The 65429-nt window shown below is 36.7% G+C and overlaps 2 protein-coding genes and 1 pseudogene across 6 annotated transcripts; 1 reads left to right on the top strand and 2 right to left on the bottom strand.

Annotated features, from left to right (window-relative positions):
* Positions 1–42584: 42584 nt before the first annotated feature.
* On the top strand, positions 42585–50845 carry LOC137727742 (transcriptional corepressor SEUSS-like). 5 transcript variants are annotated; one of them, XM_068466555.1, is made up of 10 exons: positions 42585–42970; positions 43447–44865; positions 44945–45064; positions 45296–45344; positions 45514–45728; positions 45808–45876; positions 46591–46688; positions 47303–47396; positions 48001–48070; positions 49679–50845. In XM_068466555.1, exons 2-10 carry the CDS (start codon positions 43795–43797, stop codon positions 50623–50625), a joined length of 2733 nt encoding a protein of 910 aa, XP_068322656.1. In that variant the 5' UTR covers positions 42585–42970; positions 43447–43794; the 3' UTR covers positions 50626–50845. The 5 variants fall into 5 exon arrangements, with proteins under 5 accessions (XP_068322656.1, XP_068322659.1, XP_068322658.1 ...); XM_068466558.1 differs by having other exon boundaries at positions 43406–44865; XM_068466557.1 differs by having other exon boundaries at positions 43390–44865.
* Positions 50846–52317: 1472 nt separating this feature from the next.
* On the bottom strand, positions 52318–53675 carry LOC137728771 (uncharacterized). Its single transcript, XM_068467529.1, has 2 exons — positions 53247–53675; positions 52318–52743 (listed from the first exon to the last, which is right to left on the bottom strand). Exons 1-2 carry the CDS (start codon positions 53467–53469, stop codon positions 52424–52426), a joined length of 543 nt encoding a protein of 180 aa, XP_068323630.1. The 5' UTR covers positions 53470–53675; the 3' UTR covers positions 52318–52423.
* A 748-nt stretch (positions 53676–54423) lies between these two features.
* On the bottom strand, positions 54424–59300 carry LOC137729391 (glutamate--tRNA ligase, chloroplastic/mitochondrial-like; annotated as a pseudogene).
* Positions 59301–65429: the final 6129 nt, after the last annotated feature.

The raw sequence follows: 65429 nt of genomic DNA, 5'->3' as shown, positions 1-65429 counted from the left end.
TTGACCATAAGACCAATCGACAATATAGGAAACAACTTCTTATAAACTCTTACAAAGTTTTTCTTTTCGTTGATAATTTGATATGAGACTCTTTGTTTTCACACCACATTCTCAGAGGCATGGATGTGAATCATAAGTTAATTTAGGGAGAAATCATTAATCAACTTAATCAGAAACCTACGACCTAGCTATGCAATCATAGTTGGCCTAGCCTAAGAATATGATAACAGAATACTTCCATTTTATTTAGCATAAATAAAACGAGCTTGATTTCTTGTCAAATTGCAAGCGGGAAATCCAATTAATAACTTGTTATAAACTGAAGTTGGGAATCCTGATTAAACTCCAGGTGGGAGAATTCGATTAGTTTATTCAGCTCGTGTCTCGGAAAAAATTGGGATGCTATATTGTAAGTTGTTCTTATATAGATCAACTCAAATTCAAGTTAGTTAGGTTCACTATGATAACTCGAGTGGGTAAATTTTGAACCTTCGGCTTATGTGTTAAGGAGCGACTGCAAAAACCCTTCAATTTTATAGGACCCCATAGCTTAATGTCTGGACAGTTTTGATTTGTTATGTTCTCTGACATGATTATTGATTGGAAGGTTGAAGGGTGCTTGTGAACATGGACTTGCGGAGATGGAAATTATATTGAAGAGCTGAAACATGAGGAAAGAAGTACAGCTAATACTTCGGTAAACAAAAGAAAGAACCTATCCAATCAGTTAAAAAAGAGAATACATAAAGTTAATATAAAGTATAGATGTCCCTTGCTTCTTCATTCCTTGCTGGCTTGCTGTCTTGTTCCCTGCCCCGAACTGGGATCACTCGCCAGCTAGGTCAAATTGGAGCAATGTTTTTTTTCTTTAGAACATATTACTCATATGAAGTCGTTCAATATATCAAAGCTGCAGATGCATTTTTTGTCGATCGCTTGAGATCAAGAGTTCCAGTGCTTATCCATGCATATACGAAGTTTACTGATGAGAAAAGGAGAAAATTGGACTACAGAGAAACCTTCAAGTAATTATCACGACAAACCTTATTACATAAAAATTTATTGTTTATAACATTATATAATAATCATATGAAATGACACTTAAGCTGTGATAGATTTAAAAAATAAAAATTATTTTTAGAATACAATCTACACTCCAAATTATTTTCAATGTATATTCAAGGGAAGATAATTTTTGCTCACCCCAACCACTAGGACTCGTGCATAGGCTAGCGGCTTCCCACTGAACCTCCCAATTTGACTCATGGTAATTAAGTTCACCCAGTTATTTTGTAACATCCCACATTGCTCAGGGGAGTGGATTCTGTAAGCCTTATATGTATATTCTCATCTCTACCTAGCACGAAGTTTTTTGAGAGTTCACTGGCTTTGGAATCCTTAGGAACTCCAAAGTTAAGCGAGTTTGGGGCGAGAGCATTCCCAGGATGGGTAACCCATTGGGAAGTTCTCGTGTGAGTTCTCAGAAACAAAACCGTAAGGACGTGATCGATGCCCAAAGCAGACAATATCATTCTACAGTGGTGGAGAGGGCCCAGAATGTGGTGGGCTCCGGGCGGGGATATGACATATTCCACCTTTAAATAATTGACACAAAAATAAATAAATAAATAAATAATAAGCAAAAATAAAATCTCTTATTGTATTTGAGTGCAATTTCACTAGATAGAAAAACCATACCTTTATCCTTCGCTTGTTTCAAGTGATATCTTGGTCCTGGACGTAATTTCAAACGCTCCAGATGATATTTTAGTTGGTCAAGCAATTAAGCGTCTATTGGCACAGTTCCTGGAAGACTAGAAGAATAGTAAACAGAGTTTAGAACAAGAGAGATTACAAGAGTTTGTGCCCAAGGATAATGATGGGCGGATTTTATATTATATATTTAACTCTATTCTTAGTATATTTTAGTTTATATTTTAGAAGAATTTTGATACTTTGAATTATATTTTTAATATAAGACTTTTGACTTCTTCTGGAGCAAAACAAGGTCAAATGGACGAATTTTGGAGTAATTCTAGTTGGAGGACGATCGTGAGTCACTTAGCTTGATTGTATCAAAATATCAGATTTTTCTACCAAGCGATGATTTTCTGGCAATAAAATAAAGGAGCAATGCGCAGTGCTGGAATAGTGACGTTTTGGGCTTGAATTGCGTTTTTGGAGCCCAAGATAAGTTCGGATGGGTTCGTGGCCTTCTGGAGATGTGTTCAGAATGTCCTAATCTTCAAAATAAGCTATTATGGGCCGGATTTGGAGGAGATTTGAGGCTAAAACGTGGCTGGACAGTTTCTATGCAGTTTATCCTAACTTAATTAGGACTTTATGTTTTAATATATTTTATTATTAGTTAGCTTCCTAGTGGAAATAAGAGACTTGGTTCCTAGGGTTTGTGCGGCTGGCTTTGAGGGAAATATTTAAGGTTTTAGTCAGCCCTAGTTTGGGACTATGCTTTCTTTTATGCTATTTTGGAGACATAGAGTGATTGCTAGGGTTCTTGGAGATTTTCTACCTTAAGGTGTCTTCATTACTTTTATTCTTAATAATATTTTCTATGATTTCAATTATGAATATGCGTAACTAATTCCTTTTACTAGGATGAAGCCTTGAGCCTTAGCATGAATATGTGATTTTTATTTAATTGCTTATGATTGATTGCATGCACACTTTGAATTATTAAACACCGTGATTAAAACTATCTAATTGTCTTAATGCTTGATCACCATTAGGATCTTTAGAAAAGTAATTTGATGCAATTTTGGTCGGAAGGTTCCCTGAAATTGACGATGGCTTCTTGTGGTTAATAATTGTAATTTCACTTAAGATGAACACCACGTCTTAAGGGTTGCATGGTTTTTCAAAGGGTTTTCATAAAGCATAAAGAGTCTCTCGTGTTCAGATTTGATCCGAACGTCCGGACGGATTGCATGTTAGATATACGTTCTATGTTGGAGGTTCCAAGTAGAATATAAATTAGGAAAACCTAACCTTCAAAGTGGCATGTGTAGATCAGAAGTAATTGGTAAAAATGCATAGGATTGCTAGGTGATGGTGGAACCCTAGTGCTTTTATAAATTGGTATTTTAAAAACTGTTTCTTTTTCTTTCAGCTTTATTATTGCGTATTAGTTTTTTTTATTAATTAAATTCGTTTTAATTTAAGTAGGTTATAAAATCAATCATCTCAACTTTCTGCTTTATAATAATTAATTGGAAATTGGTTTGCTTCGATTTATTTAATAATCTCTGTGGAAAACGTCCTTGCGAGATCCATTTCTACTACAATAACCTTGTCATTCTTGCAAGTATTATAGGAGTTTTTAGCCCGTTTACGTGTGTGGTAAAGTCCCTATTAGAGAACTTGAATCAAAGTAATTTGCTATTGCTTTCACATGCCAGTTAGAATTTTGTTTCGTGGTGAAGACGCCGCTGGCTTTTTATGTTTTGTTTTGAAGCATACGAATAAAGAATATGCAAGGTTGATGTAGGGTGTATGTGAAAAGCGTAGAATAGGAAAGTATGAGGATGTAATAAGATAAATTTTAAATGAAAATGTGGATGTGAGGTGTGTCAACAATGTATGGTGTGTGAATAAAACACTTCAAATGCTTATACACTGTTATACATAAAATTGCAAGTGACTAGAAAGAGTGATGACATTGATATTGATATACCTCTAGTAAATCATGGATACGATGTTTGAAAATCACATACACGTCAAACCCTTTAGGGATAGAGACATCTTCCGCTGCATCTTGGTCTTTGGATACCTCAATACCTTACATCATTTTTTTTCTACAAAAAAGCAAAACCTAAAGAAATTTCGATCAAGATGTGTCTTCTTCATAATTGTGCACGAACCAGAGAAATATATCCTCCTTAATGATAATAGAGTAGGCATAAATCTGTTTACATTCGGTTTTGATATGTTTTATATGGTTTTCATTTATTCAGAACAATTTGGAAAGTCTGCCCTATAGACTTTACCATATCGTTAGTCATCCTTATCTTTATATTAATTACTCAATCCACAATAGAATCTTCACAATATTAAGGATTGTCGCACGCGTTTTAGCTAAAGAGATTAAACATTGTAAGCAGAGAAAAATAAAGAAAAATAGGAAAGAATGAAAATTTGAGGTAATTTACAATTAAGGTACTAAAATGGTAAATTATATTTTGCACCCTCAAGTTTAGATGCAATTACAATCCCATACATTAGCTTTTTGGGGAATGAAATGATATTCATTGAGGATAAGGTACATACAATGGGTCTCGATAAAAATTTTGTTGGGAATTTCAACTCGAAAGAAAGGAAAAAGAGTGTCTCACATCAATAAAGTACTAAAAGATACTATCCTTAAGAAGAAGATAAAGAATTACATCATAATATTCTTCACTAAATTACAGAGTTATACGAAGTCAAGCTAACTCTTGTGAGTCTGTGAGCAATCTTGTTCGTCTCTTGTTTGCTAAAATTAATCTTAATCTGTGGGATTGATTTCATCACCCTACGCGTGTCCATAATTATATGCCCAATGGAGACAAATCCCGTACACTATCTTTAAAGGAAGAATTTAGATCTCATCCTTAATCACTAACACTTTTTGACTAAAACCTTAATAGTATTTAATTTTTTTCTATCAAAATCCATTGACTTTGTACACCTTATTATTACTATTAATATATTTCCATATGTCTAATATTAGTCACTTGAGATGTTTTGGGATTTAAAAGCCCACACCATGCGGCATATATATTAAAAACGGTTACAATAAAAAAAATTATTTAATATTGAATAAACGGATAAAAATATGTAACAATATAACTTTGAAATAATAAATGTCAAATGAATGTACCCATAGTGTTAAAAAAAATTGTAAATAACTTATAGAGTAATGTAACCAAAAATGCATACGGAAACATTTATGTAATGTAATGTTACTTAAAAAACATATATGTAATGTACTGTAATCAAATGACCAAAATTAAAAGTCAAAGTCATCGTATGAATGTACCCATAGTGTTAAAAAAATTGTAAATAACTTATAGAGTAATGTAACCAAAAATGCATACTAAAACATTTATGTAATGTAATGTTACTTAAAAAAACATATATGTAATGTACTGTAATCAAATGACCAAAATTAAAAGTCAAAGTCATCGTATGCACTTACTAAAATAAAATAAAAATCATCTTAACTATGAAAAAAGGTAACTCAAGCAGTTAACATCGTTTATTCCGAAATTTGAAACCCTTGCGTTGGAATCCTACTTGCACCAATATCATTTTTATAATAAAATGAAAAGGGCTGGTAAACCTACAAGTATTGTAGCCTTGGAATACTTTCTAATGATGGTCTGCTAAGAAACCTCCAAGTCCAAGGCATGGAAAGGGGTACACTACTATTTTCCACAAGCATGAAGCTTCAATCCACTAGTATTGTTGTCCGCATCCTTCACCGAGTTAGAGTCTTCAAGTTCTTTTGCCCTCGCCAGCTCCTACATTCATCATTAGAAAGAAAAGGATGTGTATTTTATTTTTCTATTTAAACAAAGAATGCGCGCGTGCACACACACACACATATATATATATATATATAAAGATGCTGCTCTTTTTATGAGTGTATTTTTGTTTAGAAATAGTAAAAAGTTTAGAGTGTAGAATGATTTTGTTGAATGTCAATGATATCACTCCTATTAAACCCATAAGCTTAAATTCGTCATTAGAAGTAACAGTTGTTGATATTTTTTTATTTGATTCTATAAAAACTATATATATAATTGTAAACAAAAGTAAAATGAAATAAAACAAATAGGTATTTGAATTCTGACTAAGAAAATGTTAACAAAATGTATCTGAAATAAAACACTAAGGTGATGAGATTAGGCATAACCACACAATGCTAGTCATAATTTTATTTTATTTTTTGGCCAAACAATGGATTTTGTTATATTAGATGTTAGATTAGCCATTGACGGAATTCGAATCCACGTTGTCATGTAAGGGCTCAACACCTTTCCACAACTGTGGTAAAGGCTCACTTGCCAATGCTAGCCATAATTAATTGATACAAAACTCATTGGTTACGATCAAGAATAATAACTAATTCAATAAATCTATTCTACAGAGTTCCCCGAAATTTTTTGTATTTTATTATTAATTTGAACCTGATTAACTACTAATAAAATGTATTTGAAATAAAACACAAAGGTGATGAGATTTGGGCATAGCCACACAATGAGCTAGTGATAATTAGTTTTTACAAAACTCGTCGGTTATGAACTTACTACTTACAAGATTCGAATCTAAGATCTCTCACTTGTAAATAGAGAATCATACAACTAAACCATAGTAGTAAGTGACATTTGAAAAAAATATAATTTTAAATAATTTAATGTCAAATGATAAAGTTAATTACGAATTTGATATATGGATCGTTTGAAATCCATATGTTTCTTCAATACATTTTTCTTTCACGCAAATACAATTTTTTTGGGTATTTGTAACATTATATATAAGCAATTTGACTATAAAATCCCTAAAAATCTTTCGAAAAAGGACTATAATATACAAATAAGTCCCTAAATATCTATGAAATCCCAATAATATTGAAGATGGAGCCTTTATTGGTATCTTCCAAAATATCAATTATTCATATCCAACAAAAACATAAATTAAATGATAGTTGGAAGCATGTGGAAGGACTTACAGTGTTTTGCTTGTCTCTCTGCTTAAGGGCTTGCATAGCTTCTGCCTACAAAAACGTTGTGATTTAAAACAAAAACAAAAACAGATAATTAACTTGGCCGAAAGTTTAAACTACGACGTGTGTACCCTAGCTAAGTCGTATTGCTCCTTGGTGAGGGTTTTAGGCTCACATTCCACGGAATAAGTCCTCTGAAGCTCTGCTGCCCTAGGCTTTTGCTGTTGGTTTTCCATTGTTGTAAAGCTAGTACTGAGAGAGAGAGAGAGAGAGAGAGAGAGAGAGAGAGAGGTAAGCAAGGAATGGACATGTCTTGGCACCCATATATAATAGTAACTGTGCGAGAGGGTGGTGCCAACACAGCATAAAACAAGGGAGAAGGGGGTGGGAGGCGTGGGCATTTGTAAATAAATTTTTTGTTTTATACCATGATATATTTACACTAAGAGGTAGGAGAATAGATTAATATTTGGTAGTGAATTTGTCATTCATGAAATTCGCATATAAGACCTTACTTATGGTGGAAAAAAAAATATCGCTAAAGCGCAGTAGTAATACTAAATGACATAATGAAAAAATTGAACATTGTAAATCACACCTCGTTTAAACATATATAGCTGGTAGATCTGTTTTAATTGCACTAGTTACCTATTACGTAACCACACCTCGTATTAATTAACTCCTTAAGAAAGAGTTTATTGACTAATCTCAACAAACTTCGACTACAAGTCACAGTGATTAGCAGGAGAAATTTTTTATTGTGATCGGAACACGGGTGGTACACCACGTGTTTTTATATAAATGGTGAGAAATTTTGTTTTTTAAGTTAATAACTTTTTAACACACATATCTCACCATTTATATAGTGACACGTGATGTACCACCCCGTGTTCTGATCACACCAAAAAATCTCTCGATTAGCATAAACAAATTTCACTTTCTTCTTGTTTGTGTGAGACTGAATTAATGACACTTGTAATCTTTTTCAAAAAGATGATGCCTAAAAATCAGACCAAAAAAAGGAGCTCATTTGAAAAAAAAAAAAAAAAAAACGATGCTTAACTTGTTTGAAAGATTAATGCTAGGTGGATTAAAGTTGTATACTAAAATTGTAAACTAAATGATATGTCGTCAATATGAAATAAACACGTTAATCAATCTTTAAGTTATAATCCAATCATCAACTTTCATATAATTTTGTTTACGAAATTTGATTTATACATTTAATCTCTCTAGCATTGTTGTGTTTGAAAACGTGAGTTTCTTCAATTTCAATGTCGTCCAATCTCTTATGATCAAACTTTTCCAAACTGTTGCATCCCAATCTAAAGAAATTATAAAAGACAATCCAAATCAACTCAATTCCCTTAATCAAATTCTTGCAAAGTATAACTTCCATAAGTCACAATCGCATAAAAGACAATAACAGTTTGTCAATACAAAATGATACCAATTAACTATACTATGGCAATCGATGTAACTAATGTGATGATCTAAATGTTTGTCTAACTTGGGAAAGTAAGAAATCTTGTAAGGGATAATAAGGAGTAGGGTAACTACCTCATTGCCAATCGGTTTTTGTTGAAACATTAATTATCTTTCATGATGTCAAAGCATGTCAACCAACATATGAGGTTAAATGACTACACGTCTTTTCTGTCACTAGTAGATATTGTCCGCTTACTTAGTTTGACTACAACCACACATGAGAGCGAACATTACGACGTGAAATTTATCCCATTATTGGAAAGCTAACTGAGGCTTGATGGAATTTACCACACTTATAGAGGGAAGTTACATATCATTGGTAGCCAATTAACACGGGTAGGCTCATATGAGGAACAAAAATAACGATCTGCCAGATCTAACTATGCCAAGATGGCAACTACAAGAAATTCGTCGAACTCCTTTATTTTGATATGTGGCCTTATGGTTAATCTTTTCTTTTTTTTAATCAAGATCCTTTGATTTTTATCCGCGTTTTTATTTCAATTATAAAATATTTACACGTCAGTATATTTAAAATTTTCTGAATATATCTATTGAGTGTTAAAAACGTCACATTATTAAAGCGTTACATTAGGTATGTTTATATTTATGGCTTAAATGTGTGTCCTATATTTTTATTTTTAATTTGTACCTATTTTTACTTGGCAACCATTTTTGTAATTTGCACCAATTTTCTTTCTAGTTTTAATTTGTACCCATTATTAAATGCTTTTTATGCACCTAATTTGACACACCCCGACCGAGATCAGGGCGTGCTGGCCGTCACACGAAGATGACGTAGCCATGTGCGCGTGCGGAAGCTATTAAGATAGTAAGGTAAAAGTACGAATAATTAAAAACTAACTAGCATACAAAGTACTAGTGTATGTGAGACACAATTTCAGAGCAAGTCTACAGCAGTCAAGAAGGAAAAATGCGACATATATACACCCGAAGGTGACCCTACAATGGTGAATGTCTGTCAGAAATGCCGGGACGCCCTCTGGGATAAACCACCGAACTTGCTAGACCACTAGAACCTGGAGGGGCGCAAAAACAAAAGCGTGAGTGGGCAAAAACAAAGCTCTTTGAAAACTCTTTATCAAAATACATTCTAACCCCTCGCCGTAAAACCTGTATACTTCCCAGAAAATGAACATATATACGTATGTATAGATATGCCAATCATGCTCCAAAATATGCCATTCATGCTCGAGAATATGCCACATCAGAATCTCATAATCAAATGTAAATGTTCAAGCATAATTCACATCAATAACATATAATCTGGCAGCCGGGAGTCACCTAACGTGACCTGTACGGCTGCATATAGAGCTCCAATCTCAACTCAATAACTGAATCTGCACACGAGTCAGAACCACCTAACGTGGTCTGTACGACAGGCTGGGTGTAATATATATATGCTCTAGTGCTACGATCACGTGAAGCTGTGCGATAAATCGCGGGTCACCTACGAGTCGGAACCACCTAATGTGGTCTGTACGACAGGCTGTGCACCTAACTTGGATCCAAGGCGAGCATGCGGTGCGGGAGGTGAACATACACGTGAAGGCTGTGCCCTGGCCACGGGCGGGAGCACTAACACCGGGGGTGCAGATTATGAGCTCTCTAATCATCTCAAACTACTACTGCATAACAACATGAATACCACTTACCTGGCACTTACCTGTGCGTCCACAGCACCAATACACATATATAAATGTATGCCGCTACTAATGCATGTGATGATGCATAAGCGATAATAATAAAGTACATGACATAAATCATTTAACTCTTTTTAATCTATTTCTGGGAATTTAAATGTATATAGGTATATACGGAAAACAAAAGCCCACTCACTGGTAATTGGAAGGGTCGTAGCCCCCCTGTCTCGAGTGTGTACGCTCGTCCTCGGAATACGTATCACCTATACGCGCAAAAGCTACGAAAACGTTAATTTAAAAGCACATAACCAACTTCTCGTAATAACTTCTCATACATTGCTCAAAATGAACAATTGAATATACTAACGTGCTCTACACAACCTCAGGATCACACCCATATTTTTAAAATAATTTTTGGACCCCGCACGAGCCCCCACGCGCCGTCCTAGGCACGGACCTACGCGCCCCCACGCGCGGCCACGTGCCATGCACACTGATATTCCGTTAAACTGACGGAATATTCCGTTAGACTTAACCGGACGCCGTTAACGGCGTCAGGAATATTCCGTCAACTTTGACGGAATATTCCGTCTCCTTCTCCAATCAGTCACCGACGCCGGCGCCGTCGCCGGAAAACCTACAACTCACTATTTCTCTTTTGTTTTTCCACCATTTTTCACGATCTTTATACCAAAATGAAGCTTAGGACTAGTAGAATCACGATAGGCTAGTTTTAAGGCCTAAAAATTAAGGAATTATACCTGCAACAACGATCCAAGTTCGGCCAACTTTACATCCAACGATCGTGACGTCCAAATTCACCCAACGAGCTACTCCCAAGCTCCTGGGAACCTCACAAACACAACTATAAGCTTAAAAAGTCCAAAAAACCTGCTAGATTAGGTTTGCATGAACAGTGTTCAAAACAGATTACTTCGAATCTACGTGAAAACGGCTACATCCTTACCTGAAAATGGTACCACTGGACTTCTCTCAGCCTCACGAGCACGAGGGTGGTCTTGGTTTCTTGATTGGTGAAGATTTGAGTTTGTTTGTGTGTGTGTCCGTATGTAAAATGAAGAAGAAGAAGAATAATGGAGCTCGGGGATAGAGAGAGAGAGAGAGAGAGAGAGTGACAGAGAGAGACAAAAAGTGAGGGAAAGAGGGAGGGAATCCCGGGAGAAAAAGAAAGGGTATGAGTGTGTGTGGTCCTACAACACCACACAACACAACACTACACGTAAAGTAACGAACTAGGGGGTAAAATTGTAATTTCATACATACATTTCGTTAGTTTCGGGACGGGATGTTACATAATTTATTGACAATGTACCCACTGTCATGTACCACTGCAAAAAAATGTACCAATTTTTTATATGTAAATGTACCCATTTTTCAATGTAAGAATCTATTCACTTTTTTAAACTATAATGTACCCATGTTTTATAATAAATATAATAAAAAAAATCTAATCAGTTTTCACACAAATCAAATTTGATTATAAGGAGGAATTATTTATAAGGAGGAATTATTTATTTTCATAATTAAATTTCTTAATTAATATTGAAAATTGAATCGTGTGAAATCTGAAAAGATTTTTTTTATAAATTAAAATTTAAAATCCTATATGGTATAAACTTTGCATGATTATAGGGAAAAATTGTCAATTTTCATTATTAAATTTCTTAGTTAATATTAAAATTTAACAATATTTTATGTTTTAGTCAAAGTATTCAAATCAATAAAGTTTCAGTCTAAGATTTTGGTGAACTAGGAACCGGAACCAAAGTTTCCCTTGGTATATCATTGATCAACACAAACAAATACAGAGTTGCTGATTGCGTACCTTGCTCCAGTGAACAAGAAAATGATTTGGAGTGAATTTGCACAAACAAACAACTAGAATAAATCCATGTATGACTAAGCACAAATGCATAAACACCACCAGTGTGAATTTAACACACATCGATAGACGAAACAGACCTATAATGAAGAGACCACTTAAAGTCATTATTCAAAGATAAGGGAGAAAACCACATCCACGTATCTGAGCAGCGCGACCAGAATTATTGTTGGGTGAGGAAACAAAATAGTTACAACTACTCTAAGAAGGGAACCAGTGGTCACTTATCTCTATGAAGGATTAAGACACTCAAACCAAGATCACCTTCAACTTCATTGTTCAACTAAGATTCATAGCTTCCACAAATCGAGGAGGCGGAGCTACCATATCGAATCAAACAAAACGGCAAAGAAGTCAAATCTGATCGTATAAGGCGGTGGAGCCGCTAAATCTGATCGCACCATATGGATGAACCTCCATATCTAGGTGTACAAAGCTGTTAGAGGATTCGAATTAAATGGGAATTCTAGCAGTAGTTATGGAAGAGAATCTCAAAAAGTTTTAGGAAGAAGAAGAAAAGAAAATGGATTAGAAAATCTCAGAGAATATCTCTCTGCATTTTTCCATATATTGCGGGCATTCACTCTGAGCATATGAGCTCATACACTAGCAATTATAACAGTTGGAGGTGAGAGAGAGATAGACACAATTCTAAATTCAATCTCAGCCATCCATTACATCCTATTATGATATTAAGACACTTGTCCAATGTTAAGTCCTATGAGACTTAACCAACACATTACATTTTAACACATAAACTCAGCCTATGAGCTGAGGCATAACACAAATGAAATACTTATAATCTTCACTAATCAGTTCATCAATTTACACACTAACATTCCCCTTTAAATTGTGAACTGATTTCACTCCAAGAAGATCTCTAAGATAAGTGTATTGTTCTCTCGCCGGTGCCTTTGTGAAAATGTCAACAACTTATTCCTTTATAAGACAGTGAATCAAGTCAATCACTCCCTATTGCAATGCCTCATGGATGAAATACCTTATGTTGATATGCTTGGTTTTCTAGTGAAATATGGGGTTCTTAGTGATAGCAATAGTTGAAGTGTTGTCACAGTTCAGTGGTGTTGCAATAAATTGCATTTCACCAAAATCTTCCAGTACATACCTTAACCAAGGGGTTTAGGCAGTTGCCTCCGATGCACTGATACACTTTGCTTCAGTTGTGGATAAGGCAACACATTGTTGTTTGACAGACGCCCAAAAGAAAACTCCACTGCCAAATGTAAAAGCATACCTAGATGTGCTTCTCATATCCTCTTTTGAACCACTCCAGTCACTATCATAGAATCCTACCACAATTGTTGCTTCACCTTTCTTATACTTCAAACCAAAGTCAATAGTCCCTTGAACATATCTCAGAACTCTCTTTGATGTCCCATAATGCTTGTTAGTATGGCAGTGCATGAACCTTGCTAACAAACATGTAGCATACATTATGTCAGGCCTTGTTGTTGTGAGATACAGCAAGCTTCCCACAATTTTCTTGTATTGAGCTTCATCTGCAGCTCCACTATCATCTTCCTTTCTCAGTTTATCACTTGGTACTAGTGGAATACTCACAGGTTTACAATCCTAGAGTCCAAACTTCTTCAATAGAGTTGAGGCATACTTCCTCTGATGTATGAATATGCAGTCTTCAGTTTGCATAACTCTCATCCCTAGAAAATGGTACAACAAGCCCAAATCTGTCATTTCATACTTGTGCATCATATTAATCTTGAATTTCTTCATTAGCTCCTGAGAATTTCCAGTATAGACTATATCATCAACATATATAGACACAATGATTAAATCTGAGTCTCCTCTGCACTTAGTGTATAATGTTGCCTTACTGGTACTTCTTTTGAAACCACACTTTGCAAGATAGGAATCAATCTCTTCATACCAGGCCCTTGGTGCCTGCTTCAAATCATATAAAGCCTTGTGTAATTTGTACACATTATCATCATCTCCTTGCACAATGAATCAATCTGGTTGATCTACATACACTTCATCTTCAAGTGCACCATTTAAGAAAGCCGATTTTACATCCAGTTGAAACAACTTCCAATTGTTCTTTGCAGCCAGTGCAATAAGGGTTCTTGTGGTATCCAACCTTGCCACAGGTGCAAAGGTTTCATTATAATCTATCCCAGGCTTTTGTGCATAGCTTTTTGCAACTAGCTTAGCCTTATTCTTTTGAACTGAGTCATCTAAGTTCAACTTAGTTTTATACACCCATTTTACCCCAATCACAGGCTTATCAAATGGTCTTCTTACCAATTCTCATGTCTGGTTCTTCTCAATCATGCTCAATTCATCTTCCATTGCCTTTTTCCATGCCTTATCCTGTGCAACTTCATTAAAATCTTCGGGTTGAACAATGCACAAATGACATCTCTCATAAATCTTACTTAAGTTCCTGTACCTCAGTGGAGTATGATCATAATGAGATGAATGACTTGAATTGCTTGCTTCACTAGAGACAATAGTTGGAGAGTCTTCAATTTGGACTTGAGAACATCCAGATATAACATCATCATTAACTCCATTCATTTCTAGAAATTCATTTGCAGAAAATGGAATGCATACTTCTTTTACTTTATGCTTTTCCTAGTCCCATTTACCATTCTCATTGAAGATTACATCCCTAAAGAGCAAAACCTTTTGAGTTGCAGGATTCAGCACCTTATACCCCTTCTCACAAGCACCATATCTAATGAAAACACCTATGACACTTGTTTCTTCTAATATGTGCCTAAAATTTCTTGGAATAAGTGAGTAACACACTAAACCAAACACTTTCAGGTGTTTAATCCCAGGTTTTCTTCCACTAAATTTCTCAAAAGGTGTAATGTTCCCCAAAGCCTTTGTAGGACTTCTGTTTAGCAGATACACAGATGTGTTCACTGCTTCATACCAGAGATTGTAAGGGAGTTCTTTCTCATAAATCATGCATTTTGCCATCTCCACAACAGTCCTGTTTTTCCTTTCTGCAACTCCATTATGTTGTGGAGAATATGCAACGATGAGTTGTTTTTCTATCCCCAGGTATTCACAAAAGTTCCTAAATCATTTGAAGTGAACTTTCATCCCCTATCTGTTCTCAACCCCTTCACAGAGTATCCACATTGAAGCTCTACCATAGCTTTAAACTTTTTAAACACAAAGAAGACATCTAATTTGTTTCTCAAAAAATAAACTCAACACATCCTTGAATAATCATCTATGAAAGTAATGAAGTACCTGTTTCCACTCAGACTTGGTGTTTACATAGGACCACACACATCTGAGTGTATTAATTCTAGTTGCTCATTTGCTCTCCACTTTGATTCCTTGGGAAATGACTCCTTGTTATTCTTCCCCAGTGCACATCCTTGACACACTGCATCACTATCTTGAATTTCAGGTAGCCCCAATACCATTTCCTGACTCTGTAATAACTTGAGACTCCTGAAATTTAGGTGACCAAATCTCTTGTGCCATATCTTTGCACACTCTTGCACATTTGTTCTCAATGCAAGCTCCTTGTTTGTGTTGAAGATTAAGGGAAAACACCTATTCCCTTTTTGTTTCACATTGACCACCAAGTTTTTTAGAGATATGTCATCAAACACATCCACCTTATAATCTCCAAATAAGAGAAAGTAACCATGCTCAGTCATCTGGCCTACACTTAGCAAATTCTCTACAATACCAGGTAAAAGCATAACTTCCTTTATGTATCTCCTACCGTTCATTGTTTCAATGATCAGTGTTCCATTTCCTGCCACTTCAACCAAGACTCCAGTGCTTACTTGGACCTTGGCTTTCACCCTTCTGTCAATGTCTACAAGCAAATCTTCCTAGGATATCATATGATTACTACATCCATTATCTATGTACCATTCATCACTTACCTTCTTTACTTCTCCAGAGTGATTGGCATATAATAGACTTCTAGTTTTTTCTACCTGATTAGCAAAATTCACTTGTTGCACAACCTTGTTGGCATTACAGTTTTTTGCAATATGCCCAATTTTGCTACACTTGCGACACTTGACCTTGTTCTTAACCCAACATTCCCCATAGTGAAGTCTATCATAGAATTTATACTTATCCCCATTGTTATTTGCATCATTCTTCACATAGAAGCTAGCCTTATTACCCCAATCAGCCTTGTTACTCCACTATTTCCCTTTTGGCTTAAAATGTTTTTGGTATTTGCTATTGTTTGTTTAACCATTAAACCTATTTGGTTTTGATGCAATGTTCAAACTAGCAAATGCTTTCTCCATACTACTCTCACCATGTCTATCAAGCCTTTGTTTGAAACCCTTCAAAACTGCAACTACATCCTGAGCATCTATGGTGTCTAAATCCTTAGTATTTTCTATCACAGTTGCAATACTATCATAAGATTTAGGTAAGCTAATTAACAACCTCTGAACAATTCTTTGATTACTCATATCTTCACCATAGCTCCTTATTTGATTAATCAGATCAAACAATTTAGCAATATACACACACAAAGATTCACTATCATTCATGCAAGTATACTCAAAATCTTGCCTAAGACCTTGAAGTTTCACAGATCTTACTTGCTTATCACCAACGAATTCTTGTTTCAGAATGTCCTACCCAACCTTTGCATTTTCCTGGGTTGTGATCCTCAGGAAAATTTGATCTGAAACAGTACCTTGGATGATTCCAAGTGCTCTAGCATCCTTGACCACATTCTCACGCATCAGCTTCTTATCCGCCTCCATGAGCTTCTCCTCTTTCTTCTTCATCGGAGTTTCATACCCATTTTCAACCAGATCCCACAGTTCGTGTGAACGAAAAATGGTCTTCATTTTGAGTTACCAGAAATCAAAATTCTCGCCATTGAAGACTGGCGCTCTGAGTTCTCCTCCTCCAGATCTAGCCATGTTAAACTCGGTCACTGATATGAACTCGAATCACTGTAATGAGCTTTTGCTGTGAATCCGAGCTCACCCTCTCACAAACACGACGCCCAGGAATTCAGACCTAACCTGGCTCTGAGGCCATGTTAGAGGATTCGAATTAAATGGGAATTCTAGCAGTAATTATGGAAGAGAATCTCAGAAAGTTTTAGGAAGAAGAAGAAAAGAAAATGGATCACAAAATCCCAAAGAATATCCGTCTGCATTCTTCCATATATTGCAGGCACTCACTCTGAGCATATAAGCTCAGACACTAGCAATTATAACCGTTGGAGGTGAGAGAGAGATAGACACAATTCTAAATTCAATCTCAGTCATCCATTACATCTCATTCTGAGATTAAGACACTTGTCCAATGTTAAGCCCTATGAGACTTAACCAACACATTACATTTTAACACACAAACTCAGCCTATGAGCTGAGGCATAACACAAATGAAATACTTATAATCTTCACTAATCAGTTCTTGAATTTACACACTAACACTCCCCTTTAAATTGTGAACTGATTTCACTCTAAGAAGATCTCTAAGATCTCTAAAACTCCCCTTAAAGAAAAAAACCTTCGAGATTTTTTTTTTTTCTCTGAATTAGTGTACTCCAGTTTTCGGATTCTTGAGTTTACATTTGTATCCCATTTACTATATTCGTGTTTCGTCAAGAAGACTTAAAAACTAGACAATTTAGATTATTAAGTTACAATATGCAATGAGTCTACAAGGATATCCTCAAGCAACCTTATTTGAGCTATCCTTAATTCAAACTCCCTGTATACTTCTTATCTGGCTTTGCATAACACCCGCCTCGTTGTACAAAAAGTTCAACAGAAAAATCATTTATCTCATGTCAGCATACCAAAAACTTCTAATTTCAGCATTGTATTTATTCAACATTATTTACATACATAGCCCACTTATCATAAAGAGTAAAAAATTTCTCCCTCTTATGTTTGCAAGATTACTAGCCCATTTGAAAGTAAGTGTCAGTTAGTCATAATGCAGTCATTCAAGTTATGCAGCATTGTTTTTTGTAATTTTTTGGTGTATCTTTGTTTTCAATTAATTAAGTATTATTCGTAATTGTGTAGTTTGTTTGTTCATCTGTTTGTTATGTGTATTTTTTTTTGCAACTTTGTATCAAAGTAGGTTTGATCCTTCAAGGTTTAATTTGTTTTTGTTTATTATCAGTTTGTATGTCATCTTATCTATTGTTTTTAGTTGTCATTGATAGTTTGAAAAAAAAATAAAAATAAAAAAAAAAAGAAAAAAAAACAGAACTACCTGTCACTTAGTACTAGTGTTATCTAATTATATTCATCTGCACTTGTAAGTTAGAGTTCAATACTAATTATTTTCACTCCTTAGTATAGATATACGATTGTATCCAAATAAAGAAAAAGGAAAAACTACACAAATAATATAGAGCATCAAAGCCTCAGTTATAGATCAATCCAATAACTCCTAAATCCTGAGGTATTTTCTCCGGCAATTTTTCTGGATCGACTTTTACACATAGCAAGAAATACGTTCCACATTGATGTCACGAAAGTGAATGATCCACAAGACAGCGCAATAATGTGAATAATCAACTTGTTTGAGAAGCAGAGTCTCATCACGAGCTTCGACATACTGAAGAAGACAAAGGGATGAATTACGAATGCATGGCATGCAATGGAAGAGGTTATAAAACGCTTAAATTGGTATGAACCGTCGAGAGGAGGAGCAAGAAGACGTTTTGTAACTCCATCCTTAATTTGCTCCTTCATAAGGTGGACTTGAGCATGCGTTTTGTCTGCATGCTTGTCAGTAACGTCTGCATACTTTTGCCGTTACCAAAATTGCTCCTTTGTAAAGTGCTAAAATGTAAACCTCTTACTTGTTAAAGTAAGTTTCTTGCATGCGTCTTTTATTTTAATTTAAAACTAAAAAACCTTGTTGGACTGGGCTTGCTCATTTATTTTAGTATTCCAGCATGCCCTAGTTTGATAAGATTTTATAATGGGGATTAGATCAAACATAATTTATTTGCATATTGTTGAATACACTCATAATTAAAATATTATATGAAGGTGAATTATTATTTGCACTTCAAAAATTTTATTTTTCACTCCTCCCAAGTGTATTTTTCTTTTTAAATATAAAAAGTTTGTAGTGCCACATTTTATTAAATAACTTATATGCCTAATATGAAATAACTACTTAGTCCTCACAAGATTTTTTTTTATAAATAAAATAGATACAAATAAACCTTTAAATTCCTAAGATTTTTTTCTTCAAACTCTTAAACTCACTCACACCCTCTATTATAGAACAAAATTCTAACCAATAAAAACAAAAACAAGATGCTGAAACGATTCTTTTTTTACGAATGAAACACGAAATTGACCATTTGAAGGCCTCCACATGAGATAAGACTTCATATAATTTTTCCTTTCATCATGCTTGTTGAACCCTAAATTGCAATTCGGATATTCAGTAGCTGCCAATTGAGATTTTGAACAAAAGCATGTGTTAGGCATTCTTTGGTTGGAGCCTATTGAAAATATGCACAAATTCAGTAAGTTCCTACTGAAAAGCTATACAGTTTCGGTAATTTCGTGCTGAAATATTGATCATTTTTTTGTAACCATCTGCAGAATCTTAAATTCGATAGATGACTGCTGAAAATATAGGGGGTTCCAATAAAACAAGGGAGCTTTAATGAAATAGGTTTGTGTCACGCCCCGATCCCGACATACTTTCAAGATCAACACATGACATCACCAAATACCCATATTTCTAACATACCCCACCTTCGGGATATGGGCAAAGCACAACTCGAGCTCTAACTGCATAATAATTTTTTTCATATACCTTATGGCTACATCTAACCTCCTCGTTAGACTGCTTACGTACCCTCAATAGGGATCAAGTCATTCGTAGTTCGTCATTTCATTACACTCAAACATCCATCACATAAATCGTTGTCTCAACAATATATCACAATGCATACCATGTAATATGTCAAAGTACCAATGACGAAGCACAATATTCTTCTCAAGCCACATTGATCAACTAAAATAATCATAAAAATAACATCCATATCCAAAGTCGTTCCGCAATCCCGTCAATTAATCAATTCATGAATCAAACATGCATGATCTTAGCATTTATTTACGTTATCAATCAATGCGATAACTTATCACTTCACGAATTTAACTAAGGAACTCTATATAATTCCCTACTTGGATTATCAGTAATAAACATGATAATTCTAATTTGTATTCACAAGATCTATTGTGGGTAATTCCTATTCATTCGAATCTAGGGTTCTAGACTAATCTTATGGGAATTAGCGAAAGCAAGGATTCCGGACCACTCAACGAAATCCAACAACATCAGGTTCCGGACCACTCAACGGAACCAAAATACCGAATGGTTTCTCGTAATCTACCCAGACCTGTCATATGTAAAATCAATGCCTACATTAAGGGAATGGTGTACTGGCAAATCAAACTTGGTTAAGCTGCGAAGCTCGGGTGAGTGACAATAATACAAGTATGTGATATTCAATAAAAACATACCATCAATCACAATCTATAAACATCGAGTATAGAATCATGCTTTATGATATCATAACCAAGTCACTGAAAACTCTGAAGGAGTCACCTAGACATCCAACGGCTTTTCCCATTCAAACCACCAAGATTCCCAAAAACTATCGTTCATATGTGCATTAAAAACTAGGGCTAGATGGATGCAGTTCTGCCGAAGCCTACATAAGTAATCAAACTAGAAATGGCCCTCCATAACGGATTAACCAAGCAGAGCCACCCCTGAGTAACCATGTAGGTAGTGACCCCCCATCGCGGATTAACCAAGCAGAGTCACTCCCACGAATTTGTTAGGCAGTGATCACCTATTGCGGATTAACCAAGCATGATCACCCCTAAGTATGTATGGCCATAAGGATCGCCCATCGCGGATAAACTAAGCACGATCCATAAATAATATGGTCCCTCATCGCGAATTAACCAAGCAGAACCACGAGTGACCCCCCATCACTGATTAACCAAGCAAGGTCAAGATAACCAAGAAGGTAGTGACCCCCCATAACGTATTAACCAAGCAAAGTCATACATACAGAACTGTTAGGCAGTGATCACCCATCGTGGATTAACCAAGCATGATCACTCCTAAGTATACATGGCCATAAGGATCGCCCATTGCGGATTAACCAAGCGCGATCCATAAATAATATGGTCCCCCATCGCGGATTAACCAAGCAGGACCATCCATGTACCACTGCTACATGCTACATGGTGCAGACTCGGTGTCACATAACCCTATGACACTAGGGTAACGGTCTCTACTAGCCCACACATTTCTCAACATTTCAAATATATATTTATAACACAATTCATAAACATTTCAATATGCACTTCAAGTCACATTTTCACAAATATTTCCAATCCATGAGTCAAATCATATTTAATAAAAATTGATCAATGGCCAATTATAAAAGAATCACATTTTAACAGAAAACACATTTATAAAACTATGTCATATCCACAAAGGATATTAATATATAAAGAATCGGGTAATCACCATATCACATATATTAAAGTCACTCACCAAAACAAGTCTGCAAAGCTTCACTGAGTCTTTAGTAATACTAATTTTAGTAATTCAAATGGTTCAAGACCTGTTGACAAAAATCAATTGTGGGGTCCACACCCTACCAATTTAATCTGGAAGATCTGCACATCATAATCTAGATCCATAACTTCTTAAGGTCCCCATTATTCTCAAAGAATAAGATACTAAAATCTCATCGCAATCCGACGGTCGGATCTCCGCCAATTACTAGAATTAGGTGGCGGTTAACAATTAATTTTACTAACTTAGAAATTCAATTCAGAAAGATCCGTATGTCGGATTCCCGATCCATTAGTTCCAGCTATTCTCAAATATTACATTCTATAACATATTAAAGTTTCGTGACAATCCAACGGTCGGATCGTCAATTCAAATTTTGATCAAGTGATGTATCATAATGAAACTAAGTTGAAACAATCAAACCACTTCATACGATATCAATTATGAATTCAGGGCATCTAATTGGACTTAGAAAGACATCGTCAGCCCACTTACCACACGCAGCCGCGAGTGGCGGTCGGCCGACCCGATTCGCCGAAAAATTCAACTATTTCCAAAAATTACCAAATTTTACAGGCAAATAGATCTCAGTGAGTGGAGCAAGTTTCATACATGTGGCCAAGTCCAATTTGGCTAGAAAAATCTCCAATTGCCCTCAAACCTGCCGGAAGACCTAAAAATGGGTGTCTCTCGATTCATCGCCAAAATGAACTCCGACACCTCATCCAATGCTTGGACCTTGCTCCAGGGGTTAAAAGGAGTCTATTGGTGGTGGTGATCGATAGTAATCGTTGTCAGAATCACTGTAACATGAGAAAACTCGCCGGAAAACCCTCAGCACTTTGTGGCTTCGACCTTGAAAAATGGAAATCTAACACTACATAGATGTAGGACTCGTCAAGAGCTTTCCATGGACACCAAGATCATCCAAAATGGAAGTCAGATGAAGGAGATATGGCGGGGTCAAAATTGGGGGTTCACGGGTCAAAAATGACCCATTTCAGGTCTCTCATCTCCCCTCCTTTTTTTTCTAATTGGTTGCTCCTTCCTTTCTTGTTTTTCGATTGGTCCTCCCTCCAACCTTTACTTCTGATTGGCCACAAAAGCACATACCTCATTGGGCTTTTTCCTTCCAAGTAGGAGTTTAAATCATTTCTAAAATCTATAGTTTAGTAACACAACTTCAAACGTCTGTAGCTATACCGCTATAATTCGGACTTACAAACGGCTTTCGCCTATGCGTTCGTGGTTTCGAGATCTATTCAAAAATATAAATTGTGACCTCGAAAAGTCTACGGATTTTAAATAATTAATTTCCAAACTTCAAACTTTGTAACTAATTTAATTAAAATCTAAATTCAAACAAATTAAAATAAATTCTCAAGAAATAACATAAAATCTCAATAATACAAGTACGTAGATTATAACAGTGAAATTAAGGAATGAGATTTCACAGCTTGGGTCAACAAATATTTAACCAAAAACCATCCTAAAATGTTATTTAACCAAAAGGGATCAAAGTTTAATAAAAAATCATCCAAAACTATTGTCTACCTTTTTCGTGCCCTTATCCTCATCTTCCTCGTCATGGTCTTCATCCTCATCCTCTTATCTGCACCACGAACAATTTATAGTGTTAGTATTTCATTCCAATCAGATCCAATAAGGACCTACTATCCCAATGATGTACGTACATATCAGGCGTCTATAAATAGGAAAAAAAATGAACCGAAATATAAACCTGTTTCTAGAGAACCCAAAACATAACACTGTTTCTGGAAAAAAAAAAATCAGATACAGTGTTTATTTTTTCTATGTTTGTTTTTTCTATGCACAAATAAACACTGTATCTAGAAAGAAAATAACCAAAATCCAGAAACAGTGACTTAAATTTCAGAAACGGTGACTTAGATTCCAGAAAACAGTCTATGTTTTAACCTTAGATTGTTTCTTTTTTTTCATGCATCAGTTGATTATATTTAACAAACATGATGCTTATTTTGCTTTGAATTCAAATACAATGAATTTCATTATTTCTTTTCTAGCTTACATTTAAGAAACAATGTGTCTATTTCATTTGGATCTAGAAACAGTGACTTTGATTCCATAAACAGTAACTTAGATTCCAGAAACAGTTTATTTTTATAGTCCAGAAACAATGACCCATCATTATTATTGAATAACATGCAAATCTCAAATTTATTTTCTGGAGAAACAAACGATGAACTCCATTAACGAAGAAAATTTGAAAAACAGTACCTCGAATACTATATGAATAATAACGATGATGACGTTTCAACGAAATAATACAAAATATAAATTAAATAGCATGAGGATCTATATTTTTGTTTCAAAGAAAAAGAAGAAGGTCTGCAAAACAACGATGAACTCCATTAACGACAAAAATCTGGAACTTGACCTAAAAAAGTTAGGGGTAAAATCAATAAATCATAATTTATTATAATTAGGTTATTTTTAGTTAGACTGCTTTAATATGGGACTTGTACTAATCATTAAACAAAACTTATAACATGATTTTTTTATTAAAACTAAAACTTTTTAAGTCATTTTCATTAGTTTTCCTAACAAAAGAAAACTAACGAAAAGTCCAAAAAAACTTTAGTTTTAATGAAAAATGACAAATAAAGGTGTAATGAATAGTATCATAAAAAGTAAAAAGATGATTTTTCGTTAAAAATGAACAGCATCAAGAATGTTTCATTAAAAATCTCAAAAAAAAAAATCAAAAAATGAGAAATATCTTACCTCAGGAATTCCAAATATATATAAGCCCAAATTTCTTTTCTTTTTTTTTGTCAAGAATCATAAGCCCAATAAACTCTAGCGGGTTAAAATTCGTTAGTATAAGCCCAACTGACTACAAGTGTGACTGCAAAATGCCATCCCTTTCTCTAGTTTTTATTAGGAGCCATATTTTTTCCAGCAAAATTCCAAATGCCCTTAAATATAAAAGAAATAGAAATAAAATTTTGTGGTTTTATCGCTACACCCAACTAAACCCACAACATTATTTGGGACAAACCCAAAACCAATCGTCGGCAAAACTTTCGCTCGAGTTTGTCAACTAATGTCATATCCTTCCATTCTTTTCCTTCTCTTTCTCTGACTCCCACTTCTCATACCCCTGAGAAGAATAGGTACAACCAAACTCTATCGGTGTTCGTGTCAATGTCGGCGTCGAACATGTCTCTGCATTATGCTCCCGCCAGACTACATTTCACACCGGCCTCTCTTTTCCTATTGATTAGATCCATATTCACATAGAGAAATAAGGAGGCAGATTGTCTGCCTTCCTGTTTGGATGAGAAGCTTTCTTATTTTTTACGGTAATGGTTAAGTCACGTTAATATTTTATATTTATTTTTTTATAGAGGTAATAAAACAAAAAACAATAGGAAGATAAAATATTGACATGGCTTAACCGTAACTGCACAAATAAAAAGGAATAAGAAAGGCACTCAGATAGGAGGGCATACAATATGCCTCCGAGAAATAAATAATATGAATGTTGTGTAAGAAATACAGTTATACGACGTTATTTAATATGAATAATAATTATCATATAACCACGTAACCTTACGTGCTTCAAGAGAAGATTCCCTCTTACACCACCTTAATTAGTATTTTTTCGTGTACTTAATGTCACTCAGTACTACGGTTTGGTGGTATTCCTCTTTACTTGAAAGTGAGAGGTCTTAGGTTCGAATCTCATGGATGACGAATTCGATACCAAATTAGAATGTCATTTGTTTGGTTTTGCCAAACTCTCCATTCTCTTAATATAAAAATATTGATGTACTAAAAAAAAATACAATTATAATTGCGTTAGTATTTTATTTTTTAGATTATAATAATTTTTTCTTTTATGATTTAAAAAAATAATAATAACGTGATATAACTGTGTTTTCAAATACATGGAAGAAATGCTAATTAGGGTGGCGGAAGAGAGAGAATCTTCTTTTGAAGCACTTATCGTCAGCCTCCAATTGTCAGCTGTTAAGCTGATATTTAGCTTTAACGGCCGTTATTGCTTTTGTCCGCAACATAACGGTGTCAAACCCCATTGTGTGAATCACATTGTCATTGATGTGACTATGGTCATGCCATGTCATATGTTAACATTATTACACAGTACATGTATGCCAAAACGTGTACCATGCATGGGATGATGTATGTATGGGCATGGCATTTGAATGTATGTGTGACATGCTGAAAGTGACAGCAAGTTTATTTTGTTACGCAGGACTACTGAGGGTTTCTTGTAGTCCAGCTCTACCTGTCGTCATTTACTTCCAACTAATGATTAAGGAAACCCTTTGAGCAAAACATATACCGTGCGATCTTTTGAATGCCCAGCCAGGGGATTGAGAAATTTTTTAGAGATGTGATATCCACACATCTTATTTTACTTCCCATATACATTTTTAATTTTCGACCATTGAATCGGATGAATTGAAGAAAATCAACGGACAGAAATTATCAAGGGTGTGTGAGAAGTAAAATAAGATATGTAGATAACACATTCTATTTTTTAATGTGTCTGAAATATAAAACTGTATGATCAATATTATTATATAAGGTAATGTTAATAAGATCATATTTTTATATTCAAGTGTTTCTCTACTTATATAATTATACAGGACAAATGAGCTAGCCATTCTAGCCGCATTAAAAAATCTCACAAAAAAAAGTTTTTTTTTTTTTGACAGGACACCAACGAAACATTTGAATTACACATATAACCTTCATTTGGGACCCACAACCGATATTTTTCTCTTTTAGAGATATGCTTATATATGAATCTCAATCTCGAATTTTGCCTTGGGTGCCTATCCATCTTTGAGAGTAAAATGAAAATTGTTAAAATCATGATGATTATCATACATTTCAGACAATTTGATATGTCAAATTACTGTTTACAGAGATAAAACATTTACGTGCACAAAATGATAAACATATTGTTCATGCTAATTCGTCTAACTTACATTTATGCATACTATAAAACTACTAAATATTTCATAGCAAACAATGGTAAAACTTTATTTATAGGTTTTTTATTTTCACAATAACAAGTGTAATCCATAATATTAACTTTGCTTTCTTTTTTCGGCCTTAAACCAAAACCATATATAATAAAATTTTCATAAATTGAAGGGTGTCTAGCCTTATATCATGAGTTCGCAACCGAAGAATTGGATGTTATTATATAACTTTGTATCAGCTAAATTCACGGGTTGAAGATAAGCAACAAAACTTTAAATTAATTGGTTGCATGAAAAATAAATCAAAAGGATTAGAGATTCATTATCAGCTAATATTAATGCCAAATTAAGTAGACCCAAAAACTTCGAGTTAGTATGGTGATCTCTCCTAATAGAAGAGTTGGCAATTTAGAAGTATTTGCTCCACCTTAAAAAATTAAAAAAAAAACTAAAAAAAAAAATCAATTGTAGTGATGTAACCTAATCCTCTTATTTTATAAGTAGCAAGCCGTCTTCGAGTCTACATGTAAGTAACATGCAACTTATGTTTTATTTATAAATAATAATAAAAAATGTATGTCTTTCACACAAAAATGTCCATTAGAATCTCACTTAAAATATATTTTATCCTGTTGAAGACTACGAGGGTGTGTTTGTTGCACCAGACTATCTCAGACTGGACTAGTTTCAGGGACTAAGTTGGACTGGCTTAGACTAGACTAAGTTGGACTAACTTAGTGAAGCGTTTGGTGCAGTGTCGTACTAACAAGCAAGATAATTAACAAACTCTAATATTATATTATTTAATCCATAATTATTAATATTTTATTTTCATCCTATTTTTGTATCCCTCTATTCTCGCTTACCGTCCCATTTTGTCCCTCCTTTTCTCCCTCTTTTTCTCCCTTTTCCTTTCCAATCTTTTCCTTCCCAGATTAAACCTCTCGATTCCAACCTCTCCCTCCTCCCTCCTTCTCGATTTCAGTCTGTATCTCTCTCTCTCTCTCTCTGTAGGTCTGTGCTAGTCAAATGGAACCCTCACGGCTCCATTTTTTTCGATGAGTTGCAAGTTTCTCAACGAGTTTTCCGACTAAACTTCATTGGATTAGATGAGGTTTACACCACCAACAAACTTTTCCCCCTCGTAGCCCGAAAACTAGTCGTTGGTATTGGCTAAGGTTCACATCTATGGTCAATCAATAGATCCCAGATCCGAGCTTTGCATGCTCAAATCTGTCATGGATTTGGAAAAACCCAAACTGGCCGAGACTTCCAGGCCATTTTTTAGCCACCTCTGACCACCTTTTGGCCTCGATTCAGGTAGAATCGTAATCCCCTCACTCCCATCTTTAATTTGGTATTTCATATGAAAATTGGTTGTGATGGTCCAATGGTTTTTTAGGGTGAGTGATCGAGGAGCAAGGTGAAGAGGAGAGATGGGACAGTCTTAGCTAGTCCCATGGTTTCAAGGGGTCTCACTAAGACCAGCTAGTCCCTGATTTAGTCTAGGCGAGTGAGACTTAGTCTTATTAAACCTAATCTTTGTCGGGAACAAACATGGGACTGGACTAACCCTTAGTCCTGTCCACTCCAGTACACTTGAGTGAGGGCAAACAAACGCCCCCTGAGAATCTCATTAAAGAAATTTGACAAAATAGATGTCATGACGAATGATTCTATTCATAACACCGATGCTTTTTGTAATAAACTGACTCAAATATAGGAAAACTCTGTAGCCCTCTTTCTTGTGACTGCAGAAATGCTCCTTCTACTTCGAGTTCAATTACGTGCATTATATTTGTAGGATGAGATATATTACTAATTTGTATTATATTTGGAGGTTTGATCTTGAGCTCAGCTTACATGAGATTACAGAAGATATTAATGCTAATCTGAATATCATGAATGAGGGAGTTAATCAGCTGAGGACTCAAGTACCACTCCAAGAGCTGTAAGTTTTAATTTTATTAATCATAAATTATGTCATTTTATTTCTTTGTTTGATATTGAATGTCGAATTAATTTTGTGTCATAGGATGATTGTTGAAAATAATGAGTTCCTTGATTTAAGGAATGTTTTATTCCTTGATTTAAGGAATGTTTTATTCCTTGTTTTATTCCATGTTTTACTCCTTGTTTTATTCCTTGTTTTAAGGGGAATGTTTTTTTGTTTTTTCTTAGTCTCCTTCCTCATATATACCCGAACCATTGTACATTGCACATATGAAATATACATCACAAATTAAAGCTATAATTTCTATATGGTATCAGAGCAGGTTCATTTGTAACCTGTCTCTGCCATTCTTGCTGCTGCGAATTTTTCTTTCTTTCAAGGTCTAAGTCATGACTGAAGAAAGTTCTGTCAACCATGATAAGGAAACCCGACACAATCTCTTTCCAAACTCCTCAGACGTTGAGGTTAACACCAATCAACGTTTATGTTCAGTTCTCTTGAACGAGTTCAATTATCTTCCTTGGTCTCGAGCTGTTTCCCTAGCTCTCGGAGGCAAAGGGAAGCTAGGGTTTGTAAATGGAAGCGTGGAAGCTCCAGATCGTTCTTCCTCTACATACAATGCATGGCTCTGCAAAGATCAACTTGTCATGTCCTTGCTGCTCAACACCATGGAGAAACATGTTGCTGAAATTTTTAGCTACTCCAATTCCGCCCATGATCTTTGGAAAGCTTTGCAGGATATGTATGGAAATCAAAACAACTATGCACGGGTCTTCCAATTAAAGAAGGACATTGCCAGTGCTCAACAAGAAGGGAAAGCATTTGTTCAACACCTTGGGAGTCTCAAAGCCATGTGGAATGAGTTGGATGTATATCTCCCTCATACCACAGATCCTACCATTCTCCTAAAACGAGCTGAGGAAGACAAAATTTATCAGCTGTTAGGGAGTATGAGTTCTGAGTACGAGGACCTAAGGAGTCACATCTTGATGAGTCAAGACCTGCCTACCTTCAACAATGTTTGTGCAACTATCCAACGAGAAGAAGCAAGGAAGAAGGTTATGAATGTTGATCCCAATCCTAGATTAACGGAGACTCGGGCATATGCATCAAATTACAAGAACTCAGAAGCCAAGGTATACAAGGGAAGAAACACACATCTAAAATGCAAATATTGCAATGGTGTTGGTCATGAGGAAGACAAGTGTTGGGAACTTCATCCTGAACTCAAGCCTAAGTTCAGCAAAGATGGAAGGATGATACCAAGGTCCTCACAACAATTTCAACCTCATTTCAAGGCAAAACTTGCTAATGCTCACGCTCCTACTATCTCACAAGGATCCATGGAGTTCACTGCCAATCCATTGTTATTGATCAATGAATTTGCAGCCTACCTACAAAGTAAGGGACACGGAGGAGGCACACATGGTCAAGGCAATGAAGAGGGTAGTCACACAGCTATGTTGGGACAATTTGCCGGATTTCTTGCTGGAAATGAGAAAGTTCCAAAGGGAGAAGCATCAGGTATACTCAAAGCCTTTACTACTGCCCTATTAACTAGTACTGAAACTGATTGTTGGATAATTGATTCAGGCGCCACAGATCATATGACAAACAAAGTTACAAATTTACATCATTTTAAAAAATTTTCAAGCCCCTCACATGTGTCTGTTGCAAATGGAAAAAATGTCTTAGTTTTGGGAAAAGGAGAAATAAACTTACTCTCTCAAAAAACACCTTCCACTGCCCTCTATGTACCAACCTTTCCCTTCCAACTTTTGTCAATTGGAAAGATCACCAACACCCTAAACTGCCGTGCTATTTTCTCACCAAATAAAGTGATGTTTCAGGATGTTCTCACCATGAAGATGATTGGTGAAGGGGTCTTCATAAATGGACTTTAATATCTGTGCAAGAATGCATGTTTCACTCAGGCTCTTCAAGCTCAATCAAAGTCCATAGATGAAAATCAACTTTGGCATAGGAGATTAGCTCACCCCTCTGAACTTGTCTTGTCGAAACTGTTTCCAATTTTTTGTAACCCTTATCCTACTTGTGATACTTGTCAATTTTCTAAGTTTACTAGGCTACCTTTTGGTAATTCAATGTCTAGGACAAGTAAACCTTTTGAAATGGTACACACCGATGTATGGGGACCTGCAACTGAATCAATGGAAGGTTTTAAATATTTTGTTCTATTTGTTGATGATTTCTCTCGAACAAGTTTTCTATATCTTATGAAATCAAAAAGTGAAGTCCCTACCATTTTCAAAGACTTTCACATGCATGTTAAAACGCAATTTCAATCAAACATTAAGGTTTTAAGGTCAGATAATGGCACTGAATTTCTATCCAACAACATGCTTCAATACATAAGTTCTCAGGGTATCATACATCAAACCAGCTGTGTGGGGACTCCCCAACAAAATGGAGTAGCCGAGAGGAAAAATAGAGATCTCTTGGAAAAAACTCGTGCTCTCATGATTCACATGCACGTTCCAAAGAAATTTTGGTCGTTTGCCATCCTTACTGCCACTTATCTCATCAATCGACTTCCAAGTCGTGTGCTAGGGTTTAAATCTCCATATGAAGTTCTTAAGGGGAGGAAAATAGATTTGACACATCTCAAGGTGTTTGGTTGTGTATGTTTTGTTCACATCCAAACCTTGAACCGTGACAAACTAGATGCCAGGGCAACCAAGTGTGTGTTTATGGGATACTTGACCACTCAAAAGGGATACAAGTGCTTCAATCCAGTCACTAAGAAGTGCACAGTTTCAAGAGATGTGAAGTTCGAAGAAGACTATCCCTATTTTACAAGTCAGGGGGATGATTTAGTTGACATGTTCCCACTCCCTCAAAACTTTAATTATCCGATGTTGGAAAATAGATCAGTCATTGTAAGTCCAGATTGTGAAGAAGTTCAAACTGACCAAATTACTGCCAGTGAGAGTGAAGACGAGTTCTACTCTGATCATTCTCCGCCCTCTACAGAGTCTCAGGTGATTAAAAGAAATCCTCCTCGAATCAGAAAACCTCCAGTCAGGTTGCAGGACTATGTTACATATGCCTCACGACATCCAATCAATGAATGTATCAGCTTTAGTAAGTTCTCAACATCTCATGCTACATTTCTCAGTGAAATTGATAAGCACTATGAACCAAGAAGCTTTCAAGAAGCATTTCTTCTCCCACAATGGAACCAAGCCATGAAAGAAGAGCTTCGTGCACTGGAAGAGAATTGCACCTGGAGCCTAGTTCACCTACCACCAGGAAAGAAGGCTGTTGGAAGTCGTTGGATTTACAAGACTAAATTCAAAGCTGATGGATCTATCGAGAGACACAAGGCTAGACTTGTTGCTCGAGGTTTCACCCAAACCTTTGGTGTAGATTATAAGGAAACATTTGCACCGGTGGCCAAGATGAACTCAGTCAGGGTTTTACTGTCAGTTGCAATCAATTGTGGGTGGTCACTCTACCAAATGGACGTGAAGAATGCTTTCCTTCACGGCGAGCTGCAGGAAGAAGTGTATATGCAACCTCCTCCAGGCTATGATGGTATTAAAGGCAACATGGTTTGTAAATTGCACAAGGCAATATACAGATTGAAACAATCACCAAGAGCTTGGTATGCCAAGCTCAGTTCTGTTCTGGAAAAGGCTGGATTCATGTGAAGTAATGCTGATTCTTCGCTATTTGTAAGAACTGGCACCAGGGGGAAGTTGGTGGTCCTCATCTATGTTGATGATCTTATCATCACTGGAGATAATACCGTGGAGATTGAGGCACTAAAACTCTCACTACATCAAGTTTTCGCTATCAAAGATTTGGGAAGGTTAAAGTATTTTTTGGGGATCGAAATGGCAACATCTTCAAAAGGACTGTTTCTACATCAACGGAAATATGTATTGGACCTCCTTCAAGAAGCAAAAATGCTTGACTGCAAGCCTGCTATCACTCCCGTTGATTGTAAACTGAAGCTCAACATAGATGGAGAAGCCATGCATGATGTAAGCTACTATCAACGATTAGTAGGCAAGCTCATATACCTTACCATCACTCGTCCAGATATCACATATGCAATGAGCTTGGCTAGTCAGTTCATGCACTCTCCCACTGTTGATCACCTTAACCTTGTTAAGAGAATCCTTCGTTATCTTAAGGGTTCAATTGGGCAAGGAATTACAATGCATAACAATCAGTCCACTGTCATTAGTGGCTACACAGATGCAGACTGGGCAGGTAATGCAATTGATAGGAAATCAATCACAGGCTATTGTACATTTGTTGGTGGAAACCTTGTCACATGGAAGAGTAAGAAGCAACAGGTAATTGCTCGTTCCAGCGCAGAGGCTGAGTATCGAGCCATGGCAGCCACTGCTTGTGAACTCATTTGGCTTAAAGGGCTTCTTTCAGACTTAGGGTTTCTTAGTTCTACCCCTATGACGCTTATGTGTGATAATCAGGCAGCCATGCACATTGCTGCCAATCCTGTGTTCCATGAAAGAACCAAACATATTGAAGTGGATTGTCATTTCATCAGAGCTCAAGTTCAAACGCAAATCATCCGGACCATGTTCACACGAAGCCATGATCAACTAGCAGATCTTTTTACAAAGGCACTAGCATCATCTCAGTTTCATCGGTTATTGGGCAAGCTTGGCTCAGTGAACCTCCTCGATCCAGCTTGAGGGGGAGTGTTGAAAATAATGAGTTCCTTGATTTAAGGAATGTTTTATTCCTTGATTTAAGGAATGTTTTATTCCTTGATTTAAGGAATGTTTTATTCCTTGTTTTATTCCATGTTTTACTCCTTGTTTTATTCCTTGTTTTAAGGGGAATGTTTTTTTGTTTTTTCTTAGTCTCCTTCCTCATATATACCCGAACCATTGTACATTGCACATATGAAATATACATCACAAATTAAAGCTATAATTTCTATAATGATATATATGATTTGGTGATGGATGCTGGCCGGTCTGTCCAAGCTACGAACTTTGGCATTTTGTATCAAAGTTGGTATGTACATAGAACAAATTGCATTTTGGAAAATTCTAGGCAGACCACGTTTTTGTATATATCACATGATGTGACAAGTGATGTGCACACGTCACGTCAAATTAATGAATTTATTTAATTAGATGTTGATTATATGCATCACTTGCCACATCAGGTGATGATACACAAATGTGATCTCGTTAGTATTACTCTTGAATTTTTGGTGAACACGTGAGGCCGCAATTTAATTTCAGGTGTGGTGGAAACTTTAGGGTTCTTTGGTATTCAATTTAAAACAATTTATCAGTTTCGAAAATGATGAATGTAAATAAATTTATTTGTAGTTTGTACTGATGATGAGTCATGAACATGAAATTACATTTGTCATATTCTGAAATCTTTATTTTGCGTTATATTACATTATATTTGATTTTCTTACAGGAAATTTTATTGAATTAGGATTGATTGTACGATGAAATTCTTCAACTGTTGGAAATTAAGACACTAATTTAACGACTAATAGGTCTTCACAATTCATGGAATTGTTTGGTGTGTAAATAAGGGTAGGGTTCTCTAAGTGAAGTTAATGTCTTGCTGTCTTGTAGGATAATGGCTCCTAATACCATCCTTTTGAGGATGATAGATGGATCGAAATGGGTGACGTAAACCCTAATGATCTAATGATGGAAAAATTCACTCGGGTTAAGCCCATATAAGTACAAAGCTAAGACCTCAGCACACACCAAGAATACAACTCACTAAGAACGCCCCTTAGTTTCAAGTTAATTATAAGGAGTGGTGAGCATGCAGAAGATCTTGGTCTTGAGTTTTTAATTCACAGGCTGATGTTGTTGTTGTGATCATTCACAATGTCAGTTTCTCATCATAGTGTTTTAATTTGCATCAATTTGTTAAGTTTAACATGGCATATCATCAACCTGTATTTCACCCGTACCTCTCATCTTCGTTTTTACCTTCATTATCATGTCAAAATTTCTCTTGAAATGTATATATTTTGTTAGTATAATGAGGGTAAATTATTTCATTTCATTCAACAGGTGAACAAAAAAAAAAAAATTATGAGAAAAATGACCAAATTAGGGAATTACAGAAGTTAATCATCTTATTTTTCGTTCAAAAAAAAGGAAGCTCGAGTTTTTAAAGATTTCTTTCTGACTCGAATTTCTAACTCCGTCACCGGAAGTACGGCTATTTTGATTATGGTTACTTTGATCAAATATGCATAAAGTCAATATTAGTCTTCTTAAAGCCAATATGACTGCGCATGACAAGATCTAAAGCACGGTTGACTAAATATGTGTGATCAAAATCTAGAGATTAATACTTTAGTTGTGGCCTCAGTGAATAGTGGCCGACCTATGAATGAATTCCGCATGCCCCTGCATGATCTGTAGCCTGTAGGGCTTTGACTGTTCACGTCCATGCCCTCGAGCAAGTAAATAAGTTCCATCAAACATTCTGCTACTTTGATGGGTATTTATGTCAATTTGAGTGAGTGGGCAGGAGATATTGCTTCATGTGTGGGCTATATTCATCATTCGAAATGATTCAATCTGATAGAGCCAAGCACCACATGGCAGTATCCCATACATGAGGATATCAGTCACTGTGAATCTACGTCGGAGCAGTGGCATTTTCGTCATTTTGTATCGACCGCTAGCTAATTAAAGAAGTCTCAGGCTTAGGGTAAGATCAAGTTACGCATAAACAGACTTAGTACTGATTTAATACTGATATGTTTTTATAAAATAAAAAAATATAAAAAAAATTAAATTAAAAAATATATTTGATAAACATTTAAAAACAGTTTATTTTCACAGTTTTGGATGAAAAAAAGCTAAAAACGTGAAGCAGCAAAAATGAGCTTATTCTCATAGCACAGCAGAACCAGTTTTTTTTTTTTTTTTTCAAAACATAGCAATACCAAACCAGCTCTTAGCATAAAACGAAATTATCTATCATATGTTATGATCGTTTTGATCACAATATAAATTTATGTGTGTAAGAGTTTTTCACGCGACTTTATATCAATAGTTCACAACGTTGGAGTGACATTCATACACATAATACAAATGTTAATATGCTTCAGCTTCATCCAACTCCATTTGACTTCACAACTACGTCCTCCATAATATGTTTATGGTTTCTACAGTTTACATGAGTCTTTTTTGGGATATTATTTACCATGCATGTACAAAATAGAGGAAATTACTCCAAAAGTCAAATTATAAGATTATATTTTGGAGGGAGACAAATTTTTATTTATTTCACAGAAAGACAAAATTTATCTATGTGGCAGATAATGTCATAGTTGTTATTTTAATTGCTTTTGCATATATAATTTTACCTATTTATATTTGAAGACGAGTTTATATCTCTTTATTTTTTTTTCCCTTTATGTTTGAAGATGAATTTATATCCCCTTATTTGTCACATCCCCGCCCGGGACGGTTCACTTCCCGGGCTCGCTTTACTACCGTAGCACGATATTGTCCGCTTTGGGCTTACCATTCCCTCACGGTTTTGTTTTTGGGAACTCACGAGCAACTTCCCAGTGGGTCACCCATCATGGGATTGCTCTAGCCCCCTTCTCGCTTAACTTCGGAGTTCCTACGGAACTCGAAGCCAGTGAGCTCTCAAAAGGCCTCGTGCTAGGTAGAGATGGGAATAAACATATAAGGATCACTCCCCTGGGCGATGTGGGATGTCACAATCCACCCTCCTTAGGAGCCCAACGTCCTCGTCTGCACACCACGGCCAGGGTTAGGCTCTGATACCAAATTGTCACATCCTGACCCGGGCCCCCACCACAACCCGAGCCCGCTCCACCACCGTAGCACGATATTGTCTGTTTTGGGCCCCAGCCACTCCTTTGCGGTTTTGTTTTTGGGAACTCATAAGAGAACTTCCCGATAGGTCACCCATCCTGGGAATGCTCTCGCGCGCTACTCGCTTAACTTCGGAGTTCTGATGGAACCCGAAGCCAGTGAGCTCTCAAGCCAAATTGTCACATCTCGGCCCGAGCCCCCACCACAACCCGGACCCGCTCCACCATCATAGCACGATATTGTCCGCTTTTGGCTCCAACCACGCCCTCACGGTTTTGTTTTTGGGAACTCACACGAGAACTTCTCGATAGGTCACCCATCCTGGGAATGCTCTCGCGCTCTACTCGCTTAAATTCGGAGTTCCGATGGAATCCGAAGCCAGTGAGCTCCCAAAAGGCCTCGTGCTAGGTAGGGATGTGAATATACATTTAAGGATCACACCCCTGGGTGATGTGGGATGTCACAATCCACCCCCCTTAGGGGCCCGACGTCTTCGTCGGCACACCACGACCAAGGTTAGGCTCTGATACCAAATTGTCACATCCCGACTCGGGCAGATCACTTCTCGGGCCCGCTCCACCACCGTAACACGATATTGTCCGCTTTGGGCTTACCATTCTCTCACGGTTTTGTTTTTGGGAACTCACGAGCAACTTCCCAGTGGGTCACCCATCATGGGATTGCTCTAGCCCTCTTCTCGCTTAACTTTGGAGTTCCTACGGAACTCGAAGCCAGTGAGCTCCCAAAAGGCCTCGTGCTAGGTAGATATGGGAATATACATATAAGGATCATTCCCCTGGGTGATGTATGATCTTACAATCCACCCCCATTAGGGGCCCGACGTCCTTGTCGGCACACCACAACCAGGGTTAGGTTCTGATACCAAACTGTCACATCCCCGCTCGAGGGGACCACTTCCCGGGTTCGCTTCACTACCATAGCACGATATTGTCCGCATTGGGCTTACCATTCCCTTACGGTTTTGTTTTTGGGAACTCACGAGCAACTTCCTAGTGGATCACCCATCATGGGATTGCTCTAGCCCCCTTCTCGCTTAACTTCGGAGTTCCTACGGAACCCGAAGCCAGTGAGCTCCCAAAAGGTCTCGTGCTTGGTAGAGATGGGAATAAACATGTAAGGATCACTCCCCTGGACAATATGGGATGTCACATTATTTCTCTCTCTCCTCATTTTTCTTCAATACTTCTCTCATTTTCTCTCCTCCTTCCTACTTCTCCCTTCTCTTTCTTCAGCCTCATCTCTCCTAGTTCTTCTTCATACTTCTATCTTTCTCTCTCTACTTTTCTGTATTATTCTCTAAATTTAAGAGTTTTATTTTTTATTTTTTATGAGAATAAGGGGATATAAATTTTCTAGAATTTTTGGTTTTTGGTTTTTCATTCTAGAATTTTCTAAAAGTATTTGATTTTGAGGTTTTGATGATTTAGATGCATAATTTTGAAACTGATCTTGTAGATGTACTGGACTTTTGAAACTGATATTGTAGAAGTACATGAATTTTGAAACTAATCTTGTAGATGAACTGAGATTTTGAAACTAATCTTTCAAAAGTGTGTTTGAACCAAATTCGTGCACCTCAGTGAGCGGGGGTTGAGCACAAACTGGAGCAAACTGCAAAACAGTAAACAACCATGAGCAAGCCTTGGATTGGGGGTGTGCCGGCTACAGGCTATCCGACGGTCAAGTTAGTAAATGATTTTAAACTCAAGCAGTGGACAAAGAATGAAGTGTAGGAATTGCGTTACCGTAGATGAACTGTAGGTAGGTGTATTTATACGGTGGGAGAGGAACATTTTTATGATAGAATCATCATTTTAAGCTGGGAGAATCTTAAATGATATTTAGTAAGTAAATATTGCATCATCTTAGGAGTTGTGATTACTTGCGGCGCACACCTATCCTTAGATTATAGGGACTCCAAGACTTATAGGATCTGATTGTGTCCATATCCATATTAGATTGTGTGTCTTACAGAACGAGCATGGTCATCCAGTGAAGTCGCTAGGACTCCGCCGAGTGCCCAGGAGTAAGGTGACAGTGGCACCCTACTTCGTCTGATACAGTTCTGCTTGGAGATGGTGAGTCCATAACCGGACTTTTGAGGTAACAGCATTCAAATTAGACTTACTCCAACTCTGGAAAATCAAGGTCCCACAAAAGTGCATGAATTTTCAAACTGATCTTGTAAATGTGCTGGGATTTTGAAACTAATCTTGCAAAAATGAATAAATTTTGAAACTAATCTTGCAGATGTGCGTGAATTTTGAAACTAATCTTGTATAATTGTTGAAATTTTCAAATTGATCTTACCTAAGTGCTAAGAATTTTGAAACTAATCTCGCAGAAGTGCATGAGTTGTGAAATTGATCTTTTAGAAATTAGTTTTACGAATCTAAAATCAGTTTGCAATTTTTGTAAATGGTAGAGTTTTGAAAAAATCTATTAGGAGCATGGCTGAAATTTTAAAACTTTGTTTGCTTGTATTTGGGCTAAAGTTGGTTGGGATTTAGGCTTGTCCTCGACTTGAGCCCTTCCATACTTTTATCTGTAATATAGGATACTCTCAGTAAAGCTAAAGGCAATTGTATATTTTTCTAAAGGGACACAAGATGCAAAAGTGGGTCTGTCATTCAAACACTAGCCTTAAATTTTACAACGCAAATTAATTCCCAAATAAAGCCTTAAAAATTACTAGATCGCAAAAAAGCCTAATAGAAAATCAAGAAAAAAGCAACGAACAGAAGATGCTTATCATTACAAAAGAAACTCAAGAAATAATCACAATTCCTCGGAAGAAAAAAATATATGTTTTTTTATTTTGTATTTTGTAATGGTTGAGCTTTTGTACAAATTTTATCACTCGATTCATTCCAATGTGACTATAAGTTTTTAAATTTCTAACGAATAGAATACTAAATAAAAGAAAGAAAAAGAAAAAAACCCAAGGAGAATTCCAAAAAGAAAGTACGTAGAAAACAAAGTAATATGAGCTCCTAAGGTCTTCATTTTGAAGACCTGTGAGGATCAAATGCATATTAGCCACAAAGTCATATTATTTTTAGATCTAAAGTATTAAAATATTTGACAACATAATAAAGCAGAATAAGAAAATGAGTTTTCTAATAGCTATTTTAAGTTGGTTTTGCTTTATCAAATTGTCAAATATTTTAAGCCTTTGGATATGAATTATAATTTTGTGACTAACATGTATTTAGTCCTCACAGATATTCAAAATAAGAACTTTAAGAGAGCAAGACTGATATAAAGAGAATGGTTTTGACATCCTACGATTTGTTGAATATCTTTATCTCACTCAAGATTTTATTATGAAATGACTTATATGCCATAATGTAAAATAACTATTTAGACTCTTGAAGTTTTTTTTTCATGCTTTCAAACCTACTTCCAACCTCCATTGTTGAACAAAGTAAATTCTAACCACTAGCGACATAAAATAACAATTCAAAACACATGTTGGTATGGTATTTGTAAAACCCCTCCTCAATTTTGTGTAATTTTATATCAAAGATTTATGAAATTACATTTGTGCCCTTGAAACTTTACCCTATTCGGATCCTCTTTTCAGATTTTCTCTTTAGTTCTCATCCTCACACTGCCTACCACGTGGAAGCACCATATCTTCTTCTCTCTTTCCCCTCCCCCGAATCAACATTCTCCCTCTCTCAGCTCATACATTCTCTCTCACTCTCGGATCTCCCTTAGCTCACTTTCCCTCACCCCTTCCCGATCAACACACACACAAACCTTCGAACCCACACCCCACAGACACCAACCCTTAAACCTAGGACCTTCTTTCTTTCTCTTGCTCACCTCCATGAAGCGTCGGGACACTCAAATGACACCCAGCCTAAGCTTCGCGAGCCCGTGACATTTAAGCCCAAGCTCGGCCACCTCCAGCAGTTTCACGATGAATCACAGGTAACAAACACTTGCTCTCATCTCTACCTTTATTTTGGGTGTTAGATCATATGTTAGTTTGGCCGATCATTGTTGACTTGAGCTTGGGAGGCCCCGACCTTCTTCCCTGGCTAGAAAACTAGGGCATTTGGCTCGTTGAATCCCAAAACCCATTTAACCCCGGGCCCCTTGGGCCTTACCAGCTTTGGCCTTAGCCCGCTTAACCTTAAACCCTAAAACCCTTACTTTGGGCAAGGCCTTCAAGCCTAAGGCCGGATAGAACCCAAACCCAAAACCCTACGAACCCAGGCCTTTGGGCTGTGCAAGATTAGGTATTCAGCCCAAGGAACCTAAGCCCAGAAACCTTTTAGGCCCAAGCCCAAACCTAGTCCAACCCAGAAGCCCAGCCGCGCGTGGGCGGCGAATGGGTGCCTACAGGTGCCAGCGCATGGATCATATGCGCCACCGTCCGCGGCGCCGCCGACAACTTTTCCGGCTACCCAAGGCGTCACGTGAAGGTGCGTGGGACGGTCGTGGAGGGTACCCCGAGGTTCCACTTTATGTGTTTTCGACGTCCTGAATTCGTTTATGACGTCCGTTTTCCGAAATTCAATCATTTGAGTATAGTTTTATTAATTGGACCCTTTATGTGCTTAGGTGCGATTATTGGCGGCAATTGTGTCTTTCCTATTTCGGACGGCTCTTCGACGACGGAGTATCTATGAGTAGACCCCTTCCAAAATGCATGTTTTATTAGTACAAATGCATACATGAAAAACATGATTTAATGGTTACGTTTTATGAAACGTTTTATAAGTAAATTGGATTTACATTATATGATTATCATGCTTTACTAAGAATATTTTGGAATACCATACTTTATCGAAACTTATGTTCTTTGTAGTATATATGATGGATGACTATATACTATTTATGAACATGTTTTTACACTTCTTTGTAGTATATATGACAGATAACTATATGCTAAGAAGATGATTTTGAGATATATGTACCTATATTTGGAAAGATTATATTCAATGGTTTTGTGCGTATCTAGTGGTCACTGTTCTGCCTATGGGTGATGATACTTATATTTCCTTTGAGTGAGCGTGTGTAGGGCATTGTTCTGTGCGTATGGGAGATGATACTTATATTACCTTCGGGTGGGCGTGTGTAAGGCACTGTTCTGTGCATATCAGAGATGATACTTATATTGCCTTCGGGCGGGTGTGTGTAGGGCACTGTTCTGTGCATATGAGCGATACTGATACCACTAGTTGGCACATTATATACAAGATATGTTTTAGGAAAGGTTTTATAGCATGCTAGGGTTTTCGGATAAAACTATTACATATTATGATATTGAGTTTTCATAAAACTTTGGGGGTTAATATGTTGATAACTGTTTCAGTATTATATATATATATATATATATATCAGCTTAGTCTACTCATGTTTGTTTTGCACCCCCTGAGGACATAGGAACTAGGCTTACGATTCACGCTACGAGGCATTCCTCTACCAGTGATATCGTGCCTTCATCTTTGCTTTGACATCATTGTAATAACACCTTTCGTTGTATTCTGAATTAGATGTATGCTCTGAACATGTCATGCACTATCACTATCTTTATCATTATTGGCAATTGAATATTAGTATATTATTTTATGTTGTTCGAACGGAATTTATACGCATGATTTACATGTTCTCAGCATATGCATTCATTAAATGACTTGCGTCACCCTCGGGTTTCGGCCAGCACGTGGCCATCCCGATGTCCCTCAGGATCGGGGCGTGTTAGTATTTGAACATATGTCATTTCTTTTTCTTCAATTTTTGTTATGATAACATTCGAAAAGAATTTGGTATTATATGATAAAAAATAAATTCATTTGCAACATCTTATCTAGCAACATAATAGAATGAAAAACCGTCCTCACTCTTCAACTTTTTTGGGGACTCTTTTTCGTGAAGCCTCTAAAGATATCTTTCGGGGATTGCAACGGTCCTCAAGACTAAGGTTTAGGGTTTATGACTAAGGATTTTCCATGAAAGAAGAATCGCTTTGTATTTTTAACGTGTTTGTAATTATAAGATTGTGATATTCTTTTGACATATGTAATTTTTTAAATTTAAAAAAGAACGTTTCAAGTGAGTTTGTTGTATGTACATTTTTTTTATTATTTTTAATACTACTATGGAGGACAAAAATTTGAATTCTCATTTTAATTTAGACTAGGCTTATCACTCGAATTAAAAAATAAAAAATAAATAAACCGACTGCCAACGAGCAACTAATTTTATTAAACAATTAGAGTCGGGCAACTTCGTAAATAAGGCAGCAAGAGTGTCGTTCAATAATTAATACACGATGTAATGGATCATGATGAGATGTATGTGATGATGCATGCATGTATGTGTGTATATATACATATATAGGCATAGCATAACATAAGAATGTAGGAGAGGAGAGGAGAGGAGAGGAGAGTGGTAGAATAACATTTGACTTGGTTTCAGAAGAGAGAGAAGAGGAAGAGAGAAGAAGAAAGAGAAAAGGGTAAAGAATGAAGAAAATTCAATCGAATCGAATACAATTTTGACGTCCGCAAGGACACTCTCTCTCCCCCTCCTCTGTCTCTACAACTCTCTAATCTCCCTCTCTAAAGCTAAACAGCCGAAGGACAGGACTTGCGCTCAGAGCCAACGCACACTGTGAGAAAACCCTAAAAGGGAACAAAATCCCAACTCAATATTGAAGCCAACTCAGTGAATAATCAAATTACTGGGTTTTATGCAGTAGAATCTTTGTGGGTTTTGGAAAGTCTCTCTCTTTCCTTGTATCCCTCACTGTTCGAAGCTCTACTGGGTGAGTACTATATATTATTTCTTGTATGTGTTCTTTTTGTTTATTTTGTGATTTTCATTTACTATTTGAAGTTCTTTGATCGTTGATTTGGGAAAATTTTGGTCCGATCGATGTTGTTTAAGTATATGCATTGGCAATTTTATTACTATTACTGGTTTAGTTTTGCAAAGTTTGGAAAATCTTTAGATTGTTTGTGGGATTTTGGGTGTGTAATTTGGTTTCACTTGTGTTAGGGTATAATCTTTATTGGGTTGTGTCCAAATTTTGTTCAATTTTGTGGCTTTTTGTTCAATTCGTGAATTGTGGTGATTTAGTTCATTTCAGGTTTTTGATTGGTGTTGTTTTTGGTTGATAGAGTGACAAGTTTTGAGATTTCTACTCTGGTTTTTGGCAGAGAGTTTGATTTGTTTGTTATTAAGCTTTTTTTGCTCAAAGGCTGGGGTTATGGTGGATCTGAAAGTTCGTGTAATAAACAGAGATTCATGCGGAAGCAGGTCGGAGACTGCTCTCTTGGTGAAGATAGCGTGATTGTAGAATGTTCAGAATCAGAGCTTGTTCATTGGTATTTGGTTTCTTTGTTATTTGGCCTGTGTTTGGTAAAACTGAACACGACGTTCGCAGACACAATGCTTACCCTTTTCTGTTGGTGCACAATAAAGACTCTGCAGCCTATGGCCTTGGATGTAGGGGTATAATGCTTTCAGAATTGAGGTCCATCCCCGAGATTTTGCGTCTTGTTATGTAATCTAGGTTTGTGGAATTCACGTTGTTTTAGATAGATTTAGTACTTTCCCCTAGTATTTCTAGATTGTGATTTTGAAAACATGGTACCTTCGGGGTCGTCCACTCCAATTGGTGGTGCCCAGTCTGTTTCGCCTTCACTTTTGCGTTCGAATTCTGGAATGTTGGGAGGTCAAGGTTCCCAGTCGGCTTTTCCCTCACTTGCCTCACCACGTACTCAATACGGTAATATGAATATGCTTGGCAATGTAGCCAATGTGTCTTCTCTCCTTAGTCAGTCATATGGAAATGGAATTTCAAATCCGGGCCTCTCTGGTCCTGGTAGCAGCCAACGCGGAGTTATGGATACTGGTGCTGAATCGGATCCACTTTCTGGTGTTGGCAATGGAATGGGTTTCAGTGCACCTTCTTCATCATATGGTGCATCAAACATGGCTAATCCTGGTACGTCTGGGCAAGGGCAAGGGCAACAATTTTCAAACCCGTCTGGTAACCAACTGTTGACAGAACAACAGCAGCAGCAACTTGAAACACAGAATTTCCAGCATGGTCAGCAGCCAATGCAACAGTTCTCTTCCCCTCACAGTACGCAGCAGCAGCAACACCAATTTCAGGCTATTCGAGGAGGCTTAGCTGGTGTTGGGTCGGTAAAGTTAGAGCCCCAATTGACAAATGATCAACATGGACAGCAGCAGCAGTTGCAGTCTTTAAGGAGCCTTGGTTCAGTGAAAATGGAACCACAGCAACTTCAAACAATGAGGAGCTTGCCACCTGTAAAATTGGAACCCCAACATTCCGATCAGCCATTGTTTTTGCATCAACAGCAGCAACAACAACAGCAACAACAACAAATCCTCCACATGTCAAGGCAGTCTTCTCAGAATGCTGCTGCCCAGATGAACATTATGCATCAGCAGAGATTATTGCAGTTACAACAACACCATCAACAGCAACATAACCAGCAACAGCAACAACACCAGCAACACCAGCAGCAGCAATTTTTGAAAGCAATGCCTCAACAGCGCCCCCAGTTACAGCAGCAGTTTCCACAGCAGAATCTGCCCATGAGATCTCCTGCAAAACCAGTATATGAGCCTGGAATGTGTGCTCAGCGTTTGACACATTATATGTATCAGCAACAACATAGGCCTGAAGTAAGATACCTACATGCCTAATTTGTTAAGTCTATTGGATGATTGTTATGGTTAATGAAGATGCCTACTTTTTATACAGGACAACAACATTGAGTTCTGGAGAAAATTTGTTGCTGAATATTTTGTACCCCATGCGAAGAAGAAGTGGTGTGTTTCTATGTATGGAACTGGCCGACAAACAACTGGCGTTTTTCCTCAGGTCTGTATCTAGGATACCGTAATATGGTGAACCCCATCTATGTTGGCATCTGTACTAGTAAATGAGATTAATTGCAGAATATATACAGCATGGGTATTGGTATCCACATCTTTTTTGAGGTCACTTTATTCCTCAATGTCATGGTAGCTATTACATTATTTGAAATACATTTTCGGTTGGTGTTGCGTGAATCTTGAGCTATTTGACAATCATGAGTGCCATATTTTGCAGGATGTATGGCACTGTGAAATATGCAATCGCAAGCCTGGGCGTGGCTTTGGTACGTTATACTTTCTCTTTTGGAGACTTATACTTTTGTGCCCATCAATGTCATATCTTAGAGTCTTTGGATAGATGCCAGTGTTAATTTTGATGCTCTATGTAGGTGCTTTGTTCATGTTCTTTTCTCTTTTGCGACTGGTATCTGATATTTCTGATCAAATTTTCAGAAGCGACCGTTGAGGTTCTTCCCCGGCTTTTTAAAATCAAGTATGAAAGTGGTACTTTGGAGGAGCTTCTTTATGTTGATATGCCGCGTGAGTATCATAATTCATCTGGCCAGATTGTGTTGGACTATGCTAAAGCGATACAAGAAAGTGTTTTTGAGCAACTTCGTGTTGTTCGGGATGGTCAACTTCGTATAGTATTCTCTCCAGATCTGAAGGTTGGACAAAAAACTGTTTTCATGTCTCCATTTACCTTGCTTCACCCAGTTTTTATCAACCGTCTCTGTCTTTTGGCAGATATGCTCTTGGGAATTTTGTGCAAGGCGCCATGAAGAGCTTATCCCTCGAAGATTACTGATACCTCAGGTTACTTATCAAATTTCTTCTTGTGATGGGTGCCTTTCTCCATTATTGTTATGAATATAACTTATTTTTCCTTTCTATGGGAACATTTCAAAACAAAGAATATAATTTACTGATTTGTTTAGAACCCTTGTTCAGTCGTTGACAATTGGACACTTAAATGATTGAACGCTATTAGGTGATGGGTTATTCTGTGCTCGAAATTAAGTTCTAGGAACAGGGTTAAGTAATCAAATTGATTTTTTTACTGATTGTTTTCCCCTTATGCTTTCATGACAAGGGGGATTCTGTTCTCTTTGTGTCGCAAATTGAAAAAACTTCCAAATTCATCTATTCAAACCTCTTTTTGTGCAAGAATATGTACATTGTTTGGATGAAATAGGACTTAATCGTATGGAAAATATTGAGAAATATCAAATCCTAAACTTATTATTGTTCCACCAGTTGTTCAAGGAGCAACTGTATTTGTGAGTAAAGATTTCACTGTATATATTAAATATTTAGTATTTTTATATACTAACTAGTGGTTTTAGTAAATGATTTATAAATATGAGATTCAGGTCGGAGTGGTTTGGCTTATATGTTTTGGACATAAATCCCGATTTTACCAAACTAGCTCAATTCTTGACATTCTCTCTGTTGTATGTGATGCTAATTTGAGTATATGTACCATTCATATGGTACTTTGCATATCTAATGGTTACTTGCCTTATGCAGGTTAGTCAGCTTGGTGCTGCAGCCCAAAAATACCAGGCTGCTACTCAAAATGCATCATCCAACATATCTCTTCCAGAGATACAAAGTAATTGTAATATGTAGGTTCTTAAATCTCTTTCTCATTTTTGTTAATATTTGAGTTTATTTTTTTATTTTTTGCCTGACAATGTTTGAGCTTTCAAGTGGTGTGTTTTTTGTATAGAGATTTGGCTAATAATTGATGTTGATGGCTTGTTTCTGATGGGTGAATGTTGAATTGTCCTTATGCCAGTTTCTGCTCTGTATCTGTCTGTTTATCAGTTCGTGTTCCGTACACACTTATTCATATGTATAGTCTCACATTTCTAGTGGAGTCATCAGCAGGCAATGCTTTTCTTGAATATGAATGCTGCACATTGCCCTCATCTATTTTTTTATTAATGCCACAAAGTTGTATGTTCTTTATTACTTGTATCAGGACTTTTCCAGAAAAATGAAACTTGTATCAGGAGACACTACAAAAGATATTTAATTTTGCAATTACATTGTGCTTTCATCATTTAGATCTTAATGATACTATGAGCCTATGTGCGGAAATCACCTGCCTACATTTCAACCTTTATTCTATGCAGTGGTGGATTTGTCTTTTTCAGTTTAAGGTGTCTAAACATATAAATGGTGGGTTTGGAATTTATGATATTTGTTTAATTCTTATTGTGTAATGTTTGTTTAGGTTTGTATCGTCAGCTCGACAGTTGGCCAAAACCTTGGAAGTGCCATTAGTAAATGATTTAGGTTATACAAAGCGATATGTGAGGTGTCTTCAGGTAATTTCTTAATCACTGCAGAGTTTATGTATCATCTTTGGCTTTGAGATGCGCTTCTATTTTGCATATAGTGCTGCAGTATTTGTTTGTGTTTTACAGCCATTCCTTTGTGCACCAAATCTACTCGGTGTTCATTGTATCTGCCTTGGGATCATACTCCTGATATAAATTGTATATGTTAAATGTGTCCTCCTATAACACCCGAAATACAGTTTCATATATTTACATTGGACACGTGAAGGGGAAAAATGATTTTTTGACTTATTACAACCGTAAATTTCTCATCCAGTTTATCTTTTTTTCTAGATAAGCTATGTCGGGCTGTGTTTATTCATGGTTTTCTGTCCCAAGATTCTAATAGTGAAGTGATGGATTTCCACTTATTTGTTTTGCTAGAAATGCCTTTGTTTCAAAACAAATTTCTTACCAATATTTTCTCTTCTTCCTCATGAAGTGTAATATAATATCATATATTTCAAACAAATTATGTTCATAAGTTAGGGTCCTGTTTCAGTGAACCATGTAACTGAGGTTGCTTGTAGTCCTGATTGACCATTTTGTTTTGTTTTTCTTTTTAATATATCTTTTTTGGGTTGCAATGCAGATATCAGAAGTAGTTAATAGTATGAAAGACTTGATTGATTACAGCCGAGAGACGGGGACTGGACCTATGGGTAAGTTTGATTTTTCTATGTTAACTAAATTACTAATGATGGTACAAATTTCTGATTTTTTTTTCTTCTATTCATTCGTTACTTTATAGAGATATGATAGGGTTTCGAACTATTTATTTGTCACATAATAAGACTTAAAGAGTTAACTATTTGTTCAAAACAAAAAAAGAGCTACCTTATGACTTTTAGAACTCAAATATAAATTTCTTAAGAATATCAAATTAGCCTGCAGTGGAGTATATTTGGGGGATGTAGCTTTGCAGTAACTGAGTGGAAGAAGAGTATGAGAACTACTGACCTGGTGCCTAGACGCGATAGGCAGATTGGGATAAATCTGCTTATATTTGGTTGTGTTGGGTTTGAAGTCTTGGGTTTTAAGAAACAAGGGTTTAGTGTACGTAAATTTATTCAAACTTGAAAAGATTGTTGAATCTGGACAGGTAAAATTTGTGGAAACCGAGAAGAATGCTTGCTGGACATTAAAGTATAGAATCAATTAAAGAGCTGATGTAGTCCTAGATTACTTGTAACTTGAACTTCAAAACCATAGAGGAGTTTTTCTCTCATTGCCCACAAGTCAAGATTTTTTATTTTCTGAACGTAAAAAATTATAAGCTATCTAGCAGTGCGATCTTCTCTTTGTTGTTTTCTTCAGCAATATGTATTCATAAAATGTATAATCTGCTTAGGTCATGAGGCTTTAAAACAATACACAATTTCTAATAATAGCAGAAGGTTCAAAAAGGATAGGAGAAAGTAAAGCACGAAAGCAAGAAATACATAAAAGTTTATTGCTGAAATATGCTATAAAAAGCTGGCAACTGTAAGAGCTATAGAATGAGGAAAGAATGTCCTGGTGAGTAACAATGATTTGAGAGCAAAAAGAAGACAGAGTTATCTTTGTGCGAGTGAATGAGGCTGCTGCTAGATTACCAAGCTTCTACAAGATACATATATATATATATATATATATATATATATATTTGCACCTAGAATTGATTTTCCGTGTGCTTTTCTCACAGATTCTTTTGAAGAGATTCTCAAATGCTTCAAACCCCATATGAATGTTCGGAATTGTAGAATAAGAAAAGGAGCTAAAGAGTTAGAATGTAATTGGCTTCCTTGAAACTCTAAAATCTAGATGAAAATTGCCTGAACTAGTTCTCATAAAGGCATAAAATCCGGTTTGGTTCAATCAGGATCCAGATGGGCCCTTGTCATTTAACAATTCAGACAAAGACGTAAACTTGATTCTTTAGTTGTTAGCTCTAGGATAGTGGTTGTGATAGTGATTGGGGCAATTCCTTTTTTCTTATGTGTTTTCCATAATCATCTTATAAAATTTGTTTGCATACACCTACATTATGCTCAGTTTAATTTTTAAGTTATTGCACTTGTGTTGTGACCCCTGAAAGTATTTCTTTGCACTATTTCATGATATCATGTCAGTTTGAAGCATTATATTGTGGTCCACTTGGTAGTTACAATCCATTATAGTCGTATAAGTCATTACTCTAGGCTTGATACTTACAATTCATTATACTTTAGCAGCTTCTTTATAGTTTAGTTTGGGTCCACATGTAGTTCATTGCTATTGTTTTCTTTCAGAGAGCTTGGCCAAGTTTCCTCGAAGGACGAGTGCTTCGTCTGGCTTTCACAGTCAAGCACAGCAGTCCGAGGAGCAAATGCAGCAGCAACAGCAACAACAAACGATTGGCCAGAATTCAAACGGAGATCCAGGCTCTGTCCAGGCCGCCGCTACACAAATTGCTGTCAGTAATGGTATTGCGAGTGTAAATAATGCTCCAAACACAGCATCCACATCTACCTCTGCAAGCACCATTGTTGGGCTCCTCCATCAGAATTCAATGAATTCCAGACAGCAAAGTTCTATGAATAACACAAACAGTCCCTATGGAGGAAGTTCTGTTCAGATTCCATCCCCTGTTTCTGCTAGTGCAATCCCGCAGGCGCAACCAAACCCTTCTCCATTCCAGTCACCAACACCCTCATCAAATAATCCTTCACAAATATCTCATGGTGCCATGACAGCTGCCAATCACATGAGTACAGCAAATTCACCAGCAAATATATCCGTGCAACACCCAACCCTATCTGGCGAGGCTGATCCAAGTGATTCCCAGAGCTCTGTCCACAAATTTGTACACGAAATGATGATGTCCAACCAACTTAACGGCCCAGGCAGTATGGTCGGTGCTGGTTCTTTGGGAAACGATGTGAAAAACATGAATGGGATTTTGTCAACAAGCAACAACATAGGATTGAACGGCATGACTAACAATAGCTCAGGCATTGGGGGTGCTGGATTTGGGAGTATGGGTGGCGGACTTGGTCAGCAGCCTGCCATGGCGAATGGAATAAGAGCAGCAATGGGAAATAATTCTGTTATGAATGGAAGGGTCGGAATGGCATCAATGGCTCGAGAACAAAGTATGCATCATCAACAACAGGATCTGGGGAACCAGTTACTTAGTGGGCTTGGAGCGGTGAACGGCTTTAATAATCTTCAATTTGAGTGGAAACATTCTCCTTGAAAGGCTCTGTTGATCATGTTGATGGCTCGTTTCACCGTTTCTTGATTTAGCTGCTTGCGCAGCGTGAGAAACGGCAGGAGTTGCCTCTGGCACCGTGGAAGATGGCAGTGCTGGGATGAATTGAAATACTTGACAGGGCTTTCGCTCCCACTTTGTACTAATCTGTTATTTATATATAAAAGAAGAAAATTTGGTGGTTGGTTGTGGCTGAAGAGGCTCATTTTCTTGTGGTTTTTAAATGTATTTCATTTTTTTTCGTTTCGAAATCTCATCATAGTGGTATACGACGCTTCGTTTTTTTCCTAGTAACAACTTTTTTCCCTTTGAGTAGAGATGTCAAAGAGTGCAAATGGTTTCTACTTAGGCTGTTGATCGTTTCTTCCAATCCTAAATTTGTATTTCTGACCTATTCGTTGGGCATGTATTTTTGTTATTTCCCAATTTCAGTTAGGGTTTCAGTTCTACATCTCAAACGTCATTAGTTACTAAGTGTATTTTTAGGCTTTTCTTCGATTTGATTACAGTACGTTCGTTGGTTGACCTGCTTTGAGTGACAAGGGCAATGAATGTCACGAGTATTGGTGGCAACTTGGTGCCAATCAATTATTCATCAGATGCGTATAAATTTAAGAGTAATGTTAGAGAAATTAAATTTTTTAATTCAAATTGGTCACCGATAAAAAACAAGTACGTTAATCGATATTTTATTAATAATCCAATCATTTACAATCACATCATTTAGTTTGCAAATTTGATTTAAAAATTTTGGTCTACCTAGCATTACTCTAAAGTTAATAACCATTTTGATTTTAAGTTTTCGGTTTTCACTAGTTTGAGATATGAGAGTAGTATGTAAATGAAATGAGAGATGAAGGGTGGAAGGGTGGAAGTATGTAAAGGAAATGAGAAATGAAGGTGGTGGGAAGGATGGGAAGATACAAGAATGAATGAAAATAAAATTGTGAAAGTGAAAACGAAGAAGAATGAATGTAATAGTTTGGTCGTGTTTAGTTTTTAGTTTGTGTACACTTCCTACATTTGTTGTGCATCTCTTCCACCATCCTTCAACTCTTCTGTATACTTTAGTTTCACCTAGGTATTTTATCTCTATCTCTAACACAATGAAAACTAAAACGAAATAGGAAACAAATAATCTTCAAATATGAAAATAAGCATAAGCTTGACAACTAATGTTTCTCGATATTTTTCACAAGCTTTTCACCTCTTTTACTTTGGTTAGCTGTGTCTACCAGCTCTTCTCTTAATCTAGTGATACATATTTTTTTTTCTTCTAATGTATAAAGTTATAAATTCCTATCTCTCTCATCCCTTTGGTTTAAAACAAAGTTGTAACCAAATATTATTATTATTCTTTTAAATCAAAATAGCGAATTTTGCTAGATAAATTCCAATAGTACAACTAAGACTACTAACCACCTCTAATCTTGGGAGCTATTATTGTGACTCTCAAAAACTCATTATGCTCTTCTTCGTAGTGTTGTTTCCTTCCTAACTTTCTTCATGAAAAGAGTGCAGGTTGACTATTTTAGAATGTCAATAATGACACTCCTAATCTTTTGTTTAAAGTTGATTTTTTCACATAAGACAATTTTTAGGGGATATTGTTTCAATGAAAAATTGAGTGGGGAAATTTTGCATAAAATAAGAAGAATTAAGAGAAAGAAACACCAATAAAGATGGAAATAATATGCATAATTCGAAGGGAGAAGTTAATTGAAGATTAAAAATGAATAGCTTCATGGGCACAAGCATGGAAGTCTATATATACATGATTTGATTAAAGATCTACATATTTTTCAATGGTTGCAGACAATGTGGACTTTGGCACTGCACCAATAACGCTCTCTTTCTTCTCCCCGTTCTTGAAGAAGAGCACCGTTGGTATGCTCCTTATACCGTACTGAGTGGCAGTGTTGGGGCTCTCATCTGTGTTGAGCTTGAAACAAGATATCTTTCCGGCGTACTCTTTTGCCAATTCATCGATCACCGGCGCAATCATCCGGCACGGTCCACACCACGGTGCCCAAAACTCCACCAGAACTGGGTTCTCACTTGCAATCACAAGAGTATTCCAACTTGAATCATTCACCACTTGAACTGCATGCAAATTTTGCACATTTCAGTGAAGTCACTAATTTCATACATGTGCATGCTCTTTCTACTAAATGGGGTAAATGTGACATCTTCTTTTCTTCCAAACAAAAGTACTTTGAGGATTGCTTTTGACTTGTACGAATAGTTGAATTTAAGTGAAGAATATCCACAATGTGTAGTGAATGAAAAATTCTCGCATGCGATGAGTATATACGTCTTTATTAAAATAATTGGTCGCTTGACCAACACAAGTCGGCATATGAACTATCTATAAACAATTTTTTATTGTAGGTGCTTGCAACACCACTAACCTTTATTTTATTTATTTATTTGTGATACCCTTTAGTTGTTCATCATACTAAAATGTATTGCTGTTTGTTCTTCTATTTGCCATGTTCACACACACACACACACACACACACACATATCGCACTCTATTTGCTCCATATATATGCAGCTATACAGAATTTAAAGGACTCCTAAAAGATATATAAAGCTAGAGTTACCTTCATTGACAGCTTCACGAGCTTTGCAAATAAAGCGAGATTTCTGTGATTTGCCGGAACGAGAAAACGATGAGGATGATGAAGAGAATTTCAAAGCAGATTTCTTCAATCCATTGGAAGTTGGCACAACAAACTTGTCCGTGGAAGAAAATGGATGGTGTGCGGCAGCACCAACTCTTGTAGTGCACACTGTGCTTAGCTGCAAGCAGTTCTCCAAAGCCATTAGTCTCTCTCTTTCTTTCTTTCTTTATCTGGTGGGAGCTAACTAGCTAGCTATATTTTTACAATCAAATAATGGAACTTGTTGAAATGTGGCTTTTGTTTTTCTGTAAATTCTACAAATCTGTTTCTTTGAATTTCTTATTTGCCAAAGGTTTGTATATATTTTTTGAATATTTTTGGGAAGTGTGGATATTATGCAGAGATTGTAAGGTGCTAAGTGTGCTGGGATGTATGTGGATAATATTTTCATGTACTGAACTGTCCATATGCACCACTTGATGCCCTCTACAGAAATTCTCAAAACTCGGTTTTTATTTTTGTTGCACGGAGGCAAAACTACAATATAGGGATTCAACATGAAAAACGGAAAATCCATGTCGACCTACCTAACGCACTTTTTCTTCTTTATTTGGTCTTGGGACTGGAAGCGTAAGATAAACTTGCACATGTGAAATTTGTCAGGAAAAAACTTGCACAGACGAAATTAGTGGAATAAAACTTGGTTGTTATTATTGTTGTACACAAAGACAAAACTCTCAAATTTCAATGCAAGAAAAATAGGAGAAATATTATAGGCATGGTAATACGAGTCGGTGTATCATTTTAGATATTATAATAAATGTGGACGAAAGTATTAAAATTTGAGTGAAATGTTAAAGTGACGTGATTGTCTTTAGATTCATTGAAAATTGCCAAAAAAAAAAATCCAGAGAAAGAACCAAAAGTAGAATTATTAGACTTTATTTTATCATTACTGGTGGGTGGACCATAGACTTTTCATTTTTTTCTTCTTCTTTACCTTCTTTTTTAATTTTTAAAATCTATGGTCATTATCCATCAGACAGCTTTAGCAGGATTGGCCCATTTAATTTTAACCCAATGAACAAAATTACTGCCGTTTCATGATTGAGCAATGCTTTCGTTTAACCCAAAAATATCTCCTACAGAATGGGCATCAAAACATAAGATTTATATTTATCACATTTTTCATACCGTATTTGTATTACCTCTAATACAAATAGGACCTACCAATGCATGTAGGTCGCATTTCTATGAGAACTCTTGGTATAATACCTGTGCTTCAAAAATAAATTACACAACGGAAATCAAGCACATGCACGGGGAGACTTCGCTCCGTCGGATCTATATATCTTTTTACAGATCAAGGAGACAACTCGAGTGAAACTATATTTAAGTCTGCACATTCAGTTTTACACTAATCTGTCACGTCCTTTCTTGTGGTGTTGGTATCTGGGTTTTCTTCATTGTCTATGTGCCACCAATGTACTCGCCATAACGATCACTGAAACACCCAGATGAGGGTGCAATTCATGTAACTGAGTAAAGATTTCGTGTTTTCTTGACAACAGGAACACGATAGATACCCTCTTTTGAAGCCAAAGAAAGAAAAAAGCCGGTTAAAACTGCGTACTCTCAGTTTGATATGGTGGCAGTCTCCAGGAGAGGCTGATCCCTAATTAATGCTTCCCGGTCGACTTCTCTCAAAAGTTTGAACCTTTCATCCAACGTTACAAAACCGGCTAGAGGAGCGATAATACCAGACTTTCCAGCTTTGTGCAGTTAAAGCACGCTAGTCCTCATATCACTCGGAGAGGCATGAACAGTGATTTTCCCTGAGATTAGGATTTCAAATGAACAAAACTTTCAGTTCATTTTCCAGAAACGAAGGACTGTTTGCTAAAGGTTTAAAAAAAAAAAAAAAAAAAAAAAAAAAAAAAAAGGTGAACAAAAATGAGCCCACCTTGCGCTTTAGTGATTTGCCAAAGCTCTGAACCCACTTTTGCCAACCAGCATGGCCTTCTTCAAGGGCACCAACGAGTTCACCGCTGTGATAAGCAGCTATGAAACTTGCAGCAAACTCTGAAAGTTTGTCTTCTAAAACTGGTTTGGCTTCAACACTGCAGCCAGGAGAGACAAAATCATGGTTAACATACAGTATTCTGTTAACATCAACAGCCAACAACCATCCCCGGCTTCAAACACAAATTACAAGTCACAAGTAAACCAAATATGATGAACAGAAAGCCATTATAATAGAATTAGAAGTGGCATAACCTAATTGCAACCTTGGATTTAGGGATAATCTACCTTTCTGTTGAAACAAATCCATATAATATCCCATCTGAGTGAGACCACAATCTTATACAAGATATGATATGGCCTAGCTCAACCAGATCCCAAAGGGCCACGTCAACTATTGATCATAAACCCAAAAGCAGACTTATACGATACTCAGTTGTTGCTTGCATGCCGTTGTTTCAGATAGTGCACTCAAAGTCATTGTCACCCAATTCAAGAGAGAATTCCGAAAACTACCCAATGCACTCAATAGGGAAATTACTAGTTATCCAAAAAGTGAGGAAAAGAACATCAAAGTTGAGAAGTGGGCAAGCCTTTTTCCAATATTCTATTAGACAAAACTATATCAACCTCTCTCAAATGCTTATGAAACTCTCACAGTGCCAATTCAAAAGTTAATTTTCCTCCCAACAAACAGAATGATGAAAACATAAAACCAGAGTTCCAGTGCAATTCAAAATCACCTGGATAAAGTGTCATGTAAAGGATAAGACAACAAGTTTGAGAGGGCTTTATCTGAATCTGGTGTTAAATCGATCCCATCCTTGAGTAGCTCTACTGCCTCCTGCAAAATTACAAAGTGCATACATGCTTCACTTTTCATGAATATAAAATATCACAAGAGAAATCACATCGAAGTTACAAGAGAAGCGGTCAACACTTTTTTCATTTATGGAGAATTTCAACAATAGAAAATCATCAGAAAGTAAAGAACCTCCCCTGGAAGCATATGCATCTGCTCTTTGTAACAGAACTATCTAAATACAGCAGACCTATTCTAAAAGATAGTAAACCGCAAACAATCCTGTTTGAAAGAGAGGTATCATCTACAGCAATGTTGAAGAATCAAGAACTTAGAAATGAAAAATTAACTGAAAATTGAAAATGATGAGTAAATGAGTCTTACTTCAATAAATGAGCCCTCTGCTTCTGTAAGGATGCAAGTGCTTTTCCATTGCTCACCAATAAGCTTTGTCAACTGCTCCGATGGAAGTGCTCTTAAGTGTTGACCATTCATCCACCTTTAGCTTGTAAGAATATGGAAAGAAATTATGAACAGGAAATGTCAATGCTTCAGTAATGCCATTAATTCAAGAATTCTTTAAGCAGCCTAAATTCAAAAAGATACGATCCACATTAAATCATGAAAATCTAAATCTAGATTTGGGATACTACGGAGAACATGCTACTGTAAAATGTTCATTCAATCTGCTTCTCCAGGGAGGGGAATGCTAGGTAGAAGCAATAATTAGCAACCAGTCTAGGCATATAACACTATACTAGATTAAAAGCCAAAATTACCTTAATTTGGTAGAGTCGAAAATGGCACCACTTATGTTGACACGACCAATTGAAAATTTCTCAACTATGAATGCATGAAATAGAGTACGAAATTAGTCAAACATGACACTTGGATATTTAAATAGCACGCATAAGTTGAGCAGCTTCAGATGATAGGGAGCAAGAGAATGACAAAAGTTTCACCAAAAGTTTCAAGGAAATCAGAACCGAGAAAGGTGGGGCTGGACCTCTAATAAACAGTGTAAGAAACATCCCATAGCCCAACATATTTATCAATAATAATAACTAATAAGCATATATATAGATAACCACCTGGCCCACTGAAGTAGCGCCATGCCTCTTTGACAGTTTACTCTGATCAGGTGCAAGAATTAAGGAAACATGTGCAAAGTCAGGCATTTGGAATCCTAAAGCCTGTGTTACAATGGTATTTAGAAAACAAAATCAGCTTCACTGTAATGGTTGAAAGATATTAGAAACCCTAGCAGTAATAAAAATCAGGCCACAAGTTTGCAAAATTACCTTATATATTAATGCTTGCCTTAGGGTATTTGGTAGATGCTCCTCTGCTCTGAATGCAAGTTTTGACAGATCAAAAACATTAATAAACAGATGAACAAAAAATCAACAAACAAAAATCCAAAAAACTATAGTGAACTAGCAGGCTGGCAAATAGCACGTTCTAATCCATTTTAAATAGACTGTTCTTATTACCTAATAACGTGTGAGATGGCCATAGTAGCATCATCGACTGTGACACAAAAATTGTACACTGGTTGACCATTGCTTCTCATAATTACAAAATCTCCAAGAGTATTCAAGTTCCAACTGACCTTCATGACAACATATAACATATTACCATCCTTCCTATAAACGTAATTTAAATAATAAATTAATGGTGATTGAAGCTAATTAAAATTGCTTAGGAGTTCCTTACTTTGATAGTGAGCAACAGAAAGATGAACCTACCTCGCCTCGAATAAGGTCATTGATTTTTAAACTTCCTTCCTTTGGCACACGAAACCGATATGTGTAAGGAGTTCCTCTTTCCAGCTCTTCTTGTACCTCTTTGTCTGTTGCATTGGCCCACTTCCCGGTGATACTGGTGGCAGTTGTTTTAGTTTTGCAATCTCCTTCATTTTTTCTAGTTCCTGGAGAGAATGAACAAATACAGAATGAACAATAAAGGATTCATGACGCCAAAACACCTCGAAAAATATGTGAAGCAATTTTTATTGAAGTTCTGTTTCAGAAAAAGCCATTAAGGTTTCAAATTTACATTAACAAAAATCTGCCACTCGTTTAGCCAACAACAAGACATACAGAACCAAAAGTAACAAATTAAAAGGAAAAGCAAAGACAAGTAATAAAGGCATTCACAGTCTTCTAAAGTTTCCATTTGTAAATCTGTTACAGCATAATTTTATTTCCAGGGAGTTTCCAATCGTATAATTTGGGACGTAAGGACACGTTTCAAGACTCAAATATTGAAGAGAATCACCTCACTAGAGCAAAAGCAGCGATAGACATGACCAGATTCTAAGAGCTTCTCAGCATATTGCTTGTACAACGAATTTCTTTCTGATTGTCTGTAGGGACCATAGTCTCCATCAACACCGGGTCCTACAAAGTTCACCAAAAATGAAATGACCAAGTTGGACACTTTCCAAGATAAACCCAATTGAGAAAAGTACTTCTCCTACCATCTCAAACTAAGCCATTACAAGTTACAACTAAGTCACTGAGCATAAGTCACAATTCAAGTAATATCCAAATTCTTCAGAGTACAAAGTCACAATTCAAGTAATATCCAAATTCATACACATACAGAGGAAGAAAAAACTGCGTTCGGATCGGAAATTTAGGCATTTAAGAAGTGGAGAAGAAGTAAACAATTTAAAAAGTAGTACCTTCATCCCAATCAAGGCCAAGCCAAGAGAGATCATTTAACACAGCCTCCTCAAACTCCTTAGTAGACCTCTCCAAATCAGTGTCTTCAATTCTCAAAACAAACTTCCCTCCATTGGACCTGACCCAACACAACACAGATGCTCATAAACCAACAATGCTCAATCAAATAAGCAAAACCCCGAAACGTTTCGGGCTCAAAACCTGAAACCGAACGGAAAACAAAAAGAGGAAGGAACCTGGCAAACAGATAATTGAAAAGCGCAGTTCTGGCTCCACCGACATGGAGATTCCCGGTGGGAGAAGGAGCGAAGCGAACGCGTACTGGATGTTGGGTCGACGCAGCAGAGACTGAGAAACTCCTTCTCCTTCCATGGAAGACTGAGACTTTGCTGGGGGATTGTGGGAAAAATGGAGGAAAAACATCTGGGAAAAGTCTAACCTTCACTCGAATCTTGGGCATTGCAACCAAAGTTGCCATTTTTGGGTTTTGGGTGCCGAGGATCGAGTTTTTAGTCGCAATTTTGATGTTTGAGAAAGACTTTTTGCTCTGTAGACTCGGAATGACCAAATTATATAGAGTAGATAGTAGCAATAGTCACTTCACTTTAATTAAATTGGTGTAACGATCTTTTAACTAAAAATTCATTACTATTAATCTCTCAACTCATCAAAATGTGTAGTTATGATCATTTTCGTCAACTTTGTCAAAATTTGGTCAAAAGAAGTTATGTTGGAAAGATCATTGCTACAATTAGGGTCCCTCAACTCATCAAAACATGTAGCTATGGTCTTTTTCATCAACTTCATTAGAATTTGTCAAAATGAGTAATGTTGGAATGATCATTTCTACAATTGGGTTAAAATTGAGAAACCATTGGTTCAATTGGGTAAAATTGATAGACCCTTTCTCCAGTTGGATTAAAGTTAAGGGACCAATGATAATGGATTTTTAGTAGAAGGATCATAGCTACATGTTTTGATCAATTGAGCGGCCAATGGTAATGAATTTTTAGTTGAGGGACCATTGCTCCAATTGAGTTAAAGTTAAGGAATCAATACTACAATTTACTCAATTATATATGTAGAACTGGGCTCCTACAAAAGCTTATCTCCTCTGTGAGAGTTTCTTTCTCTTTGCTGTGAGAATGCTTCTGTGAGACCTTCTTCCAGACTCTTCGGTGGCACTGGCCCTAGCTTCGGCTGAGGTTGGGTGCTGCGTCCTCCTCTCCCTTTTCTCCTTGCATCTACTGTTGGTTCTCCCCAGTTTTCAATTATGCCTGTCCAATTCCTCCAACTTTGTGGGTTTTCTTCTTCCTCGTTCTTCTTTGCTTCGTTTTTTAAGCCATGTCCTGTGTAGAGTTCCGGCGCTTGCATCGGCTAGGGTATTTTCCACACCACCACGTTCTTCTTTGTGTTTGCCGCTTGCTGCAGTGTTTCTCAGGACTTGGTCTGAGCTTCCACCTGGTGATTGGCCTCTTTAGTGTGGATGCCAATTAACCCTAACTTATGACTGTGTGCAGGAGACGTCAGTGAAGGAGATGATCAGCAGTGGTCGGAGAATCGGCTGGCTGGTAGTTCCTTGGACCGTCAGTGGAGAAGGTAGTGGGTGCTTCTCAGATGTTCTTTGGTTTTGGGCTTTTGGGCTCATTCTTTGTTTCTGTTGTTTTTTCTTTCTGCTTAGGCCTTTTTTGGTTGTTTATAGGTGTTGTTGGGCCTTTATCTGTTTGCAAGTTTGTGTTTTGGTTGGAATAAAATCTTCCCCTTGACCAAAAAAGGGGCTCCTACAGAAGTTCCAAACGAAAGCTATAACAAAAAATGCACTATTAAGTTTAGTTGATATTAATTATCAATCAGACTTTTATTTATTATTTTATATAAAAATAATAATAATTCACGCAAAGAATTAATTGATTGCGGAGTCTCCGTCCATGAAATTTGAACTTCAAATTTCTCACATATAAGTAGACCGTAGGTCCGTAGTGCTAAAAATAAAACTAAGTTGAAGAAGAAAAGTGTAATTTTAGATAGTCTTTGTGTAATAGCTAGCATGACACGTAAAAGGGTGAAAATAGGGTGGGTTTTTTCGGTACTAGCAGGCTGTTATGAAAATATTTTCGGTTCGGGTACCCTGATTCTTATAGAGTGGAGTAATGTAACAGTATCTTGACTAATTAATTACAGTAGTAAATTTTGCCATTCAGTATTACGGTCTGGTATCCCTTTCACTTGTGAGTGAGAGGTCTTAGGTTCAAATTTTGTGAATGACGAATTCGATACCAAATTAAGTTGCCAATTATTGTGGTTTACTCGAACTCCTTCTTTTCCTAGTATAAAATATATCATTGCACTAAAAAAATTACAGTAATAACTTTTAATTTTCTTCTTTTGGTGGATTGAATTGAGCCGAGTGTGCATGCGGGCGTGCCAGTTCCTTTCTCTGTGCGAATCAAATTTAAAGTATATTGCCTTTCGATTGTGTTTGTGTGAGTCCAAGCCATGTGTGTGCATCAACAAAATACCTACTTCACTCTTCATCCTATATAAGTAATTAAATTTAAGAGAGAACGAACACAATAAGCAATTACAGATCAAATAAGTAAGCACAAACCAATTGACCCCTCTTTTTTTTATTTTTTTATTTTTATTTTTTATGATTCCAAATAAATAACTCAATTGGCTCAATTCAGAAATTATATAGTACGACCAACTTAAATGTAGAAGAGTTCCAACCACAAATACAGTACAGAAGAGAACAAACTAACTATTTTTACTCGATTTTGCTTCAGCTCCGGGCAGTGGCTTAGGGATAGCGAATGTACGTAGTAATATCGCGTCTATCGGTTAGTATGTAGTTCATGGAGATAACACCGGCTAAAGTTGAAAAGCAACGAGAAATTAGAAGCAATGGTCCCTTGATAATGCATGAATGTTCCCTTATTCATACCTATGTTCTTGTGAATTCATACTCCAAAATCCACAAAGGCCTCACCCGTCCCGTACAGTGTTTTAGACTCGAGTGTCTTGTTATATAAATTACCAACCATGACACATCCAACTACTACAACATGTTTGAATCTCCTAACTCCACCTTCGTCTGGAGTTCTTTCTAACAGTCGGTGGTTGGCAGTCGAGTAGAGATCTATTTTCTGTAGCGGGAGGCAAGGGCCTTACTAGATAGGGAATTAGAGGCATCACTTTAGGACACCGGGAGAGAAATGCAACTATGGGATAGAAGCTGGGTACGCATGGTATGGCCTTTTTATTTGAGTGCCCGAAACCCCCAAAGTTGTCCCTTATTTCCCATGCCAAAATTCTAAAGCATTGCTCCGAGTTATGAACATAAGAATTCATTACTGCGATAAGCACCTATTCACAATAAATGTATGATGTCGATATTACTAATGAACAACTCTAATTCTAGCCGTATTATTTGGGATTACTAATTAAACACTACTATTATCCAAATGCCATTTTGATTGATATGAAAATAACACAGATAAAAAAAGAAACATTGGAATAGAAATAGATTTGACAAGCAAAGATGCAATCCAGTAAAATCTAAATAGATGAGACTATGCACATATTTATTTTAGGGAAAATTTGAAATATGTCCAATTTTATAGACTACCTTTTGAAATAGGTCCAATTTTTAGTGACTTTTGACTTTTGAAATAGGTCCAATTTTTAGTTACTTTGGACCTATTTCAAAAAACCCCTGCCTATAGTTAGTTGTATGCAAAAACTCTCCTTCAATACATGCAATATGCTTCATTATATAGTTGAAATGCTATTCTTACCATGTTTTTATACCACATTTATATATCATCTTATGTGGCATCTGATGTGAACAGCCACATCATTTAAATTAATCAGAATTTAATTTAAATTAAAAACCAGTTAATAAACCAATAATTTAAAAAAAGTTGGAATTAAATGGAGATTGTGGCATACCCTTCCTTCCCCATTCAATCCTACTTCTTCGCCCGTTTCTTCTTCCATGCTAGTTCTTTCACGCCATTTTTTTTCACCCCAGTTTTTTTCCATGCCAATCTTCCTCCTCCGTTGCATCTGCATCATTACCCTATTGTTTTTCATTGTCAATCAATGGTCCAATGTAATACACATCAGATGCCTATATAAATGTGGTATAAAAATATAATAAGAATAACATTACCGATATATATATAGACATGCAAATAGTTTGATACCTAACGTGAAACTAACAAATCCGATGAGTGATAAATTATTATCATATAAAATTGAAATTAATTAGATAAATAGACATGAAAATACCTACGGAAAATTTAAGGGAAAACTGGGGATATTATGAATCAGTTGGTAGATTCAAATTCAGATCGGTTGCCGCACTTTGCCCTTCATCCACTTGCCTCATTCGCTTTCCTCTTTTTACTTGCTTTTGAATTTGCTACAGGGCGACGGCGTTTGCTCATATGTTCCTTTGTACCACCTTTTCTGTTTGCAACAATCTCTTCAAGTCCCGACCTTGTTGAGCTTGAGCTTGGTCTGCTTCCAGTACTTACGCTAGGGTAAGAAAAAGGATTGCTTGTGGCTATAGCAGCGGCAGAAACACTAACCTTTTCCGCTACATGATATGAACTAGAGACCTCATCCCGTTGTCTGTGTCCAAGTACTAGTGTTGGCCAGCGTGGGGTCACATAGGGGAAGACAGTTCCTCCGGGAATAACATCACCGTAACTAAACAGATCAGTTCTCCAAGCCTACGTTAGGGTTTTCGCGCCAACGTTGTACATGACGAGGTGCTGACAAAATTCTAGATACAAGATATCTTCATTATATGGGTCAAAACCGAGTACCCTTGTACAGTTGTCGACGTGGACCTTATACTTACAACTACAATCCGTGATCGATGGGCATTGACGACGTACCCAGTTGGGGGGAACTATGCCTACTAAACACCAACGTTTGCTTCCCTTGTCGACCAGAATCTGATCGTCTTCAAAGTAGTCCCAAACACCCACACCATCATGGTAAGAGTGTCCATTCTTAAAATGTCCAAAGGACTCGCACATCAGCATACTAAATCCTCTTCCAGTTCCAGCTTTAATGGAACCCAGGTGTACAAAGGCCGAAAAGCGATATACATCTTCAGGTAAGTCAATGAATTGGACCTGATCATCTTCAGGCAAATCCATGACATTGGCCTTATCTTCAGGTAAATCAATGAAACGGCAATGAATAGTACTAGTAGCATTGATATTGCTGGAGTAGAGTTTCAGACCAATCAAGCCACGACTGCCCCCGAAGTACAACATTCCATTAACCAAACGCTGCACCCATTGAAAGCAAACTAGCAACACTAAATTCTCTTGGGGATGACACAGCAGTTTCTGTCCACGTACAATTCTCGGAAGCAAAAATATGTACTTTAAATTGATTGGAAGGATACACTGGAGGTGGGGGAATAATTATTCGCACAACCCTGTAGCTATATTCATTGTTAAGCACTCCCAGATGATTGCCGGGATTGCAGATGAGTCCAACTTTCACGAGGTCGTGGCATTGAGGAGGGGGAGGAAGGGCATCCCATTGCTTGGTGTACGGATTGCAGATGTAGTAATCACGTTGAGAAAACATGGTTGCGCAGCATAAAAGTAGGTCGTTATACGATGCTAGCACAGTGGGTCCTGGTTCAAATTCGTGGGTACTAGTGCTGACGACAACAGGAGGCCTTCGAAACAAGGGAGGAAACTCAAAGAGAAGTTATGGAATTTTGTGGGGCCAAGAGGCTGCTCGGACGACATGGAAAAGAAATTTCTAGGGTTCCTTGGATTTGTGATGATCACGGTACGCGTAGCGGGGTCTGACTATCGGTTTGGAGTCGGACACAAGAAAAGCGGCTAAGAAAATAAGGATTAAAAACGAGATTGTACCAACGTTTGGACACACATGCATTGCACTACGGATTCGTAGGGGAGATGACCGAGGATTTCAAACAACACAGAATCATGGAGACCATCAAGATTCAACATGATTATTGATGTGCAGATTGTTGGATTGATTGATTGATTGCAATTGGCGTTCATGTAATTGGAACTTGTTTCATAAGGGAACGGAGACTATAAAACGTCTTCTTATTTGAAAAAGCATTCATGTCCTATGAACATGAGTGTGGCTTGAAAGCATTAAAAGTGTTGAATCTACGAGTCACATTAAAAGTTTCAAAGCATTCAGAATCAAAAAAGCTAGTCAGAATTTCACACAAAATATTGCTAAGCAAGAATTGTTTGGTTTTCGGGTCCATGATTAGTTGTCCTAAGGCTATTGGAAAATATAGTCCTAGATGATTAAATTGTTTTTCCAATTGGAGTTGTTTGCCCAATTGGAGTTCAGTTGTTTCAATCAAAATCCCTTCGAACCACGCAAACTATTTCGATGAAAAAGTCTACTGGAACTGTAGAAACTAATGTCTAAAGGATACATACATAGTACAGCAACTGAACCATTTACAAATCGAATAGAAAGCTATAAGTAGCAGACCTGTTCTTCGTACAGGAATACATGGTATGGCAAACATCACAGAAATTCGAAAAAAAACTAAAAGATTGCAACTTTGAATGCTAATGATAATACAATTAGAGCAGCAAATACTTTTAGACGCACAACTAA

Source organism: Pyrus communis, chromosome 3 (genome assembly GCF_963583255.1).
Source record: "Pyrus communis chromosome 3, drPyrComm1.1, whole genome shotgun sequence".
Lineage (NCBI taxonomy): Eukaryota > Viridiplantae > Streptophyta > Magnoliopsida > Rosales > Rosaceae > Pyrus > Pyrus communis.
Note: the sequence above shows the minus strand (reverse complement) of the source record. Positions and strands in the feature narration are given on the sequence as shown.

What these genes read in the sequence shown, in the direction of transcription:
- LOC137727742 (XM_068466555.1), top strand. Translation starts at nt 43,795, where the DNA reads ATGGTACCTTCGGGGTCGTCCACTCCAATTGGTGGTGCCCAGTCTGTT. An exon ending in TATTCTCTCCAGATCTGAAG is followed by an intron (nt 45,729 to 45,807) that starts GTTGGACAAAAA and finishes GTCTTTTGGCAG; the next exon opens with ATATGCTCTTGGGAATTTTG. An exon ending in GAAGATTACTGATACCTCAG is followed by an intron (nt 45,877 to 46,590) that starts GTTACTTATCAA and finishes TGCCTTATGCAG; the next exon opens with GTTAGTCAGCTTGGTGCTGC.
- LOC137728771 (XM_068467529.1), bottom strand. Translation starts at nt 53,469, where the DNA reads ATGGCTTTGGAGAACTGCTTGCAGCTAAGCACAGTGTGCACTACAAGA. An exon ending in TCGTGAAGCTGTCAATGAAG is followed by an intron (nt 52,744 to 53,246) that starts GTAACTCTAGCT and finishes ATTTGCATGCAG; the next exon opens with TTCAAGTGGTGAATGATTCA.